The following is a 72,089-nucleotide window of genomic DNA, read 5'->3' on the forward strand; positions in this document are numbered from 1 at the left end:
GAAAATGAGGCCAGCCTTGCTGCGATCTTTTTGCCACATCCATAAACACCAAATGCAGCAGCTACCTTGCTCTAATCCCCACTCTGGGGGAATCCCCAAAGGATGCACTTATACACGATTGGCCCTCTGGTCTCCTTTATGCCTTCCGTCTCTTTCCATTGATACCCAGAGTTCTTCAGAAAGCCAGTGCATTGGGAAGGACCTTAATTTTGATAGCCCCTTACTGGCCTCATAAAATTTGGTTCCCCTTCTTGAGACCTCATCTTCAGGAGGAGCCTTGGATTCCAGACCCAGTGCCAGATCGCCTGACCCATCCATCAGGAATTCTCTATCCATCTCTTCAGACCCTCAAATTGAGAGCTTGGCTGCTCTGGTTGCAAAAATAGCCAGGCTACCTGATCTTTCTACCCCAGTACAGCATATCCTGATTTCTTCTCACAAAACTTCTATGAGAAGGTTATATCTCAGCAAATGGAAAAGATTTTCATCCTGGGCTGTAAAGAATCATATTGACCTGTTCTCTTCAGCTACTATTCATGTACAGTTAGCAGCAATTTCTAATTTTCACTTTGGAGAAAGATGACCCAATGTTATGTCCCATAGATTGTGCAAAGCCTTTTTGAAAGCTACCAACCTGTTAAGACCACCCATTAAACCACCTCTTCCTCCATGGAATCTAAATTTCATGTTATCTCGGATAATTCTGCCCCCTTTTGAACCTGTGTCACCCTTTCACTTGAGGTTCTTAATCTGGAAAATGATTTTTTTAGTGGCTATGACTTCAGCCAAGAGGGTTTCTGAGTTACAAGCATTATCTATTAAACCTCTGTATACCTTATTTCATAATGACAGAGTTTCACTTCGTACAAACCCATCCTTTCTACCAAACGTTTGTTGAGAATCAAACCTGAACCAGTCTATAGACTTACCAGATTTTTCCCCCAAGTATGGCAATAAGGCAGAATACATGTTACACCAACTTGAAGTACATAGACAATTACTTTTCTATTTACACAGAACAAAGGATTTTAGAAAAACTGATCAATTGTTCATGTCCTTTTCAGATTCCAAGAAAGGAGCCTTATTGGCAAGAAACCACTCTTTCCAGGTGGTTGTCAGACTGCATCTCTTATACTTATCAGACAGTGGATAAGTAACTTCCAGATGAAGTAAAAGCTATTTCTACAAGAGATATCTCAACCTCTTCTGCTTTCCGTGTTAAACTACTGATTGATACTATTTGTGCAGCACCAACATGGGCAAGGCCTCATACCTTTATCACTCATTACAAAGTGGATTTAGCCTCCATGGAGAGGGCTTCCTTTGGGCCCACTGTTCTGAAGAATGCTCTCCCTTGAGCTACCCAGGAAAGATGGTGCTAGGGAAGCTGTTCCCTAAGTAAAGAATGAAGGTGAGATAGGACAACTTTACATAACGAAGTTATGTACTTACCATAACGTTCCATGTGAGTTGTCCATCTTACCTTCATTCTTACGTCTCACCCTCCTACCCTCATCCTTTTTAGCTCCTGGAGGATTGAGAGGTTATTAATTGGTTTTCAAGTTAAAAATAAATAATCTTACTTGCTGCAGGTTTTCCGTCACCTTTCAATTCACTTATTTATTTAATTGTGTCTGCCTTTGGAAACATACCTTTATCTCTTCTGTGTCATGTTTTCTAACTCAGGACGCTGACCTACATAAACCTTTTGACATTTATGCTGAGACTTGCTAAACTACAATTTGCAGCAATCTGTCAGCATGTTGGCACACTTAGAACTATCACACCATTTAAGAGTTTTTGTAACATCCAAGACTCAGTGGATTCTGTTTATAGCATCTTTTACTTTCCTCATCTCTCTCTCTCTCTCTCTCTCTCTCTCTCTCTATCTGCCAGTCTCTTTTGCCTTTCTATTTACACATACACACATACACACAAACACAAACAACACACAAACATATGCACACACACACACACACACACACACACACACACACACACACAAAAGACCCACATATTTTTTTTTGTGTCTTTCGGCTTTTCCTGGTTAGGGGTTGCCACAGCGGAACTCCGGTCTGCTAATGATTGGCAGTAGAGTTTTACGTGCTGGCTTGCCGGGCCAACGCACAACCTTCAACGAAGGAATGCCCATTCACGCATGTCGCCACATAGAAGACGCTCTAACTGAGAATCAAATGGGCAACGTCTAACTGTGAGGTGACAAAGCTACCACAGCACCACCACTGCAGTATACAAAAGACCCACATAAGACCCACATATATGGTCTGAAAATTTTTAACAAACTGTTTTCATTTTTATCTTTCAAAAATGATTGGCTTGATATTTTCTAACACATTCAGTCTTGTGTAAGAAAGTAGAAGTAAGGAGCTCTTGAACAGTATATGTAACATGTCGGTGTAAATGTTAGTAAAACCAAAATCATTCTTGATTTTAAATAAGTAACGTACTCTAAAATTACTTATGCCCACAGGGTGAAACTTGTAATTAATATGAACAAGTGCATGTAGAGATTTTTATTAAGGAAAACATATCTCAGTAACGCTCCTATTTTGTGCGTCTGAGAAAAAGCACTGAATGTTTCATTGAACTGCTTGAGACTTGCTGAAAGAAATATCAACTTTAAAATATGTCAGAGTTTTAATAGTACAGCTGTCTTAATCACTTTCTTGACATTTGCACAGCTCCCTTGCCAATTTACACAGGATAACACTCTGCAACTTTATAATATCTCATGTGAACAGTATCCAAGAAGAGAAAGGAAGAATTCTCATTTGATGATCTTAATATATACTTCATTATATGCCTGACTCTTACCCTAGTACTATAAGCCAACTAACACATCAGTTGTCAAGTAGATCAAACATTGCAGTGTCTTTTGATGAAGTTTATGTGCTGTTTTTGTCTGCTATGCTATGAAGTTATGTGCGTTTAGAGGCAGAAAAAATGGGGTGGAAATACAGGACTGAAATTTAAAGTTATCTAAAATGCAGGGCAGCAACAGAGGAAAAAGGATATTTTTAAAGACATTTTTATGGTATAACAAAGACCATATTATGAGTCTGGCCAAAGTGCAGGAGTCAGGAATCTGCATATACCTCCTTACGGAGAGGACAATGGATAAATAAAAAATGTCTCCGCTGCTGATATACGGTGGAAGACCTTTGCATTTTAAGAAGATTTAGAAAGCAAAGTTGGATCCTAAAGGGTGGGCTTAGACACTATGAAAAGACATACACAAAAAATATATTAGGCCTAAAGGTCCTTATCTGTTAATGATGTATACATACTACATTATCTGGGTGTGAGCTTGTTAATCCTCTCAGTTTTCATAAATATAGTATATCCTAAGAAACAGAAACAGAATTTAGGGTTCTGGCTTCTTGCACTAGAAGACTAAGTAATGATTTGTAGCCATATTTTCAATGTGAATTAAATGAATATTTCACTAGCAATGCACCATCCTCACTAAGATACCTTCTGTCATGGACACTCTTTAAAGCTTTCCTCCTTTGCTATAAAAGTTAACAACCTAAGTGGGTAAACTACTGGCAGCAATAGTATACTATTAAAGTAGTCCTAATTTCTTCTGAGAGCTGGTCAGTTACCAGTTTAAAAGCCTTCTGACACTAATGAACATTTTTCTTCTATGTCACTCCTGTCTTAGTAAGTCAGAAACAAATCTTTTCTACTGAGGAAGTTGAAATTCTCGGTCAAATCAGTGAAGGCAACATACAGAGGTTTGTTCTGCTCCCTGCTCTTTTCTTGTAATTGCCTAACAGAGAAAATCATGTCTATAGTAGACCTTTTCAGCTCTGAACCCACACTGAGTCTTGGGCTAAACTCTCACTGCAAGAACATGGAGCCTCTTCAAGACAACACATGCTAACAGTTTCCCCATGGTAATGAGAAGGAAGATGCTGTAATAGTTGTTACAAATACTTATTGTCACCCATATTCCCATAGATAATAACTATGTTAGCATCCCTCATATCTTGTGGTACACTGCCTTCTCTCCAGCACTGGCAAACTATTGCATGCAGCATGGAAATTAAAGTACCATTGGCATGTTTAAAGATTTCTGAAGGAATACTATCTTTCCTTGTGGCTTTTCAAGAAGACAGTGGTTTTAGTGCATCGTTGAATTCCTCCAATGTGGGCTCAGCATTGAGTTCATTCATAGCTGACAGAGGCTTGATGGCATTCAGGGCTCTCTCCATAACTATTATCTCTCTTTCTAGTCTTGAGCTGCAAATACTGTTCTGACTAGCATTCCATGGGCTTGTTTCTGTGCTTCAAGACCTCCCCCATGACCAACTTAAGCGGGGCACTCTTCCAATGGCTTGCTTGATCCCATCATACAATCCTCACATGGCACCAGCTCCACAGCACTGATGTAATCCAAGGGAAAAGGCAAGGTCAATATAACTTGGCATCACTGTTGTTACAGGAGCTGCCAGAGTGAGGTCAAATACAACCCTAAACAGACTTAATGGGCCAATCTGCAGATTTTGCCACGGGCTTTACTCCCAAAGCCTTCATCATAACTAGGTATTGCTGCAAGGCAGCGGAGGTTTTAAATCAGAGTTGACCTTCTCCTTGGTGGGCTGCCTTCCCAGACTGATGAGCCTCACCTGCCCAAAGTAACTGGTTTTAAGGTACCAGTCACTTACCTTCACCCCTTCTACTATCAGTACAATGTTTTACTGGGCTTAGAAACTAAGCCACACATGATAGCCAGGTGATGAACTTGGGTTGTCAGAGGCTATTAGACATGCTTCTTAAAGGTATAACACACATACAGATATTCTACACTGCATTATAAAATAATGATGGATACAAAAGTAAAAATAAGTAAGAAACATTTTTCTGCTAAAATGTTAATTTTATTCACTTTAAAACACGCATGTGTGTATATGTGTGTGTGTGTGTGTGTGTGTGTGTGTGTGTGTGTGTGTGTGTGTGTGTGTGTGTGTGTGATTGTATATCTATGATCTATGTGTGATTGTGTGTATATCTGTGATCTGTGTGATGACTGAGAATTTGGGGGTATGTATTGCAAGAAGTGAGGTGCAGAGGCTCTATAGAAAAGATGGGTTCTTATTGAAAATTTGAAGATCATATTTGTGATCCTCGATATAAACAATATAAACAAAATAAAACTGAACTCCTTTTCCTTCAGTATTTATGGGATTAACAGACATATTTTTTGACCAACCTGAGTTTATGTTTTTTAAGTCAAGCTTATATTTCTATACAGGATACATCATAATTACTCTGTCTGATTGGAACTTTGTCTCTGTGCTAGTCCAGACTAATTTGAGCCTTTAACTGAAAATATCTGGAAACCATTGAAAGACTGTGTACTAAGAAAAAAATTCAACTATTAAGAAGAAAACATTGCCAATACTATCCCCTTACTGGTGGCACTTCACAGCTTGTGAAGTTTGCACATCTAAGAAGAGCTCTGAGTATGTAATGATATGACTGCTTGTTGCTCTAGCATTTTGTACAGTGGCAGGTAGCTCATTTGTTCATATCATCTTAACGAATATTGTCAGTTCATGAAGCAGGCTGAACATATAGGATATGAATTATTCATATCTTTTAAGACCAGTGCCAGGTGTTTGGGTAAGCAATAAACTCAGCTTCATTATTTTAGGGGTCTTGACTTTAGATCTTATTGCCAGGTGTTGAACTATTTTCAAGGCTGTGAATACTGTTTTCATTTTAAAATGCATAGCAGGAATTGATGTCAGCACTTATAAAATCAGATTCCCATAAAAAGGAGTAATATTAAAACTGAGCACTAAACTATTGCTTGTCTGTAAACCACAGGGATTTCCATCCTTTGCACCACCTGTAACAACATACATATTGAGCTATTGGATTTCAGTAGATTAACAGAAGCAATTGTCTCTTCCACAAACAGCAAACACATTTTTTTCTGAAACATCGAAACAGGGTTTGTGATTGCTAGTGAGGGACTGGATCTCATATGTGCATGTTGTTACCTCTAAATAAAAGCAGAAAAGACTCTTGAACCAATTGTAAGTAAGGAAATTAACGATTGCCAGCGAGGAAGTGGAATCCATATGTGCGTGTACATATATGCAGATGCACATTCCTTAACTCTGTCTCTTATCCTAAATAACAGCAGATAAGACTTTTTTAAGTAATTCTAAGCGAGTAAATTAATTAGTCTCAAAGCTGTATGTCTGATGCATATGAAACGAGTTAAAAGGTTTCAACTAATACATCATCTAAGGATATATTTGCATGTAAAAGTGTGCTAACTACTAGCTGCAAATAATTTTATTCCTCAGAGGAGATTTACGAGAACTGTGTAGTTGTAAAACATAAGCACACATACTGATATTGCTGAAATTTATAGCCTATCTCTCTGCATGATTAAATAACCATTGGCATAGCTATGCTATTCTATGCAAGACAGGATTTCATAGTCATCCAGCTTTGTTATTACACTGAGGACATGCAGACAAATTGACTGTGCTAACTTTGGCTTGAACCTGCAATGAATACTCCAGTCAAATTCCCAGGTTAGAAATATAAAATATAGGTTAACCATCTTGTTGAAAGTCAAACAAAAAAGCCAACAAACAAGCCCCTATAAGATAGAGTAAATTCAAGTAATAATTCAGAAACATGGGTAAAAGGATATAAGAGTCCAGTTTTAAATCACCAGTCCATAATCCTCCAATTTTGCTATTCCATTGCTAAACAAACACATACATTGCAATGCCAAAACTTGAATTTGCAGTAGATTTTCTGTGGAATCAGTTTGAAAAAAAAAAAAAAAAAAACAGGTTAACCACTATGCTAATTATTCCTGAAACCAACCAGATGGCCAATAGATAAGCCCCATGAATGCAGGAAAAAAGAGGTGTCATCATGAGTCATACAGATAGGCAGGAGGGCAGATGCAAAGCTATAAAATAGCAAAGACAAAGCAACACTGTAGCTTTTATCTGTTAGTGCAAGTATGGCCCCAAATTTTTGCTACAGTGTACTACTGAAACTGTGCTGTATAAACACTTATTTATTCATATATTTATTTATGTATTTATATATATTTTTTCATTTGTTTATTTATTCATAGTTGCAGTGTTCAGGTAGACTCTTTCTTCTTTACAGATGAGTTTACTATATATCTGGTAAACACTATAGTATATTGAGTATTTATTTGTCAAATCACACAATGTGGATTCCATAGTTTTGATCTACTGTAATGAAGAAACTTACTTTTAATAAACTCAAAGCAATTGTCCCTACATCCTTACCACTCATTGCTTCATATAGCTGTATCAAGCTAGTTAATCCTATTTTCTAAATATGTGTGCATCTATATTCCCAAATACAGTAATGAAAGTAAACGTGTTAGTCCTTAGAGATGTTGACATTCTATATGTGGAACCTCTTCTAAATATTCAAAACAAATTTAAGTGATTAACTTTATTAGATATTTGAATCCTACCCTCTAAAGTGTACATTTGAAAATCTCCTACCTGTTTAGTTCAAAATAGTTTTAGGGAACAAAATCTAGAAAAAAATAATCTATTCAAAAGATTGTAACAGATGTAGAGAAAGAAAATGTATTTATTTATTTATTTATTTATTTATTTATTTATTTTTGTAATTTATTATCCGAGGTTTCAGTCATTAGCATTCCGGTGTTCTGCTGTGGCGACTCCTACCCAGGAGAAGCCGAAAGACAAACATTAGCCAAAGTTTCAGTCTCAGTCCAGATAAATAAAAATGACAGTAGACAAGCAAGTTAACTAGATGAATTATGAATACAAGCAAAATGCTGTGTAAAGATAGCAATGAATCAATAATAGAAATAATGATAAACTGCACTGTACAGGGTCAATGGGAAGGGATGGTTAGAGTAAATAGGGAAGAAGACGAAGAGAGTGAAATGATGAAGGGATAGAGCACAAAGTGCAAAAGATAGCAGTAGCACTGTAAGGGCGCACAGACATTAACTATATACAATGCAGACGATGTGTGGAAGGCAAAGGTGTCTGACTAGTGAAAGTGAGGTTGGGGATTAGAACCTTTGTCCAGAGGGAAAATATCTGCAAAATGACTCAGACATGAGTGGATATGAGGGAAGCTCTTTAAGATTATTAGGGTGAGATTTGAAGTGTTTGGGGCCAAGCATGGAGAAGGCACGGTTAATGTAATGGAGTCTAGTTCTGGGACATTAAAGAGGTGGGCCAGAGTAGTTAAGTCTTCTTACATTGCAAGTCAGGGGAAGAGGTCTGAGTATGCTGGGAGAAGGGAAGGACATGATTGTTTTTTGAAGAACTTCGGATTCAAGAAGCAGGTTGGCATGTCGTTGAACAAGCAACCAGTTGACTTTATTAACTGTGATACAGTGATGCTTATTTCTAAGGGAGAGGGTAATGAAATGGCAGTTAGAGTTTCTTATATTTTGGATAGTGGTGCAGTTGTTCTTGGATGTGGACGTCCATAATCGAGCTGTGCTAATAGAATGCGTTTGTCTGTGACATTCCTAGCTGGTCTGGAGAGAAAAGCAAACATTTTCTAGGACCAAACTAGGAGCTATTTACATATGCGTGCATACACACACACACACACACACACACACACACACACACACACACACACACACACACACACACATTATATATATATATATATATATATATATAATGTATATATTCTAATTAAAGGTGGAAGTTTAGCATGGGATCAAGTCACATATCAAGGTATCTGAAGGAAATGACTTGATCAATGGGGCTGACAAAATGGTCATGGATAATATGTGGTTGAGAACTTTTCTGCCATTTAGTAGATGGGCCAAATATCATTGTTTTTGTTTTGAAAGTGTTCAAAATTAGCTTTTAAGTCATTTAATAAGAAGGAAGGAAGTCAGCTTGTTGCCATTTCTGTATGGCAGAGTAAGTCAGGTTTGAGTGAGATAAGACCATGTCATCAACATAAAGTAAGAGAGAGAGAGAGAGGTGTGGTAGATCAACAGGTTGTTTATTAATGAAAATATAAAAAGAAGAGGAGCCAGAATAGAGTCATGAGGGGACGCTTTAAGAAGAGGAATGGAAACAGAGAGGGTGTTTTGAAACTGCACAGACAGGTTTCAATTGTAAAGATTATTTTAAACCAGAGAGCTATATCTGGGCTAATTCCAGTTTCAATTAGGTGCTGTAAAAGTTATTTATGATCAATCAGATAGAAAGTTCTGATGAGGTCAGTAAAGGTGGCTCCAGTGAGAATACCTTTGTCCGTAGCCAGGATGCTAGCAGTAAGTATCCAGATTTTTGCCAACCCAAAAGCCATGCTGTTTTGAGGATAATAGATGAAATCAATATTATTTAACTTTAGATCATAAAGATATTTTATAAACCTAAAGATCATGCTTGCAATTCTATTTATTTAATTTTGGGAACATTAATTACAACAAAATAGAAAATAAATAAATAAATAAATAAATAAAATAAATTTTACTTTGCAGGGGACTATGTGCTCCCACATACCTAATATACTGGCTTTGTTCAGGTTTTACTCGGAAATGCTAAGTCTTAAGTCTGTGAGGAACCAAGTCACCAAGCATGTATTACCAAAATGCATACTTATTAAACCTTTACTTGTAAAAAAGTTTTGCGGGGGTTCCACTGCACAGTTGTTTGGAGGTGTAAGTGCCTGTACCCTCAGAACTTATATATATGAACTCCTTGGTCACACAGAAATAAAGAATGGAGTAATCTCTAAAAATGAAAGAGTCACCGCTGGCATGAGAATAGAAACCACGCAAACAGTCATTTCCTAAAGAAAACAGTTATATGTGTTTTGTTCTTTGGGGATTTGGGGATCGAGAACATGGTGGTTAGGGAACTTGTCCTCAGTGAACTCCATATACAAACTTTATTCCTCACCCACAGTGAATAAATATTTAACTTCCAAGAATACATCATCTCCATAATAAATGGAAAAAACATATATTTCCCTTACTACAAGTAGTATGATCTTGTTACTATATTTAGCTAGTTGGGTATGAAGCATCATCTCTTTGCAAAAGTGTTTGACTTTGTAAAAATGTTATGTTTTCTCGTTATGTTTCAATTTAATTTATATTGTTTTGTAGAACAGTTACTCCATTTCAAAATGACATTTACTGATTTGATATATTTGTTTTGAAATCTCAGTGTTAAAATGTTCATTATTTTGTTTTCATCATTTTAAGATTCTTGCATATACTTTGTTGTTTTCTTATATATAGCAATAAACTAAACCAAAGGAGTGTAGAAGGGCACCGAACAACTAAATTGTGGTAAAACTGAACTCTTTCAAATTCCGGTAATAATGGCCATACAGGTAAAAAATGCACTCTCCAAAGCTAGGAATACAGCATCCATGGGACCACATGACATCCTGGGCTGTGTATTACATGAACTACAAAATGAACTGGCACCTCACCTAAGTGTCATGTTTAATCATAGCCTCACCTCAGGCTTCATGCCCACTGAGTGGCATACAGCTACAGTTATCCCACTCCACAAGGGGGGATCCACCTTGGATCCAAGGAACTACCACCCCATCAGTCTGACAAGCCTGATCTGCAAGGCCATGTAACATATTATCATGGAACTTATAAACAAGGACATTGGCAACCTTCAAATAATGGACCCCACCCAGTTTGGCTTTGTGAAGGGCCGATCTTGTCTTCTGAACCTGATTGACTTTTTCGAATCAGTCTCCGGAGCCATGGACGAGGGTAATGCAGTCCACACTGCCTATCTGGACATCACCAAGGCCTTTGACACCATCCCTAACTCTGGAATCATAGATAGAGTTACTAAGTTGGGCATTAATCCCTACATCACTCAATGGGTTGCCAACTGGCTTACTGACAGAACCCACACTGTAAAAGTATCCGACTCCAACTCCAGCTTCAGACAAGCGACAAGTGGAGTACCTCAGGGTTCAGTCCTGGGTCCGCTCTTGTTTGGTATCTACTTCTCTGAAGTACAGGCCAACACTAAGGGACTCTGACTAATAAAGTTTGCAGATGACTGCATACTGGGAGCCATTACTGAATCCCCAAATGATGTGGATACTCTACAAAAGGGCCTTACAGAAACAGATGCTTGGTGCCAGAGCCATGGGCTCAAGCTCAATGCCAAGAAATGTATAGTTATCCACTTTGGGAAAAAACATGTACCCATGAATTACCACATAGGTGGCAGTACACTAAACACCGAAAGTGTGATAAGAGACTTAGGGACACAGGTGGACAGTGGTCTCACCTTCGATAAACACATCGCCACAACAGTCAGGAAATCCTTCTATGTGGCACACCTCATCACTAAGGGATTTTCATCCAGAAAAAAGGAGGTCATTGCCCCACTGTACTCATTCCTGATTAGACCCATTATAGAATACAATGCCCCATTTGGTATGTACCTCTCAAGACATCTGCAACAACTGGAAAGGCCACAGAAATACCTCACTAAAAGAATCACAGGCCTAAAGCAGATGCCCTATGCTGTCCGCCTTAAAAATTCCAGCTATACTCTGTTGCATATTGTCTACTTAGAGGCAATCTCTGCTTACCATACAAGGCCAAGTCAAACCCAGAGCTGTTGGACATGCTACACTTAAAGAAATCCCCATGCCTCAAAGCCACACGCTCCAGGGATCTAAATCATGCCACCACAATAAACAAAACATGCTGGAGGGATAGGTTCCTGACCCAGAAACTCTCCAGACTCTGGAATAGACTGCCCATACATGTCAAGCAGAGCACCTCTTTGGCCCTCTTCAAAAGGAACCTTGACGATTGGATGGGAAAAAGGAAATTCACCCCGAGGATCACATCAGTCACCCTGCTAGACAGGGGTCCAGGGAAATAAATAGTGTGGTAAGAAATAGCCAGGGAATTGTTATGGCTAGGCTTGTATAGGCCCTAGGGCTGATAGCCTAGTACCAATCTATGAACCTATGAACCTATTTATTTTAAGACTTCTTCAGTGTGAGAAAAAACTTAAAGCATTCAATGTTTAAATTACAAAAAATATATCACATGGTTCAACCCATCCTATGTTGTGTAAAAGGAACACAGATAACTTTAATAATTTTTATTTGTATTTCTTTTGATACATATAATAATAATATTTAATTAGAAGTTTGTGGTATATTTTTATACGTTAATCATGTATTTTAAACATGTTTTTTTATTGGGCAATGAGAGGGGTGAGGTTGAACCATGTGATGTATTTTTTATAATTTAAATGTTGAATGTTTTAAGTTTTTTTCTCACTCTGAAGAAGTCTTAAAAATAAAGATGAAAGCACTCAATTTGACCACAGTTTAGTTGTTCAGTGCCCTTCTTCTCTCCTTTGGTTTGGTTTATTGCTTGAATTTTCTTATATATGACCATCTTTTTCGAATACATCTCAGTAAACAGAATCCAGCAAACAAGTACTGAACCCAGCATCTTACAAACAGAATTGCTGACAACAGTGCAGAGATGAACAGTAAAATAAAAATAAGCCATATAAAGTAAAAGAGTCGTATCAGAAAACAGAATGAAAAGAATGGTGGGCAGACTGAGGTAAGGGGCAGCACATAACCAAGTTAGGCGAATGTCTGGAAAACAATAATTGTCTCCAAGCCTAAGGAGATAAGCTGCAACCATACATAAAACTGGGCTGATAATTAATTCACATTACCCCACAGTAGAACAACATTATGTTCATATTTTAACATGTAAGTACTAGGCAATCAGTCTGGTGGCCATTACACACCTAACCAAAGAAAGATGGCCAAAATCTCCCTCTAGCTTCAAGGAGAGTAAAACAAGACAGATCAGGTGAGATTTTCAGACTGCCCACCCAGTTATCTTGGTGTACCTTGAAGTTGGCACTACAAGTGAAGTAAACAGTGCAAAGACAAAGGAAGAAAGAAAAAAATGACATGTAATGATACGTATTGTGGAACTCAAGTGGCATTAGTCAGTTTTTCATGTTTAGCTAGAGAATATAATTATGAAGGCATCATCATAGCAGATTAACAGGGAAGCTGTCAATCTGTACTGCTAAATAATTTCATAAATTGCTGCCTTAATTACCTAGCTACCCTGTTCTCTGTACTGGGGCAAGTAAACTGCTGTAAAAATGGATAAATGTTCAAAAACTGCCATGCATATTGTGATGCTGAGAATAAACTCATCATAGACTATAATGGATCTATGCACTACATTTAAGCCTTATAATAAACCTGCAAGAGGTAAACTGAAATGTGTGATTTAAACTGCTATATGTATGCTTTCTAATTGTTGAAAAATATGCGAGAACTTACTTTCTCTATGTGATGCATTGCTACAATATGTATGTTTTGCAGTGACATGGAAAGAAGTGTAAACATTTGACTTTTTTCCATGGAATATATAAAAAAGTAGCTGGACCTTGTAACTGAAGTGTGAACTTCCTTCTACTGAGGATTCAGCAATTATATAAGAGATGTGAAATATATGGCAGAGAAGTGAAAAAGGCTGTATTTTTTTTTTTTTGGTATTGTGATAAAATATCTATGACTTTCCTAGCTCAGGAAGCATATATTGCTTACCATAATGAAAAATCAGTACCCAATAAGAAAATCAAAGATGTAAAATAGCAAATGTTGTTATTTAACATAAGTTAAACAGACTATGCAAACATTCACCCCAGGATTCAGCAAGCTCTGCATGGCATGCAGGAATAGTGCAAGAGCTGCTGCACGCAATATGGCCGATGAGTGATAAAGGAATGAGCTCCCAGGACGTGCACGAGCGCTCCTACACTATTCTTGCATGGACACAGCTCCTCTATGCTAATTACCCCATTTGCAGGTGAAAACCATGCAAATGAGGTGAGTTAATGATCCAGGAAGCAGGCAGGCATCTGTGCAGGAATAGTGTAACCTGCAGAAATGTATTCAGCTACTAACCGAATACATTTCTGCAAATTATAAAACGGAGGCATGACAACTCCAAAGAAAGCATGTATTCAATGTAGTAGGCATGCCAATGACCAAATAGTTGACCATTGGCATTGTAAATAGTTGCAAAATTATAAAAAAATAACTTTTTTTTTCGCTGATTTCGGACGTTTAAGTATAGGACAGCAGTACGCAAACGGGATCGGCCCAAAAAAAAAAAATAGGAAATAAGCTTATAAACCAAAATCACTATTCTGCCATAATAGTCAATGGCATGCAGAAGACAACAATATCATTGAATAATGGTTGCTAAGGGGAAAGATTGAGCATCAGTCTTGTAATCTTGCATTAGCAGTCAGTTTTATGCAAATGAGGGAATTGATACTGAATCACAGATTTCCCCTCAGTGTTAACTAATATCCAGCTGTGTAAGTACAACAACACCATGGTGCAAGCCTAAGAGGTAGACGACCTCATAAGGGGGAGTGTCATGCATGCTGTAAGCTTATTGGAGCTCTGTGGCCCGTGTTTGCCCTTAGCTAAACACAGCTAAGGAAGGGGGCGTGTCTGAGGCTGCCAAGCAGTATTTACATTGCCTAAACAGGTATGCGTACCACGTGCCGGGTTTTAAACAAACAAAAAAAAAAACAGAAAATAGCAGCTCTGTTCACATCTGAGCACTGGGTATGCACTCGGGGCTTAAATGGGAAGTCAATGGGAAGGGAAAACAGCAATAGGAAGGCAATCAAGGAGAACTAGCAAAGCTTGCAGGTGAAATGTATCAGAATCAGCCAATTACACAGGCAGCAGCCCAGCACACTCCTATAAACTATGCAAACACCTTTCACTCTGGTTTTTCCCACAAACTCTACACCACCCTTGTACACAGATGGGGAAATTTTACCAGACAAAACTAACAAGATGATAGGGGCTGCTGTTGCTATCATACATCAATATGTGGAAGAGGCTGAGGGTGGCAAGGATGAGAATGCTAATGACCAACTACAGTGAGGAGAAGGAGAAGAGTGTACAGACTCAGGGTAACCTACCAGGGGCAACATGAGCTGGACATAGTGGAGTGTTATAAGGTGGACAGGGACATCCTACACCAAATTGTTGAGCTGTGCCGGCCACGCCTCACATACAGAACCAACAGAGGGGAACCCATCCCAGTGGATACCAAAGTATGTGTAGGCTTAAGAATACTAGCCACAGGTACCTTCTAAAGGCCAACTGGGGATATCATGGGGATCTCACAGGCATCAGCATCCAGACTACTCCACCAGTTCCTGGATGCCATGTCAGCACATGCCAGTGAGCACATATATTTCCTCAACACTCATGAGGCATTGACCAGCAATATGCGTCTCTTCCACCAAATAGCAGAATACCCTGAGGTAGTGGGTGCTATAGACTGCATGCACATACACATCAAAGCACCACTTGGTGAGCGGGGTAGGGTCTACATAAACCGCAAAGGCTTCCCCTCCATCAATTGACATATTGTGTGTGATGCCCAGAGCATTACAATGAATGTGTGTGCTGACAGCAATGGAAGCTATCACGACTCCCACATCTGGCATATGACACAGCTGTACCAGAGATTTGCCAGTGGGGACATCCCATATGGCCACCTATTGGGATATGCTGGTTACACACTGGAGCCATGGCTGATGACACCCATCAGAAACACACACACACCCAAACAAGAACTCCATAATGAGGCACATGTACAAATGAGAATCATAATAGAGCGTGTGTTTGGGATGCTCAAGTCATGGTTCTGGTGCCTGGACATATCCAATGGAGCTTTGCAGTGTTCTCAAGCTACATGTACACAAATTTTCATTGTATGTGACATGCTACACAATATGATCCTGCGAAAACAGCTGCAGCAGGAACAGCACAGGGCAGAGCCACACAGCTTTCCCACCATCGCCAAGGAAACACAGGCACAGAGTGACTCAGAGGAGGAACAACCTGACCCTACCCATGTAGCCAGAAGGAGGCATGCCCAGTATGCCCAGGCTTTGGCAAATAGGCAACACATAGTACATACACTGACACAGTAGGAACTCAGGGAATGACACCTCTCTCTGACTTGCACATACAGTAAAAGGGATACCAAACATGACACTACCTGTGCTTTACCATGAATAGGGAGTATACTATGTGCATCTGACATAGTCAGCCCTCAAGCACCATCCTCAATACTGGCACAGCCACAAGTAACTCACTCTTCCTATCAATTGCTGAATGGAGTTGTATGTTCTGCTAGTTGTAGCTATGGTATGGATGTGAGCATGCAAGGAAACTGGGTGGCAAAATGGGATGGCAGTAGATAATGGACACCTATATGGGCAGCATGGAATCCATAACAAATACTGGTATCAACATAGTAGGCAGTACTAGACAAGGTGACAAATACCACTGCAGTACATGTGGTGGCCCAAATGTGTGTCCATAGGACACACACATGCATGTCAGTGAGGTTCACATACCCACCAACAGCTTCAGCCAGCAGGACAGGTGTAGATGACCATAAAGAATGGCTGTGCTAAGGCCTCCAATTAATGGTAATGGATAACAGCTCCCCTCCAGACCTACACAGACAGACTACAACAGGTCATGCAGTTGTATGCTAGTTCTGAAGGATATGAAGTCTGAAACTGAAATATAAGTCAGTAAAACCTAAGATCTGTACTCTACTGATATGTCTCTAGTCTGCATGATAGGTCAGAATACAAAACAAAATAGAAGCCAACAGAGTACTTGAAATACCAGTACAGTCATAGCAAATGTTTACAGTTATTAGGTGTGCCCCCCCCCCCACAATCCTATGTAGAAATGCAGTAACATGTATGGGGGGGTTAATAACAGTGGAGCACAGATTACCTAAGCTGGCCCAATTTATAGAATAGATTGTTGTATGTGTACAATATGCATGGCTCTGCATGTTAGGTTGTTGTGTGTTGTACATTGTGTGGAAGTGGTCAGTATGTAGGCATGGAGAGTTGTGTCCTGGTGGCCTATGGCCACTACTGTCGATGACAGGGCCATGTTCTGACAACTGCAGTGCTAACCACAATGCATCCCAACAAGACCCAATTCAGCAGCCATCCATACTCATTGTTCAGATGTCAATATCTGTCACCATCTGAGAGATGGACATGCCACGAATGTGGGCCCAAACATATACATACTACACAGGTGGAAGTACCCTATACAGAGTACATAAAATGTAACTGTCAACTGCACAAACATTTGGAATTGTACATACAGGTTAGCAGCACATTAGTTGTCTGTGTAGTATGGAATACTGATGTATTCTGGCCAGTCACTGGCAGACCACAAAAGGCACAGTTATGAAGTAATGAAAGAATGCCTATGTCCCTGCACAAGGCAGCATAAGGGGAATGTCCCAGGTATATCTGTGAGTCAGCTACAAGAAGCCTCCGTATCACACATACACTCAACTCACCCCACCATCATCCGCAGGTTTATCACAGGTCATATCCCTGCTCTTGGGAATGGGTACAACATGATCCCCACTTCTGTATAGGAATACCCACAGAATGCAGCATGCTGAAGAGGTGTCCTATGCAGGTGTGTCCCTAGCTGTAAGCAGCACCCTGCCAGCATCCACACCAATGGATTAATATGGACAGGAACTATTGCCATTAACACCTCACACACTTACCCTGTCACCCCAGGGGAATCCAATGGCTCGCAGCCTGTGACTGTAGGAGTGACAGAATGCACTGGCCTGCTACAGATGACCTGCATCACTAACAAATGCCCTACAGTCTTTGTTAAAGGCCTGTGCCTCACCCATACTGCCAATGTATGTTATCTCATGGGGTCCCAAATAACAACATAACACAGTCCACAGAACACAAATGGAAGGCCATGTTGACAAATCCCAGTAGCATGTCCACCATCTCCTACTGCATGAACTGTGGCCCATAACACTAGGGTAAAGGGACAACTATAGGGATACTTCGCAGAATCACTCGCATAATGTTAGGAAGAGGATAGAATAACAGAGCGAGGGGTGTAGAAGCATGGATGCCATGGAGTATTTGAAGTCTGAAACTCTGATGTGTGCCCCTACTACCCCTGCCTGCAAACCCAGTAATGGGGGGGGCTACAAAACTGCAATGTGAAGGGGAACTGACCAGATATATGAGCTCTGCCTCTCGGTAACCTGGGTGAATCTGTACAGCTGAGAGGTATGGCCACAGCAGGATATAGCCATTCTGTTATGTCGATAGATGTACAAGCAGGGGATCCTCAGCCACCACAGTACCAAGGTGCTGGACCATTTACAGAGATCCATCAGCAAGCGTCTGCAGCTACCCCTCTAGAATGGCATGAGTGTGCAAGAATACGCAGGCTGCAGACCACTATACAACTTCATTCATCTTGTATTTCCCAGAAAATAACTGTGAGCAATTAAGTATATCTGTTGGTAGATGATGACATAATACATCACAGTGTAAAATAGTACATATCTGAATATCTCTGCTAACACCAACCATGTAACACAAGCAGCACAAACAGCAATAGTTACAGTATCCCACTATCTGTCGCCCATTGTGATGCCATATTGTCAACCTATCTACAGATATTCTGCAGAAACAGGTTGCTAGCTGTAGGTGTAGAACACAAAATCCTGCACTGGAGTACAACCTGCCTGGAATGGATTCACACACTCAATACAGAAGGTCATACTGAGCATGCTCCTACACTTAGAGAAATGAAGCCCATGTCTGACAACAAAATACAGGAGGTCATACCGGGCATGCTCCAATACATAGAGAAATAAAGCCCATGCCTGACAACAACAGATGTCTGACAGCAACAGTGGACTATACATATCTGTCAGTCGCAGATGTCTGTGCACACACACCACATTGCACACCATTCATACTTTGCACACATACTGGATAGAAATACTCACACATATCCAAGGCCAACACACTATAATAGGTCAAACATACACACATGGAGAAGTGGGGAAGAGAGAGGAAGACAGTGAAAGAGAGATTGCCATCATGAAGCCTGTCCCACCCACCATGCATCCAATTGGCCAATATCACATGATGTCCCAATGTCAATCACTGTAGACATTGCTTTTGGTAGCCCTCAGCCCTATAGTGTCTGTGGTGCTTGTGATAATGGTGTAACATGATAGTATAAATCAGTATCCATCTAGCATTTGTATATCCAGTCCGGTCAAATGTAAAGTTATGTGTGACTGAGTGTTGTATGTGTGTTTCCAGAGGAATGGTTTATGGCCCATTCACACACACTGCACTTCCCATTACTCATGTTAGTACTCATGCTGATGTCAGCAATCTTGAAATAGCCTTCTGACCAAACTGCAGTCCCATAAGCTCCATGGCACTTGCAATAACTGCGTAATGCTATAATGTAACATACTAGCTAGGTAGGAGTTCTAATCACAGACATGGCAATTGTGCAACTCTGTGTGTGTGTGCGTGTGTGTGTGTGCGTGTGTGTGTGTGTGTGTGTGTGTGCGTGTGTGTGTGCGTGTGTGTGTGTATAGAGATAAATGATTTTGAGGCCATTCACAGACACTACACCTCCCATTGCCTTACTTTAGCAAACCTGCTGATGATAAGCTCTCTGGTGCTTGCGATAACTGCATAATGCTATTATGTAACTTACTAGTTAGGTAGGAGTTCTAATCCCAGACATGGCAACTGTGAAACTCTGTGTGTGTGTAGAGCTGAATGATTTTGAGGACATTCTCAGTCACTACATCTCGTATTGCCCTACTTTAACAAGCCTGCTGATGTCAGTCATCTTGAAATATTCCTTTGGAAAAAGGCCAGCCCCATAAGCTCTGTGGTGCTTGCAATAACTGCGTAATGCTATAGTGTAACATACTGTTTAGGTAGGAGTTCTAATCCCAGACATGGCAACTCTGTGTGTGTTTGTGTGTGTGTGTGTGTGTGGAGATGAATGATTTTGAGGCCATTTACAGTCACTACACTTTCCATTGCCCTACTTTAGTAAGCCTGCTGATGTCAGTCACCTTGAAATAACCCTTTGGAGAAGGGCCAGCCCCATAAGTTCCATGGTGTATGTGATAACTGCATAATGCTATAATGTAACTTACCTAGTTAGGTAGGAGTTCTAATCCCAGACATAGCAACATGAAACTGTGTGTGTTTGTGTAAGAGAGTGTGTATGTCTTTGATAATACCTACTGTTATGGACATTCACACTTACTGCTCTCCCCTTACCCCTGCTTTAGCACTGCTATTGATGTTAGTCACTTTCAAAGATACCTGTGGAGAGCTCTCCAACATGTAAGTTCCATGGTGTGTGCCATAAATGTGGAACAATGTAATAGCAGTAACTACACTGTTATGGCTTTGAATCTCATCTGTGGCACATGTGTATGTGTGTACTTCAAAGATTTTGGCCCCATTTACACCCAGTACACATCTCAGAGCCTGACTTTAGCAGTCCTGCAGATATCATCCACCTTAGACGTACCTATTGCCAACTCTAAACCATGTCAGGTCAGTGGTGCATGTAATAAATGTGTAACATAATGGTCTATAAAGATTATTAGATAGAGGTTTGAACCTCACCCCTGGCAAATGTAAATGTGTGTTTAGGGTCAAATTATTTTTGGGATCTCTCAACCACTACATCACCCAGTGCCAGTATTTACAAGGGCTGGTGATGTTACTCACCTTAGAAGTACCTTGGGACAACATCCATCCCATAACCTCCTTGGCGCATGTGATAAATGCGGTTCACTATAGTAGCAACATATAGCTAGATAGGGGTTTGAATCCCAATACTGGCAAGTGTGTGTCATCAGTATTCTGTGTGGAGGTTGCTGTGATTGTGCAATAACAGGATCAATTGTGGGGTGGGTTTTGCTAAATTATTATGTTGAGGACCTAGTATATGTCACAATGTCCACCTTACAAGGACAACAGATGTCAAACACCAGAGAGGCTGGTGTAGACAATCCATAGCCCTACATGTGACATTATGGATTGATGAACAATATAGGCAACACTTCTATTATTCAGAGAACACTTTCCACCCATGTCTCATACACAAACACACCTGGCTAGGCAACAACCACTGTATTGATAGTTCCCTGCATATTGCCTCACAGATAGTAACCTCAGTGTGATTGCAGTGGACTACATGCCTGTTGACCACAACAGTGCCACTGACATCAGAAAGTACTGCAATGATTTACATCTCCTGACTGAGTCTGTGCTATCCAGCATGTAAAAGGACATGGCACCCTGTGCAAATAAATGCTTACAGTCGCCCTTTTGCTATGTTCCCCACTGGACACCTGCAACAAGTGTAGAGGCAAATGTAACCCACAAAGGGAATATCATGCCTTAAATAGATGTTCTGTATGGACAGACACCACTAACTCCACTGAATACCTGTATCATGCTGTCAATGTAAGTGCAAGTATGACCTCAATTCCATAGCCAGGTATCACCAAATGAGGTCAGGAATGCCACATCAGAAGATAACAATCTGTCCACACAACATTCCCAAGAGACCTCAAGTACACTTCCACACATCAAAGAACATGCATGTGGGACATATGCACAACCCAGACACTGTCCATGTTATGGAATATAGATCAAATACATGGGAAGCAATGCACATCCCTGGCCACCCACAATAGTAACCCAGATGAGTGGACAGTGAATACAATACCAACCCCTGGGGACCACTACAGGGACTACACCCCTGAGGCCACACTGGAGACTATTGTCAAGTGGCCTGATGCTAAGGGATTCCCTTTGCCTAGCCTTGTACAGCCTTCAGGTCCATTCACCTACTACACACCTGTGAAGCAATGAAACTATGCATCTCATACTGGCAAATGTGTGTGTGTGTGTGTGTGTGTGGAGATTAATGATTTTGAAGCCATTCACACTCACTACACCTCTCATTGACCTACTTTAGTATGACTGCTGATGTCATTCACCTTGAAATAAACCTTTGGCCATGTTTCAGCTATATAGTCTCTTTGGCACTTGCAATAACTATGTAACACTGTAGTGTAGCAAACTAGTTAGGTAGGAGTTTTAGTCTTGATCCTGCCAACTGTGATAATCTGTGTGTTTCCCTCAGAGTGTGTGTGTGTGTGTGTCTTCATTGACACCTTTTTTTGTGGACATTCATACTTACTACACTTCCCTTACCCCTCCCTTAGCACTGTTGCTGATGTTACTTACCTTCAAAGATACCTTTGGACAGATCTCCAACATGTAAGCTCCATGGCACGTGCAAAAACTGTATAACACTGTAACAGCAATACATAGTCAGGTAAGGGTTTACAACTCAGTACTGGTAAGTGTGTGTTTGTGTGTGTGTCATCAGTATCATGTGTGGGTGTTGGGGTGATTGTGTAATGACAGGATCCATTGCAGTGTGGGGTTTGTGACATCATTATATTGAGGACCTATATGTCTCAATGTCCACATTACAAGGCCAAAAGTTTTCAAACACGGTAGAGGCTGTTGTAGACAAACCTCAGCCATAAATGTGCACAGCCATGTGCAATTATTATGTGACAGTATGGATTAGTAAACAATATAGGCAACTATTATAATACCCAGATACCAGTCTCCACCCACGGATCATACACAAACATGTTTGGCACTTACTCTCTTACTCCCGTCCTTTCTTACTTTGTCTCTCTTGATCCCTCTCTGGTGGATGTGGAAAAGTACATCTGTTTTGCATAGGCAGCAGCTTGACTTTGTAGGTAATGCTCATGATCACCTGATGGCCTGTGCATGAATTGCAGTCCTGCACTTGCTAATTGCATATAGAACAGCTGTAGTATCATTCCTATAGCCAATTTCATGGAAACACACTCCTATAACTAAGCACTTCATGTGGGTGTTGGCCCTTTTCCTTTACTGTGAGCAGGACTTCATGTGGGTGGCTGACAAACAATATCACAGAGCATAGTTGGAAATACCTCTTACAACATACACTGGGGAGACAGGCCAACAAGCAGGTGGAGGATGTTCCAGACATAGGGACAGAATGTAAGTATTGCTGTTCTACATTTGAAGTAATGCTGGTTTAACAGGGTTTGTGTGGATATGGCTGTTCTACATGATTTAAAGTCTGGCATGACAGTGTTATGTGGTTGAGGAAACTCTCAGCTGTAGGGCTATCTGCAGACTGGCCAGAGTTTGGACTCTTATATGTGGTGTGTTACTCACACATTTCTTGTCTTTAGAAATGCAGTAGCATACTCTGATTGCAGTCAGTACATGGTGACATCCATGTGAGTTAATGACTATATATCCCTCATAAGAGATATGTCACAACAAACCCTGTTACACCAGGAATTTTCTCAGTTTATCACAGCAATATGTCAATATTGGCCCTGTGTTGTGCCTCTGTCCCCCAAGTCTGTCACCCTTTGTCCGTATGTCATGCAGTAAGAGGTGCATATGTACAGTATATCATTATTTACTGACATCATACCTGATAACAAGCCAGTGAGATAACAGACTGCTAGACATGTTATGTATAGTAGGCCTTATATTTGAGGACAAAACCTGGACATTCTGTTGTAGTCTGTACAGTAGTGAGGTATGTGTACTTATGGTGATTGTTGACAGAGTGTGTGTTGTGAATATGTTACTTGGCCTGTGTACAGACTGTGGTCGATGTCATTGTTCTTGGTCCTGTTCTATCTGACGTTGCATGCTGCTCCAGTTTACGGTACACTATCGGTGCATATGTTTGTAGGGCCAGACTGAGACCTGTCCTATACCACAGTCAGGCATCAGACTACACTGTGTATTGGGCCAGTGTATGTAGGGTTAGTGTGTGAGTGGCACATATGAGGATGGTTTTGTTCACACAGTCCATATACTGTACTATTAATTAAGCTTGCCATAATGTGACTGTGACTGTGTTCAGATTGGTTGTGGGCATGCACTTTCACACTGGTGTCTGTTACCCCATGCTGTTACATGTCTATACTGCTTGCTATATTTGCAAGTGCATGTGTATTCCCCCATAGGAAAATTGGGTCAGTGTTGTGGCAGTCTGCCTGTAGTTTGTACAGTGCTTTGTGACATGCGTAGCAACTCAGTATATTTACCTAGTGTGATGTTATGTCCAGATATTTGTCAGCTGTACTGTTGACTGGCCACCATAAGTGTTGTGTATTTCTGAAAAAGCAGTGGGATGCTGTGAAGATGTATGTCACTAATTAGTGAGAAGTATGTGTGCTTGGGACCTCTGCTCCTCCAGTTAATATGTAATAGGACAGACAGGAGTGTGTGAATGCATCAAATGTGTGAGCTTATTTATTCCAATATTTTTGTGATATCCACATTTATATGGCTGTGAACATCCACTTTGTCAGGCTTGGTCCACACGTCTTGTACTAAGGAGTTCTGCGTATACCTCTGGACTGAGCAGATTGTGTCAGACTGTCCATGTTTATTGGTTATATCTGCTGCATTCCACAGGATCATTAATGTGATTTGTGTGGTACTTCACTATGATGATCTTATGATGTCTGTCAGTAACTGATGGTGTACATATCAGTATCAGAAGTGACTTCCTGCACATGTCTGTTGACACAACCCCTGTTACTGTAGCAACATTCTATATTTATACCTGCAGTACTTACATTACATCCCCTTGCACTAAGAGGTTGTGACTACTGGTGCTGAGGTATGACTCCACTACATGCTATATGTATATGTTATATATATATATATATATATATATATATATATATATATATATATATATATATATATATATATATGTACACACACACACACACACACACATATACATATATATATATATATATATATATATATATATATATCTCTGTGTGTGTATATATATATATATATATATATATATATATATATATATATATATAGATATATATATAGATATAAATTATATAGAAATATATATGTATGTATGTACATATATCTACATATGTATATGTATGTATGTATATATATATATATATATATATATATATATATATATATATATATATATATCCATATCCTTATGTGTAAACATGAGTGTTGTACCTACCTTCACAGATGTATCCCACCATATTTATCTGATATGTGTATATTTAGATATAACAATATGACTAATTCAACACTATTTTCACTTACAAGTACTAAATAATTGTAGTAGTCAAAGCAGTTGTACACTACTATTCAGTATGTGTACTGAAAGATATATTTGAAAAAACAACAAACATTTTCACAACTCTAATGTCTTAGTGGTTAACTGCTGTGACTATAATGTACAGGATCCGAGGTTCAAGACCTACAAGGACTGTTTATTTTATTGCTAGGCAGAACAAGGACTGTTGGATATAGACTGGTTAAGGCAGTTTTGAGCAGGTTTAAGTAGGTTTCTCTGGGTTTGCGTGATGGTAAGCAGTGCTAAAGTACAGTTAAACGAAAATGAGCTTACACCATGTAGGCTTTGCTTACCAGTGCACAAATGTGCCTAGCATTTATATTTAAGCAATGCTTACACCTGCTAAGAATAGCTCAGCTCTGGTAACCAGTGATCACATTCCAGTCTGATGAAATAGCAGGGTAATGACATCATTAATAAGTGTATTTAAATCCATGTACATAACATGCTTCTGTGTGCTGTCATTACAGTAGCCAAGGTTGTGAGTATACTGTATGGAACACCTGAGTATATATGGCTAGTACAACAATCTTTACTCTTTGTATGTGTTTCATACATGGGTAGTATCCCAAGTTGTATGCAATCATACTTGTATGTATTGTATCATTACATTACTACTGTTAACAGTGCTTTCCCAAGTAAGAGTAGATTGCAGATTGTAGTACTGGAACCATACACCCCTGAATGCAAAGCTGCACTCTGAGTACTGACTATTGTGTTCTTGGTGTGTGAGCTGTATGTTAAGTATTTGCTACTGCATATTGATCTGATATGTGGAAATTAACTGTAGACTACTATGTGTATATGACATGTCATTGAGGGCTGCTGTTATGTTATGTAGTAATGGCATACCTATCAGTGTCAGACATCTATTTGTCAAAACATTCATCCTAGTGCATAACCTGTTGGCTAGCTGATTTCTGTCTGTCCTCTGTACAGATGTGCAGATGTCAGGTATCCATCTTGGCTGCTTACAGGCAATCTATATTTGACTGACACTGACATGTTTGCCCAGCTGTGTTATAAATGCCACAGCTAGGAAATCCCACCCTGTATGCACCACATGCCATGGATCACTCAAGGGCATCAGTTGATAGATGGCCTGCTGACAAATGTCAGGTGGCATGATACCAGTGTACCCACATCCCCTACTCTTCTCATCTCTCCATGGACATTAGCCTGGTACACACCTATGAACTCCTGCACCTATGGACCCCAGTACTGACAAATGTGTCAGTGTACATTACTGAGAATAATAGTGTCTGTGTGTTTGTAAACCTGTAATTGATAATACCCTGAGGGCCTTCTCACCCACTCCACCCCCCATTGCCATAGTTAGAAATGGCTGCTGCTGTAATTGACATTGAATGTACCTTGTTACACTCTTCACCCTATGGGCTATCTGGAGCTTGCAGTACCAGCATAACACTGTTGTACAAATGGGTAGATAGTCATGGGTTACCCTCTGAGTCCTGGTAAGTGTGTGTATGTGTGCAAGTGTGTATATTTGTAGGATACAGCATTCTGAAGACACATTCTCCAAATAAAATACACCTTGCTGTAGATTATAAGGGATAGTGATGTTGCTGACATTAGGAGACCCATGACACCCTACTATTCCTATGGCATGTGCAATAAATGCATATCCCTGTAGTAGCACTGATTAGATAGACAAGGGGTTGCATTGCAGTCCCAGTCAATGTGTGATTGTGGGTATGTCAGAGCATTACCTTGGGTTTCAGTGAGTAAAATATCTGATGTGGGGTGTGGGTGCTGGGTATACTGTTGTTACGTTGAAGCAAAGCACTGGAACAAAGCAATAAATCCAAAAACAACGACAGTTGAGTTGAAATGCCTTTATAACCAAGACAACAAAGCTTTCAGGTTCAAAACCCTTTTAAAAATCATATGACAACCAAATATTTAAATTTTTATAATGTAATTATGGTTATAACATCAATAACTTTTACATAAAACATATTAGTACATAATTTACATATATAAAAACACATATATGGAAAGTATAGTTACATAAAATCAATCTGTTTGCTTGTTAATAGTTCTAATGGTGTATCTCATCTGATTATTCATATTTAGATCAAAGATTGCTCTATCATGATCACACAAATTAGTGATGAATTTAATGAACAATATATTCCATTAGAAACTAATGTTGATTAGCTTACTTTCTTTACAAATGGACAGATTTGCATACAAGCTGGTTGACATGCATGTCCAGATCTTTCTGTGTATGTCCACTTATGGTCATTTTTGAACAACACAGTAAAGCAATGTTTCTATTGTCAGGTTTCAAATATATATCAAGCATATATTTTAACGATATTCTGCTAATATGTTAGAATCGCTAATCATACATGTATATGTTATTTATTTAATGATTACATAGTCTGTTAAGCATGAATCTAATCTGATTAATCATACTGAGCTACTTGTTGATCACTGCCTTTCAAAACTTATTAAATCATGATTTTATATAATATTTTAATCTTTGAGATGTATTAAACTGATTACAATTTTTCAGAAATATTCAATTGAAATTTAACATTCATTAAAATATCATTTCATTGAAGGCTTGCAGTGCTGTTTACATACCAAACCATAAACCCAAATTTACAAATTACAGATTGTAAATTTGATTCAAAACTGAACAAAAATGTCAAAGAATATCATTTGACATTTTAGTTTTAAATCATAACATTTATACTTGTATTATTTAAATTTCGAGGTCATTAAAGATAAATTCCATAATTAATTCAATGTTCAAAAATTAATTTACATATAATTTTTCTTTCTTGTTCACAAATATTTCATCGTGTTACATTGTTCAGTTGACATCTGTCAAGATTCAACTTGACTTAAATCAATATAAATTTCAACATTTAATTAAAACTTAAGGTTAGTTGTATGGTTAAATAAATTTATTGTAATGTATATGAAATCTAATTCTTTAGATATTTTTATCTATAATTATTTTAATTTGATTATTCGCTGTTATACAACTATCTGTTACTTAATGCATTTTAATATTATTTCTATGAATTTATCATTGTATAGTATGTATGCTAGTTTTATGAAATTTGTTTATAAGTGCAGTTCTTGTAAATATATGCTATTGCGGTTTTGTTTTAGTGTACTATCATTTTGTAAATTGCTGATTTACATATTTTAATATAATGATGATTTTACTCATTTTATGTTGCATTATTTTTGAGTTTTTTTTAGAGTTTTCTGTGATTTAATAAAAATTGTGCCTCTTGGATCGATCCTATATGGATAATGCTACTGCAAATCTAGTGGGACATTAACAAGTTCATAGATAGAATTTTATTATTACATTAAGATTTATGATTTATTGTACTATTAATAAACAGTGGTTTTTTATCATCCTTTAATTTTCATTGATTTTTGTTGTGTCGATCAATTTGCTGAATATTATTCTGTGTTTAAATATTCTTTATCATTTTATCTTGGTATTAACTGTCACATGCTAGTCTTTCTCAGCAGAATAAGCTTGAATCAATTATGTCCGTTCAGTTCATTACTTTAGATTCATTTATGCATTGTCAATGATTCACTCTGTCATTATAATCTGCTTAAAGGATGAACCATTAATGCTGTAAACATCATGAAGATGTAATCCTTTTAAATTTGTTATTGCATCCCTGACAAAAACATATTATTATCCTTTTTAAAGTAAGTAGGGAAAGTCTCTTTTTAATGTAGTTTTTAGACTTAGAATTTGTTGATATGTCGTACCTTTGGGTCAGATAATTTTTCTTTGAATCCCAGTTCATTCATCAGAATGTTAGGAGATTACAAATTTCTTCATTTTCAAAGCCATGCATATACATTGTTTTGCTCATTGTATTGGGGCAAAGTATTTCCAGGATGTACGGTTAAAAAGTCATGCAAAGTTTCTTCTTTGGAGATTGCTCAAAGTAACTCAAACAGCATTTCCATTCATATTTCAGATAATGGAACCAAAGAATGCAGAAACAAGCACTGAACAGCAATAAAAAACAGTTGATTAAACTCAAGATTAAAATTTCTTATTTATTTCTGACCAGAAAATTTTTATGTTTTAAAATGGATTGTTTGGTCCATAAATCTATTTTCATTGTGTATAAAAGTCTTATAATTGTAAACATTGAGAGGTTTTTTGAACCAAACTTTGTTGTCTTGGTTATAATATTTCAACTCAACTGTGTGTTTTTGATTTATTGCTGTTCCAGTGTTTTGTCATTTCATTCTCTGCACTGAAGTTCCACTTATCTTACTGCAGCCAGATATGGAACATCAGAATCGACTTAAAATGCTGTTTGAAAAGGAAGTTAATCCTCTGTTGAATCTAATGCCTGGTATGCTCTGTAGCAATCTCCAAAGAGTGTATCTTCAGCATAAATATATTGACTTGAGCCAGAACAGCACTGAGAGGAAAAATGATATGTTCCTGCAATTCAGATAGCTTTGATGCATATATGAACAAGGCATGCAGCTAAGAATGATGCTCATATACTTACCCGAACTGTTAAAACAATTTAACTAATTTGAAACTTAGTAAAACACATGCTTTAATGACAATTTTTTTCATAGACATTGAAATGAACTGAAGCAGAGATTTTGTTAAGAGGAAACTGGCCATACCTTTGCAAACCTCAATCTGAACATGATGATGATGACTTGACACACATCAAGAAAAGGAATTCTATATATCTGATTACCAAATGGGTAATATCTTTCTTGGCCAGAAACACCTATGAGCATTAAACTCATAGGATGGGTCTCTGAACTAATATCTAATGAAGCACAGTCTGATAAAGAGAACTAAACATGTTACCTAATGCATGGATTCCCTTGATAACTTTCAGAGTTAGTACCTGTGGCAAATATCACTGAACAATAGCTCCACACACTCTACTCATCATAGGCACATGCCTACAAGATACCCAACGAGAAAGGATAAAGACAAATAAAACTGAAGGCACGCAACATTTTTTCAAGCTTTCAATTGCAAAGGCAGAAAGGGGATAACAACCACTGATACATCAATAGAACCTTCAGGAACACAACATGCATGGCTCAAAAGAAAAAACAGTAGTCCGCAAAAACAGTACAAGGTCAGAAGATAATATTATCAACCTTCAACAATTACGTTAAGTAAAGAACATATAACATTGTTAACTAAAGGCCTGGGTTTTATACACAGAATGAAGATATGGTCAATGTATTAACTGACTTGAATCTTCATTAGATCTATAGCTTTGAAATTATATTTAAAACAATGACTATAATATCAATATGTGAAGAGAAGTATACTTCTAGTTATCCACCTGTTTGACTGCCTTTATAACTTATGAACATGATATGAAAACTGTATGCTAGCAAAATGTTTAATGTTTTATATAACATCACATATCTTGAACATTTGGACTTAAAGAACTGAGGGATAATTGTCATCATCATTCAGTAAAGGTGCAATAGTCATATGGACAGTGTAAATAGACAGTCAGTACTGTTATTGTTAGAAGATCCAACTGCATTTACAAATAACACAGATAGATGTCAAGAAATGTATGTTACGTGAATATGTGTATTTATGAACTACATCAGGAGACATATCTTAGATGATTTTTTCAGGTAACTTGTCCTATTGCAACTATGCGCTAAGGTGCAGCATGGATAAACCAATGAGGCCATAGTATCCGCAAATGGCTATTACGGAGTAATATCATTGTATTTACAGAAACAGTTACAACCTCTATTATCAATGTGTAAACAGTAATTGGATACAACAGATTTCCTTGAAAATTGAAACTATGTTATATAGATTTAAAATCAAAAATTATGACATTGATGATATCTATATGGTGACTATGACATTACATCGCTATTTACAGTTATTCAGCAGACTGTGACTCTAACACAAAACTCTGGGTATACAACCAGACACATATGAAAATATCTGTATGTTATTAGATCTGGTTCTGAAAATAATATATTTATGTTCGATAATAATATATAATTACCAGTATGCAGCACAAGTACTTTGCAGTAATAATGCACGCCAACCTTGTTTTTATCAATGGAAATGTAATATATGTAGGTGAGCAGTATATGAATGAAAATGTGATATATTACCAAAGGTTTGTAGATGATTGTTTTCCTCTGGAAAGGAACGCATTTAAAACACGGTAGAGGCTGTTGTAAACAAACCTCAGCCATAAATGTGCACAGCCATGTGCAATTATTATGTGACAGTATGGATTAGTAAACAATATAGGCAACCATTATAATACCCAGATACCACTCTCCACCCACGGATCATGCACAAACATGTTTGGCTCTTACTCTCTTACTAACGTCCTTTCTTACTTTGTCTCTCTTGATCCCTCTCTGGTGGATGTGGAAAAGTACATCTGTTTTGCATAGGCAGCAGCTTGACTTTGTAGGTAATGCTCATGATCACCTGATGGCCTGTGCATGAATTGCAGTCCCGCACTTGCTAATTGCATATGGAACAGCTGTAGTATCATTCCTATAGCCAATTTCATGGAAACACACTCCTATAACTAAGCACTTCATGTGGGTGTTGGCCCTTTTCCTTTACTGTGAGCAGGACTTCATGTGGGTGGCTGACTAACAATATCACAGAGCATATTTGGAAATACCTCTTACAACATACACTGGGGAGACAGGCCAACAAGCAGGTGGAGGATGTTCCAGACATAGGGACAGAATGTAAGTATTGCTGTTCTACATTTGAAGTAATGCTGGTTTAACAGGGTTTGTGTGGATATGGCTGTTCTACATGATTTAAAGTCTGGCATGACAGTGTTATGTGGTTGAGGAAACTCTCAGCTGTAGGGCTATCTGCAGACTGGCCAGAGTTTGGACTCTTATATGTGGTGTGTTACTCACACATTTCTTGTCTTTAGAAATGCAGTAGCATACTCTGATGATTGCAGTCAGTACATGGTGACATCCATGTGAGTTAATGACTATATATCCCTCATAAGAGATATGTCACAACAAACCCTGTTACACCAGGAATTTTCTCAGTTTATCACAGCAATATGTCAATATTGGCCCTGTGTTTGTGCCTCTGTCCCCCAAGTCTGTCACCCTTTGTCCGTATGTCATGCAGTAAGAGGTGCATATGTACAGTATATCATTATTTACTGACATCATACCTGATAACAAGCCAGTGAGATAACAGACTGCTAGACATGTTATGTATAGTAGGCCTTATATTTGAGGACAAAACCTGGACATTCTGATGTAGTCTGTACAGTAGTGAGGTATGTGTACTTATGGTGATTGTTGACAGAGTGTGTGTTGTGAATATGTTACTTGGCCTGTGTACAGACTGTGGTAGATGTCATTGTTCTTGGTCCTGTTCTATCTGACGTTGCATGCTGCTCCAGTTTACGGTACACTATCAGTGCATATGTTTGTAGGGCCAGACTGAGACCTGTCCTATACCACAGTCAGGCATCAGACTACACTGTGTATTGGGCCAGTATATGTAGGGTTAGTGTGTGAGTGGCACATATGAGGATGGTTTTGTTCACACAGTCCATATACTGTACTATCAATTAAGCTTGCCATAATGTGATTGTGACTGTGTTCAGATTGGTTGTGGGCATGCACTTTTACACTGGTGTCTGTTACCCCATGCTGTTACATGCCTGTACTGCTTGCTATATTTGCAAGTACATGTGTATTCCCCCATAGGAAAATTGGGTCAGTGTTGTGGCAGTCTGCCTGTAGTTTGTACAGTGCTTTGTGACATGCCTAGCAACTCAGTATATTTACCTAGTGTGATGTTATGTCCAGATATTTGTCAGCTGTACTGTTGACTGGCCACCATAAGTGTTGTGTATTTCTGAAAAAGCAGTGGGATGCTGTGAAGATGTATGTCACTAATTAGTGAGAAGTATGTGTGCTTGGGACCTCTGCTCCTCCAGTTAATATGTAATAGGACAGACAGGATTGTGTGAATGCATCAAATGTGTGAGCTTATTTATTCCAATATTTTTGTGATATCCCCATTTATATGGCTGTGAACATCCACTTTGTCAGGCTTGGTCCACACGTCTTGCACTAAGGAGTTCTGCGTATACCTCTGGACTGAGCAGATTGTGTCAGACTGTCCATGTTTATTGGTTATATCTCAGCTGCATTCCACAGGATCATTAATGTGATTTGTGTGGTACTTCACTATGATGATCTTATGATGTCTGTCAGTAACTGATGGTATACATGTCAGTATCAGAAGTGACTTCCTGCACATGTCTGTTGACACAACCCCTGTTACTGTAGCAACATTCTATATTTATACCTGCATTACTTACATTACATAAGAGGTTGTGACTACTGGTGCTGAGGTATGACTCCACTACATGTTATATGTATATGTTTTATAGATATATATACACATATATATATATATATATATATATATATATATATATATATATATATATATATATGTACACACACACACACACACATATATATATATATATATATATATATATATATATATACACACACACACACACACACACACACACACACACACACACACACACACACACACACACACACACACATATATATATAGATATATATCTGTGTGTGAGTGTGTGTATATATATATATATATATATAGATAGATATAAATTATATACAAATATATATGTGTGTATGTACATATATCTACATATGTGTATATATATATATATATATATATATATATATATATATATATATATATATCCATATCCTTATGTGTAAACATGAGTGTTGTACCTACCTTCACAGATGTATCCCACCATATTTATCTGATATGTGTATATTTAGATATAACAATATGACTAATTCAACACTATTTTCACTTACAAGTACTAAAACATTGTAGTAGTCAAAGCAGTTGTACACTACTATTCATTATGTGTACTGAAAGATATATTTGAAAAAACAACAAACATGTTCACAACTCTAATGTCTTAGTGGTTAACTGCTGTGACTATAGTGTACAGGATCCTAGGTTCAAGACCTACAAGGACTGTTTATTTTATTGCTAGGCAGAACAAGGACTGTTGGATATAGACTGGTTAAGGCAGTTTTGAGCAGATTTAAGTAGGTTTCTCTGGGTTTGTGTGATGGTAAGCAGTGCTAAAGTACAGTTAAACGAAAAGGAGCTTACACCATGTAGGCTTTGCTTACCAGTGCACAAATGTGCCTAGCATTTATATTTAAGCAATGCTTACACCTGCTAAGCATAGCTCAGCCCTGGTAACCAGTGATCACATTCCAGTCTGATGAAATAGCAGGGTAATGACATCATTAATAAGTGTATTTAATTCCATGTACATAACATGCTTCTGTGTGCTGTCATTACAGTAGCCAAGGTTGTGAGTATACTGTATGGAACACCTGAGTATATATGGCTAGTACAACAATCTTTTCTCTTTGTATGTGTTTCATACATGGGAAGTATCCCAAGTTATATGCAATCATACTTGTATGTATTGTATCATTACATTACTACTGTTAACAGTGCTTTCCCAAGTAAGAGTAGATTGCAGATTGTAGTACTGGAACCATACACCCCTGAATGCAAATCTGCACTCTGAGTACTGACTATTGTGTTCTTGGTGTGTGAGCTGTATGTTATTAAGTATTTGCTACTGGATATTGATCTGATATGTGGAAATTAACTGTAGACTACTATGTGTATATGACATGTCATTGAGGGCTGCTGTTATGTAGTAATGGCATACCTATCAGTGTCAGACATCTATCTGTCAAAACATTCATCCTAGTACATAACCTGTTGGCTAGCTGATTTCTGTCTGTCCTCTGTACAGATGTGCAGATGTCAGGTATCCATCTTGGCTGCTTACAGGCAATCTATATTTGACTGACACTGACATGTTTGCCCAGCTGTGTTATAAATGCCACAGCTAGGAAATCCCACCCTGTATGCACCACATGCCATGGATCACTCAAGGGCATCAGTTGATAGATGGCCTGCTGATAAATGTCAGGTGGCATGATACCAGTGTACCCACATCCCCTACTCTTCTCATCTCTCCATGGACATTAGCCTGGTACACACCTATGAACTCCTGCACCTATGGACCCCAGTACTGACAAATGTGTCAGTGTACATTACTGAGAATAATAGTGTCTGTGTGTTTGTAAACCTGTAATTGATAATACCCTGAGGGCCTTCTCACCCACTACAGCCCCCACTGCCATAGTTAGAAATGGCTGCTGCTGTAATTGACATTAAATGTACTTTGTTACACTCTTCACCCTATGGGCTATCTGGAGCTTGCAGTACCAGCATAACACTGTTGTACAAATGGGTAGATAGTCATGGGTTACCCTCTGAGTCCTAGTAAGTGTGTGTATGTGTGCAAGTGTGTATATTTGTAGGATACAGCATTCTGAAGACACATTCTCCAAATACAATACACCTTGCCGTAGATTATAAGGGATAGTGATGTTGCTGACATTAGGAGAACCATGACACCCTACTATTCCTATGGCATGTGCAATAAATGCATATCCCTGTAGTAGCACTGATTAGATAGACAAGGGGTTGCATTGCAGTCCTGGTCAATGTGTGATTGTGGGTATGTCAGAGCATTACCTTGGGTTTCAGTGAGTAAAATATCTGATGTGGAGTGTGGGTGCTGGGTATACTGTTGTTACACCATGGTACCCCAGTGCATGTCCCAATGTCCAGTGTATGAGGACCACTGTCACCATCAACCATACAGGTAACTGATTACACTATCCAGCCCAGCGATGCATGTGCTGTGTACAAATTCTCTGTAACAGAATGGACTCACTGACAAGGTAGTTAGCATTGATAAACCCAGGTGCCTCAGATGTGTCTATGACTGTTATGTGCTTGTCAATGTGTATATGACAGTATGTCATACTATGTATTGTTCATTAACACCCAGTACATCCCCCATTATCATATTGTACAAGACCTGGTGATGTTCTTCACTTAACATGAAACTCGAGACACACCTTATCCTAAAAGCTATGCAGTGTGTGCAATTAAGTCAAAACACATTAGTAGCAATAAGACCCTAGGTAGGGGTTCTACTCTCAATGTTGCCAAGTAAGTGTGTGTGTATTTGAAGGGAAATACTTCAGTTAGCAGAAAATACATGTCCCAAGAGATCATTGTCTGAGAACTGACTGACAAAAGCAAACATTTCAAAGGCATCATCTTGTGGAAATTCATTTCATCAAAACTAGTACTAGATGTGTAAACGCCCTCTTCCCCACTGTACAGCAGTGCAGCAATACTGGAGTTGGTATATATAGTTGGGTGTGGATGTTGTAGGCATAGCCACCTTCACTGGGGTTATTGTTGTGCGTATCCCCCTGCTTAGTCTGCTGTAATACTGTACAGTTTATGTTAACAGGTTAAGTAGTTGTTAGTCACACTATGTGTAGTTCTACACCACCCTACATACTCCAAAGTGGAGGGCTGTACCACCCACACCAGCACACCTATGTTTACCAACTCCAGGATTGCACTACATTGGGGTATAGGACATACACCCTGCCAGTACCATCGTCAATGACATTAAACTGGCAGACTGATGTGATGTTTTGCCTATTTTATCTTGGTGGAATTACATAGACCAAAATGACTTCACTGCAAAATTAAGTAAATCCATGTGTACAGTATTCTCTGTGTATTGCATCAATACCAAAGCTTCTGTGTGTGTGTGTGTGTTATTAACAAACATTTAGCATGTGCCACCAAGTGCACTTACCATTGTCCACTGTAGAAGAGCTGCTGACATCAGCCACCATGCACTCACCTGTATACACCCATCAGACGTATAAGGCATGTGGCACATGCAGTAACTGTTATACAGACCTGTTACTTGTGTTCAGTTGTACCCAGGATATGACACAGTCAATGTGTCACCACAGTGCCATACCCCTTGTAGGAAATAGCAGACCAACATTCTGCTGACACATAAACACCTACAACACAAACTGAATGCATTATGGAAACCACAATCAGTAAGTGTTAATAACAGCTGTAATGCATCATGGCTGGACAGCTACACACCCTGACATGTAAGCATTAAACTTTCCAGCTGAAAACATGTTAAACAGCATTACATTGCAAAACCTTAGTACATTCACCCTGTGCATCAGAACCATATTAGCATGTTCTTGCATGGATGGTATGGATGACAGGGATGTGGCACAGGTATCATCATATGCACGGGGTGTATTGTAGGTTTGCCAGAGACTTAGGCTGAGCGATTTGGTTGACATTATGTGTGTTAGGGGGGTTCTTTATCAATTGGGCTGTGCAGATGTGGTGTGTGTAGGTATGGAGGTGCCCTAGCTATGTTGGTGATGTGTGTGTGTGTGTGTGTGTGTGTGTGTGTGTGTGTGTGTGTGTGTGTGTGTGTGTGTGTGTGTGTGCGTACTCACAGTTCTGCCATGTGGCTGCCCTATACAGGGGTTTGTTGGACGGCTGCAGACCAATCATTGCAGGGTGTGCAGTTCACCGTGTCTGATCATGGACACTAGAACTGTGCCTGCCAGGGGTCCCATGGGCACTACCAGGTAGAAGCCCTGATATGGTACTCTTCCCTGATGATGACAAATGTCTGCTGGATCTGCGTCCCTGTTAGGATCGGCCAGGACCACATGCATGTGGCCTGCTGTGCTGTAGTGTGGACAGTACACCCCCTGCAGTGCTGGTGCTGGTACTGCCTATGGGAGTGGCTGTGACTTGTTGCATGTCCACTTAGACCTCCACCTGTTGGTGTTGCTGACCTACGTCCACATGGCTGTCGCCCTACTACCACCATATGCTCTAACACAGACACCGCACAGTTGAGGATTTCCACCATCTCATGCAACCGTCTATCCAGGGCCTCTGCAAAATAATGATGGGCACCTGCAAGATCACAGATGTTGTCAAGTACAGCAGAATGAGTAGCCCTCTGGACCCTCAAACTCTGTCTGGTGTAACGTTGTATACAGGCCTGTGCTTCCATGATGGCTCAAAACATGCATCTGGTGACACCTGCTGTGGCACTTCTGCCAGGGGCATGATGGCCAGTAGCCCTCCTACGAGCACCCCTGTACATCTGCCTGTGTGGTACCTTGCTGGTCATCCAGCTATGGCTGCTGTGTACAGACACACTTCCCATAATTACCACACTGTCCTGTCCCATGCCACCACCTGCCAACTGTCCCTCTTCTATGGCCACTGGTGATGGGGTATGTATAGGCATCATGACTGTGTGCATGGATGGGGTGGATAATAGTGGGATGTCAACCAATGGCACAGCTTCAGCCCCTGACAACCCTGCCTGTGCCTCACCATACCTATCATTATTGTCAGAGTCTGTATGGACACTAACATCAGTTTGCCTACAGGAGGGGCCCTGACCCACCTCACCACCTGTGAGCGGAAAACAAAAAACTTAATTTAAGACCTGTACACCATTTCTTACCTCTACACACACACACACACACACACACACACACACACACACACACACACACACACACACACACACACACACACACACTTACAGGTGAGGTGACACAAAGATATTACACAGACCTCTCATTACCCAGCAGTCAACATGCATGACATATGTCACTCAACAGCATGCAATGCAGCTATACTCATTCCTTGTTACCAACATTATACATCTCTGTGATGCATGAGTTGTATTAGTAGGTGATGCCCCTTCCCCTGGAATACACTACACTGATGTACACAGTATTGCTGTGCACCTGTTTAGCACCCTGGCATGTACTGTACACCATACCTCACAAGTGTACATACCATTGCTGAATGTGTATAAGTGTGGCAGTTGTGTTTTCTCTGTTGTTCACAGCCCCTATGTGTTTGTCTAACACATACCTGGGATGATATGAGGACAGATGTCAATAGTGAATGCCTGACCTCTGACTTGCAGATCCCATCATCAGCAGTGCATGTATGAGCAATAAAATCCAATTACACTGACAACCTTCAAAGTTTACTGTGGCCATGAGGAGTGTACACACCCTTGTTGACATACCAGCCTCTTTCATGATATGCATTGGGGCCACAATACTGCATGTATTAACATTACACACACCTGATATGTGACATATGACCTATGCAATCAAATGCAGTATCAATCATATGTGTTAGTCTTGCAGATGCTGATTGAGATGCATACAATTGGGGTTGCATACGTGTGCACACCATTAACACAATGGTTTGTTGCACCTGTTAAGTGAACTACAGCAGTCACTATTCCTATAAGGGGTATACTAGCATGGCCCATCTTCACTTACCATTATTTGGTCACTCCAACCTGCAAATATCCCCCAACTCTGCCGGATTGCAAGGTCAGCTCATGTGCACAACCCTTGGAGGTCACACAGTGCTTTCACTATTAATGTGGAGTCAGGGTTATGTCTGGCACAATTCATGACCTTGACTGTTTTCAGATACAGCCATTCTTAGCTAGCTTTGGGTGTATGCTTCAGTTCACTGTTGTGTTTCAGAATGACACCCCCTCCCCATCCTCAGCCTTATTGCAGATGCTTGACATCTATGGGCCACACATGAGTGTAATTTTGCAGTGTTCCAAATTCAGAACACCATGTCTACCAGCCTTGTTCCTGCTAATGAACAGCAAACCTAAAGGTGTACACTAGCACCAACAAGGTAAAGATGGGGATGGTAGGCCTGAGGTGGAGTGAGGTGTTGCTTGTGCACCACATGTATCTTTATTAATACTGTCTGTAGGTTTCAGCCTTGGTATTAGTACACCAGTACACATTGCAACACATGCCTTTGGGAGATTTGATGTTATGCATATGCTACCTGTAGAGAGCCCTGGATGATGTTTCCTGTGGAACAACTCTTCCATCTGATTACCCTAACCCATAGGCCACACTTATGCAAATTTCAGGCGATTGTCGACACAGGTCCTGCACAGGCAGTATTTGCTAGACATTTCTGCAAGTCCCTCAGTGTTGCTGCATGTTTCTGGGCAGCCTCCATGACCAGTTTGCAACATGTGTTGTCATCTGTCTTGAATGGACATGTGTCTATTTTCTTCATTAATGTTGTCTCATACTTCATAGTCACACACATAACTGCACTGCTTGCCATTGTATATGCAGTGGTGAGGTAAGGCTACTTCTCCCACTCCTGAGTATTACCTTTCGATATGGGATCCATTCCATGGTTTGTAAGATGTGTGCAAGCCATGGCTGCCTCTGTTGCAGGTGAGTGGGCAAATGTCATGGACATACTTCTTGGACAGCAGACCATTACTTGGTGTGACATTGAGGCCCTGTACTTGATGGTAGGTGTGTACTCAAGAAGAGTGAATGCTGTCAGTACCTCAAAAGCTGCTTCCACAATATATTATCTGGAGTGTGTGCACACATATGCTTCCAGTGTTTGTTAAGGTATGTATTCCCCATATGTGTTGTCCTAGCATAGGATTACATATTACACATTCATTGTTCATGTTAGGATCACATTACCGTTTGTAAAAGGTGTGGAATGTGGTATTGTGATTTGTCATTGTGTAGATCGGTAACAGTTGCCATTGTAATAGTGGTGTATACACTGTTGTAGCCACTGTATAAGGGTAATGCTTTAGACATGTCCCTATTGTAGGCCATTTGTCCCACCATTATATTCATCTCTGTCAACACATCTTGCACTGACAGGTTGTTAGGTATACTGCAGGACTCTTACATACCTTTCAGATATGCCACCATGATGACCACTGTGATGCAGTGCAGTTAACAGCAACAATAAGTGAACATATACAGCATGCATTATAGGTAGGTGTGTTAAATGTGTGCAAGGCAAATACCATGGTCATAACATGGCTGTTATATTGGAAAACCTGAACAAAAGAACTCCATACTCACCAGCTACAGGCTGCTGCCCCAGTTGTATACCAGAGGGACCTACATAGTTGTGTGAGAGATGTAATGTCAGTAGCCACACTTGTGGCATTGGTGCAGGGTGGGAACAGCATTTCAGTACATCAACAGTACAAACCCAAGCCCACAATACTAGAGATTATGCACATCTGTTCATTACTACACTGCCGCAACAGACTATGTTATCTGACATATGCATGAAGATACTTTATAGATGAAGATGGATAAGCAACAGTGGTTTACTAATGTGCTCTGGGGCCTTACCTGCATGCTCCTTGTCCATTGTGTGGGTGGCACCCACCTCCAGAATGCTATCCTCAGAGTCCAAGCTTGGCTGGCAGGCAGGTGCCCCAAGGCTGTCGAGGAGCTCCTCAGCATGTGTCAGTGGGGGCTGGATGGCATGAACCCCGCCTGTGGCTAGCTGGTCCCTCCTAACTGCAGCAGGACGCTGACTGGCATGGCGGATAAGATCAGTTCAATGATGTTGCACCTGGTCATAACTGTAGTTAGACAGACTGACATAATTTACCCTGTGGATGAGCTCGTACCACAGGGTGGTCCTCTCCTGCAGATCATGGGCCCTGCATCCAAAGAGGGTTCCGTGGTATAGTACAATGAAGTTTATGATAACATCATTCTCCTGTAGTGTATACACAGGGAGACATTCACGGGACATTGTACCTTGAAGACATAAACAGGAAAAATGGTCAGAGGACCTCATACTGCAAGAATATAATAGTTGTTAATTGATATCTCCCCCCCAGTATCTGCAACAGTAATTCAAATACACAAATCAATGGGTATGTTTGCACCAAACCTACTGTTGGGACATGTATCCTATTGCTCAACAAATATTAAAATCTGTTTCTATTCATGTTCCATGTTGAAACACTATCACTGAGGGCCTGCTGCTATCAATGTAACCTGCATGACGTTGTAATGGCCACTGTGATTCCATATATGCATGTGTTCTGTTTGCTATGCAACTGTTCCAAATCTGTTTTTTGGGTTAATGGGAATATCTATGCATGCTGTTATAACTAATCCTGGATTGTGTCGACTATTACTAACCCACATATGTTCTAAAACTGCAACACAATAGCATGTTTGGGAAGGCCGTTCTCAGCAGACCCACCTCTCCCACCTCATCTGGCTGAGGCACTGGGCCCCAGCACATCTACCATTCAGTATTGGCTATAACTGTCCTTACCACCTTTGTTGGATTTTTGCTGGACTCCCTGTATTGTGCTTCATTCTCTTCTCTGGCCTCTCCTGTCCCCTTGTAGATCTTATCGTTTTGCTAGCTTTTCATTCCCATGTTGCTACACTGGCCTTGTTTTCTTTTAGTCTTTTGTTTAACTGCTAAAAATCCCCTTCTGGTCCTCTAAGGCTATGTGTCCTTTATGAAGCTTTTGTTTTAACAGTAACACATACTTCTCTCAAAAGAATATGGAAAGATCCATCCATTTCTTATCAAGAGATAGTAGTTTTTTACTATTTGACTTTAAATATGGCACACATCTTTGGCAAGGAAATCCTGAATGGTGTAGAATTGTGAGCAATGTCTCTGTTTTCACTGACTTGTGTCATTTAGTATCACTGATTACTGCACTATAGTCATAAAGTGGCTATGGTGTCAGGCCATTAGGCATGGTCACACAGTTAATAAACCACAAGAGAGGATCCCTTGTGTAGTGTAATGTATCATTTGGTAGGTAACTCACAAAATGTATATTCTCTTCTGCCATTAGGCAGGGTCACAGACACAGTTAGTATACCACAGGAAAGGGTCTCTCTGTGTACTGGTGTCTAATTTGGTAGGCTACTAACATAATGTGAGGAAAATGTGATTGTTATTAAAAGTCCTGTTGGGACAGACTGTGGACAAAGATTTATTGTTGCAGATGGTGGAGTAGTCTTTCATTAAAGTAAACATTCACTAGTCTTGCCACAGCACAGCCTCTCTGAAGACATTCAGCAAGGTAGGTGTCTTCACCTTCCATAAGTCACAATACAAACAAATGCACTAATAGCAATGGTGAGAATGGAGGTTTGTTAACAAAATATGGTAGTGATTGCAGCTAATGAAAATAATTTAGGTAAAATATGATGATAATTACTGTTAACAAAATTAATATAAATAATGGATACTCATAGGGTATCTTAAAGTACTGCTACACAGTTCTACATCTATTAGATATTCACTGGTTTTATTTCTTCTCCCCATACATATTAATATACATCTAAAGTAATGATAGTAAATACTTTTGTTCTACTGTTCTAGTGGGCTAGAGTTCTTATTCATGGTAATGTAACCTTGTGTATTTCACAAATGACAAATGGGTGTGTTTTAGCATTCAGTATTTTATGGATCTACTTTAAAGAACCAAGCAAGGGAGCTGTAGCTGACCAAACAAGTAAATTCGAAAAATAAAAAAAGTTTGCTCAAGCGAATGTCTTGAGATCCTTTGGCGATGCGAAAGTGTTCATCTTTCCTGTTTTACTTTTGATTTGTATATGTGTTTGTGTTTTTTTTTTTCAACATTTAACATGAAAGTGTCTGAAGCTATATGCTTGAGCAGACTTATTTTTATTTTTTGGATTTTAGGGATCTAGCTTGGACATGCATGGTCCCCCTAAAATGTGGGTCTTGCTGAGCACAGACATTATGTTGAAAAAATGGCAGTCATGAATATGTGTTTTTCAACTGCTGTGTTTCAACAAAAAATATTCACTGAAATTATCAAGGTAGTGGAACTGTGGGGGAAGGAAGTTTCACCTTCCCCCTAAACTCCATAGTTCAGTTGAAACCAGTTATAGTTAGGAGCTATTCCTAGACAAATTACCTTTTATTAAGTGATTGTTTATCAAAATTCAATACCCCTCCTAACACCAAGAACACAGCAGCCTATGCTGAATTGCTCTCAAACTCTGTACAACCATGACAATAGCTGCATAGTGTCCACTGTACCTATCAGAAGTAAGCCCAGAACTAACCTCAGAAAAAAGTGCCCTGGTGGCATCCCAAATTAAACAGGATATACAATAAAAGGAAAAATATTATGGCAAAACTATTGAAGGGTAATTCCCATAAAGATAATAACTCTCTCATTGAACTAAATAGGCAACTAAGAGGGCTAATTAGGTCAAGAAAATCCAACTTTGAGTTTAAAATATTCTTGTAGGTGAAATATAAGCATAAGGCCTTTTTCATTTATGTCAGACCTTAAGGGCAGCAAACAACAATGTGCTAAACTGGTGGTTAATGGTGCCACATTCACAGAGCCTGGCAATATAGAGAACCTGTTAGTGGCCAAATTCAGTTCCAGCTTTACCCCCTCTCACCCCCAGGCATCCTCCAAAAAATGCTGTCAAACATAATCTCTCCAAGTATAAGTAGGGAGTATGTACTGGCTGCATTCACTAAAGCCAAGAACACAGCCTCATTGGGCCCTGACAGCATCCAATGATGCCACTTGAACAGTTTAAAATATGACTTATCAGGACCCGTACAGTGATTATTTAACTATGGTCTTAAAACAGGTCTTCTGTCACATGAAGGGAACACTGCAACTGTCATCCCCCTTTATAAGGAAGGACCTTCAATAGATCCTGGAAACATAAGGATATAGGAGACCTCAGAACACTGGATCCATCCTAGTTTGGCTTTGTCAAAAGAAGGTCATGCTTACTGAATCTGGTGGACTTCTTGAAGAAGGACATTAAGACAAATGATGAGGGGAAAATGGTGCATATTGTGTACCTAGATCTAGCTTAAGGATTTCATACAATACCTCACTCGAACATTGTCAGCAATCTTATGGAAATTGGTATAAACCTCTTTATAACATGCTGGATAGTTGGTTGGTTCAGTAGGTTAGAATCAGTTAGGCCATCTTAACAAAAAAACAGTCATCAGTGGAGTCCCCAAGGGCTCTGTGCTAGGCCCACACTTCTTTGGCATCTACATCTTGGATGTTAAAGTCAGTGTCAAAGGCCACTGACTACCTAAGTTCCTAGATGATTGCATACTGGGAGCAGTCAGTAACCCCCCCCCCCCAAGATGAGAACATCATTCATAAAGGTCTAACACAGAAAAACACTTGATACCAAAGTCATGGCCTGAAACTCAATACTAACAAATGCAATATAGTACCTTTTGGGAAGTCTACAACCCTACCTATATACAGGAATTATTGAATTAAAATGAATTATTTTCTTGTTAGGTTACAAGGAAGTTATTCCTGTAAGTCCAGATTTGTTGTTTATTTGATTCTCTGTGTTTCATGTAGCACTTTTTACACTGGACGAACCACTAGGGAGCTTCATTCAAGAATATATGAGCATTTATATGCAATTCAAACCAAAAATGATAAAAATGTTCTTAGTAGGAATTTTAGTAGCAGAAATTGCAAAGCTGATTTTAATGTGGTTGTTCTAGATCAGGTTATTAACTATGGCAGTGTTTTTAATGCAGAAGAAGAATTGGACTGGAGGGAGTACATGTGGCAGGTTAGGCTGGATGCATGCTACCCTCCAGGATTAAATGATAGGGAGAACTTTAAAGTGTTTTTAAAGAGAAAAAAAATACATTAATTATTTAAATATGCAATTAAATTGCCTTATGTATAAAAGGACTTGGGATTTAATTATCCTTCAGTCTGAAGAAGTCTCATTTCAGATGACTGGATGTATCCTATGTACAGAATACAGTTTCAGTGTTTTAATGATTACAGTGTTTTAAGCCATTTCTTCTAGAATCCTGGTTAACTATGTCATCAATAAAATACCCCTAAAAGTTGATTTACTAGTCAGGAATCTGGGAAATCATGTAGATAGTAACTTAGCCTTTGACTAACATGTGTCAAAGGTAGTAAAAAACACCTTTTATGCTACTCAACTTATAAGCAAGCGCATGGCATCTAGGTCCAGAGAGGTCACCATACCACTGTACTTGGGCCTAATCAGACCCATCATGGAGTATAATGTCCCCTTCATCATGTACCTATTCAGACACATGCAGCAACTGGCATATCCAGAAGCTTCCTTACAAAAAGAATACAGGGAGTAAACATGATGTTCTATGCTGATCACTTTAAAACCCTGTCTCTTTAGTCGATATCATACAGACTTCTGAAATATGACATTTGCTGGCATACAAGGCATCCTTGGACCTTGTTCTGATGAATCTTCTGCTCATCCGCAAAACAAACAGCATCAGAACTGGTAGATAAAAAGACCTAAATTTTGCTTGCGACTTAAATAGATCATGTTGGAGAGACAGATATGCTTTTTAGAGAATTTCCATTCACTGGAACATGCTCTCCATCCATGTGAAGCATAGCCTCTCCTATCCTTAGTTAAATGCCACTTGGGCCAAAGGATAGGTAATCAGAAATTTAACCCTGGTCTGGTACATACCTATGTCTCTGATAGACAGAGGCAGTGAGTAAATCACTCCCTATGTACATTTGGGTTCCACAGATAGGCATTTAAGGGACCTAGTTGTCATTTGCCTATTATACACCTATAAACCTATGTTTGTCTTTTCGGCTTTTCCCGGTTAGGGGTCGCCACAGTGGAACTCCGGTCCACTAATGATTGGCAGTCAATTTTTATGGTGCGAGTTACCAGCCCGATGCCCAACCTTCAGCAAAGGCACGCCCATTCATGCATTTCTTTCGGAGGCCACTCGACCGCGGGGAGGACATGCAGACTCCACACAGAAGGCACTCTAGCTGCGAAGCGAACAGGAGAACCTCTTGCTGTGAGGCAACAACACTACCACTGTACCTATAAACCTATGATGTTGTAAATACTGGTAAAGAGTGGAGGATGTTGGCAGAGTGACTGCAGAGGTGGGATGATACACCAGCATGTTCTACACCATACACCCACCCATAAGAAGTCAATAGGTATGCATGTGGCAGAAGGGAAAATTAGGGCATGAGGAAAAAACCCTCCTGGCAAGCAGCATGATGGGAGTTCAGGATGCCTTGATCTCCTCACCTACCTCAACCCTTGTTGGAGCAAGTCTGAGGGACACAAGCCATGGTAGACAGACTCAGCAATTCATGAAGACACCGGGGGCTTTTGATGGTCAGCTGCAGGAGACAAAAAACTAGTAGTTAGCACTACGAGCAATAAATTTAGGTGTCCATAGACTTTAATGGATGCATCTCTGTGCATGAAAGGTGATGATTCCATTAAGATCTAAGGATGCATGTCACCCTTTCCCTAAGTTGAGTTCACTGAAGTTAAGTTTACTGTTTATTTTGAAAATGTTGGTCTTAAAAAAGGACCATCTAAAAATGTTTATCGATAGGGGCAAAAATTGTGCTCAGCAATTAGTACCCCACATACCATGTTGCCCTTTTTTTTGAGACAGATCAATTTAAGGAATTGCCAAGTTGCCCTGTAAAGAATATTTCGATCTTTGTTTAATGAAAACCATATGCAGCATTTAAAGCTGCAAAATACAGCATTAGAGTAGATGATAGGGTGATTTAATCTGGTGCTGAGAGAGAACTAACATTCCTGATTGGATTAATGTGCATGGAATGAATTCCCTGTAATCTGCCAAATGGAAACTGGATGCCTTTCTACCTGATGAAGTTCAACACACATATATTGAACTCTTCAGCTGGTGCTTTCCATAGCAAATCACTAGTAAGTGGAGTTTCTATGAGTGTGTCAAAGGTGATTGATTTTTTTAGCACAATTTTCCCTTTTCTTCATGTTGCTGAAACCACAGAATTGGTATATATATATATATATATATATATATGAGGGCTGAGGGCTGAGGGCCTGCACCCCCGACCACCACACACACACACACACACACACACACACACACACACACACACACACACACACACATATGAGCGTCTTGGCACTTTGCAAAAAAGCTTACATCTAATTTCTTCACCAAGTTGAATTTCTGCTCAGTTGTCCTCAATGAGCTGGTTCGTCACTGAGTTGTAACTCAGTGAGTTATTTAGGAAGCACACAGATCCATATACCTTTTTGACTGAAGTAGCCATATTTGGTCAAAATTATATTTGCTATCCACTAATATTCCTGCGTCTCTAATATTAGATTTTAGAGGCCATTCAGTTTCTTTCCTCCCAAATTTGAATGTGGTGCATTTTTTCACATTAATAGAGAATGCTGTTGCATTCACATCAAATGTATCTTATCTCAATGAATGCAAGTAATGCAGACAGTCTTTTTTTTTTTTCTTATAACATAGTTATGTGTCAAAATATCTGATTCTTTTCTGATGTGAATTTCCTTAGCTGTGTAGCCAGTGCTTATACTGCCTGGGGTAGCTTAACTCCTAGTTTGACTTTGTACTGCTGCTTTTTTTCCAATAAAGGAAATGGCATTTCCTAGTGTATCCAAAAAGAAAGGACTACTTTCTAATCAGACAAGCAGTTCTGAGTAAATTAGGTTAATATAGCCATTCAGCTTCTGAAACTGGGTTTCTGTTGTCCTCTGCCTAACTAATGACATAGAGACTATAACCCCATGCTGCAGAAAGTTGAACATCTATACTTATCACCTCACTCATTTCCTTCATTTGGAAACTTGGAAGTGCATTGGTTTATATATGCTATCACGCAGCCCATCTCATATTCTTATTTGCTCCCTGCACTACATTCTTTAAAACACTCGTTACCTATGCATATTCTGCTGTTCTCACATTTAACTGCAAAATATAGATGAATGACTGCCTTTCCTACTTGCTGGTATAATGCCTGCTTAGTTTAAGTCCAGACTCCACAGTAAATGACTACTAGTTCCACAACTATGTCTAATACTAGAACCCTGAACCCTAACCTACCCTAATCATGCTCTGCACTTTTGCAAGCAATACTGTGATGCTCAAGGATTAGTTATATTAATAAAGAAATGAAGACAAAAACAATACTACAAGGATCCTGTTCAGATTCAGCCCTTCTGCAGATTGCTTGCTGTGAGAAAACCAGAGCCTATTGCAGCAAGCAAATGCCATTAGTCAGAAACATGCCTCAACCCGCAGACAGTGAAAATAGGAACAAAGGCTCTTGAAAAGTAAATACATCCAGTCAAAAATCTGCACATTTAATTAGCATAAAATGTGAATATTAAATAGCACATAACTCTTCCTGCTTCCAGTAGGAATGTGATAAACTACTCAGAAATGCAGAGTGACGAAATGATGAAAAAATATAAGCACATTAGCAAAGAGACAGTGTAAAATCTGTAAACTTTAATGAACTGTACTGCAAAATGTTATCACACAGGGTCATTTATTTTTGCTTCTAAAAAAGAAAGATGTAGGATTTGTGTCCTCTTGATTGGCATAATGGTTAAGGTGATTATCTTACACACACAAGATGCAGGGTTTGATTCTCATGTGAGGTGATTGGCTAGGCTTAAAATGGCTCACAAGGCAGAGAGCCTAATACTAATCTATGAACTTATAAGATTATTGGTGCCGCTAGTATGTTGCTGATGTCAGAGCCAGATCATGGTCAAATTGGGCCCTAGGGAGGGTAATGAATCATGGGCCATACCTCTGTACACACACACAAAGCAAGCCCTGCATCCCTGCAGCCACTCATGTGTCCCATTAGTTGGCTATTTCTCACTAGTTGCCATAAATACTGTTCAAACCTGTCAGTATGCATACTAATTTTTTCTTTACTTCTACAATAATTACAGATATTTCAATGTAATTTAAAATATTTATTTCAAATTTTATAACACAAACACTGATAGACATTTGCTAAACAAAACAATATAGTCTCACAATGAAAACAGACTTAGCATTAGCAGTAAACTTCTCCGTTCTTGAAATTCATAGTCATTGAAACAGTATTGAAACCCACATTCAAAGAAAATGCATCTGGCCAGTGGCGGATAAAGATTACCTTTACCTATCATAAGCCCAGTGCACACATTTTTAGTACCATGCATACATGTGTGTGTTCTTTGATTCATCTTCCTGATTGTATTAAATTATATTCCTTGTATAATACAGCACCGCTTAGCATGTTTCAAACTTGTAGTTTTGGGTATTTTTCCAGTAAGCAATGAAACTAAATGTATGAACTAATAATGGCAAAACTGCCCATTTTAGAACATTTTAATCATAAAAGGCCACGTAAACCTCATAGCAGTCTACCAGTGTGAGTCCATGTGCACAATCACTGCAGAAGTAAAAGTCACCTGAATAATTCCACATTAAAAAGATATACAACTACTGAAGAACAAACAGCTTTATATTTCAGTGTTTCATCTACAAATATAGTGTCTGCTGCCCTTGAAGAATACATTGCCTATATTACATTAAAGAATTAGTAAGCTGGTAATATTACAATAGGGAAGAGATGGCAAACAAGCAACAGGTTTCTACTTACTAGGCATCTTATCCAAAGGAGGACATTATCAAGACTGAAGCAACTTCACCCACCCCTTAAAGTACAGCAAAATATTAACAACCTATATGGCATGGGAGTAGAACCCAAATCTTTCAGCATTAAGAGCAAGTATACTACCTGTTGTGTGTCTAATACTGCTTTTAAACTCTACTGCACTGTGATGATAATTTGCTAACAAAAATAGCCACACTTTGAAAACAGACGTAGCATGAGCAACAGTAAACTTCTCTTACATTGAATCTCACAGTTCCATGAAAATGCACTGAAAATCTAACAATTCCTTGAAAATGCACTGAAGTGGTTTGTGCTGCCCAGATTTCTACAGAATGCTCAAATTTAGATGACAGAAAAGGGGCAGTAGTTGAGATATTCTCATGCAAGGGGCAGCCACGGTGGTGCAGCAGTTAGCGTTGCCACCTCACAGCAAGAAGTTCTCCGGTTCAATTCTTGGATTGGGTGTCTTCTGTGTGGAGTCTGCATGTCCTTCTTGTGGTCACATGGGTTTCCTCCCAAAGACATGTTGTAAATGGAATGGACAGTCTAAATTGCCCCTAGGTGTGCATGTTTGTGCCTTCTGTGGAAGGTTGGGTGCCAGGCTGGCAACTCAACAATGTAATACTCCACTGCCAGTCATTCTGCTGTGGTGACCCCTAACTGGGATAAGCTGATAGGAGATGATAATTTTTGGTCTGCTCATCTTAAAATGTGTGTTTTCCTGGCAAACTACAGAGAACTGAAGCCACTAAATAATGACATACATTTGAGTTTCAGACTTCATATCTTTCAGAAAATACAAGCTAACACAAAATCTGTTATTCTAACAACATTTTAAGTTTATAAGATCATAATTTAAAGTATGTCATTATTTTGGGGTCTTTACCCCCCCCCCATTATTTAAGGCTTTGTCCAGATTCCTTGTGTTAGGCACCTGGGAGGTATGGTTGGTGTAGAGGATTCAGGCTCTTGTTGCCTGTAACCAAGGCACAGGGTTTGAGCCTGGGTGAATTGACTAACCTGCCATTTTTAAGTAGTACATTACATGCACACACACACAGCTCCTTTTGATTTGCCAGGACAAACACACCTTACCAATAATCATTGCTTTGCGCATCTGGAAAGTTGTAGCTTAAATCTGAGGAAGAAAGCATTAGGTGTGTGTGTGTGTGTGTGTGTGTGTGTGTGTGTGTGTGTGTGTGTGTGTGTGCGTGTGTGCGTGTGTGTGTGTGTGTGTGTGTGTGTGTGTGTGTGTGTGTGTGTGTGTGTGTGTGTGTGTGTGTGTGTGTGTGTAGTGATGCATGCACATGAGATGTAAGGGCATTCTCATGAAATGTAATTTTTTTTTTTACTTTTTAATTAAAAAGTAAATGTTGTGGCAGCCCCCATGGCCAGCATGCCCTCTCCCAGCCAGTGGGTCATAGGTCACTGCTTAGGTTGTTTAGTGCTGGATCTGGCTTTGGGTGATGTAGTGTGGTTTTGTGTATATTGGACAACTTCAAAGTTGATGATGGAGATTCAGAAAAATTGTGTGAAGCAGTAAATCATTTATGAAAATATGGACATACCTCCAAAAATAGGAGCATCATGTGTAGATGAATAGAAATGTTCTTCAGTAAAGGGACTGCTGAGAGGTCTGGTCTGAAAACATAATGACAGATGAGATACCAGTCCATTGAAGAATGCAATATGTGAACACAAAGACACACAACCACAAACAGACACACACACACACACACACACACACACACACACACACACACACACACACACACACACACACACACACTCATATATGTGCACAGGTGAATATATATTTTTCCTCATTGATATAGGATGTTCACTAGTTCAAATTACATATTGGCATGTGTCTGCTGGGAGGGTAAATGATTATAGCTTTCAGGAAAACCAATGCAGACGTAGGAAGAACATGCAAACTGCCCAGGTAAAGCAACCCAGAAGTGAATAAGACTAGAGTATAAAACAGTGTCTGGCGCTGGAGCATTCGCCATACACCCATATTCAAATTTATGACTTTTGAAAGAGTGTGCTTTCATCCAACCCATGTTCAGAGGCTGGACTTCTGAAAAAGCTTGTTTTAAACTAAGCTAAGTTTCTTATGTAAGTACTTTTGAAGTACCGTTAAGAGAAGCATTATTCAACATGCACTGTACTACTGTCTGTTGGCTTTTCTGTAAGGCTGAAAAATTCATCTTAGATGCAGGACACATGGTTCCAGCAGCATTTGTGGGAACAAGGAATTTTTAATTAGGATCAGCAGGTTATTTAAAAACATTTTTTATTCCATAATCTTTAACATTCTATAGATTACTTTATTATACCCTAGGATTTCATTCTCTATTAGAATATAAGAAGCTGAAAAAAAAGCTGTATTGCATGAGATTATATAAAATTTAATAGGCTAATATAGTTTAATTTCATTAAGATGAACTGCACTGAACTGTATTAATATATCAGTGGCCATGTTTGTTCTGCAGTGTTGCTTTATTTTGAGACATAACTTATTATTTATTATCACTGCAAAGGTTATAACTGAAAATTGTGATTGTGAAAATAGGGACTATATCTAGACCTAGAGATGTCATTATCCCCCTTTACTCAATCCTCATTAGGCCAGTCATTCAGTATAATGCCTCCTTTGGCATGTATCTGTCCAGACATATGCAATAACTGGAACACCCACAGTGATACCACACTAAAGTGATATAAGGCCTAAAATGTCCTGCATGGACCAAATCAAAGCCTTGTCTCTATACTCACTATCCTACAGACTGTATCTGGCATACAAGTCTTTCTCTAACCAAGTACTGATAAACAAATGTAGGCTACCTATTGTGGATTATATCCCCTTAAAGTCTCTCCAATCCCAGTGGAGTGGCCTAACACACTGTGTGCTTATGGATGATAGTAAGAATATGATCTTAGAAAAAAGACAACTGGAATGGCAAGTCAGGTCAAGCATATGCAATAAACAGTATTTCATCTTCAGATGCTCAATCAAGAGTACCCCTCAACTCAAAAAACATAACCATAGGACTTTCTATCAATTACAGGCCTTTTCCATTATACACTTCTCACAAAATGTAACAGGATGAAGATTTATTTTGCACCCTCCAACAGTCATACCATCATCCTAAATTAATCTCAAAGTTGTTTACTCACTAAAACATGTGAAATCTAACACCAGCTCATACTAGCTCCTTTGAAAAAGCGGTGCCCTAAAAAGGACCACACTGGCAGCAATGTTTTTATAAGACACTAAGCTTGATGCTGACACATGAATAATTGATATATCATCCAATTAGTTAAATTCATCTTCATAAATACAGGTGCCCTTAATTTATTGTTTGTCTCTACTTCCTTCACTTTAATTTTGGTTAGATTCATCATATAAATAGATAACATTGGGTGCCCAATAAAAAATGGGTACCCTTGACTTACTGTTTATGTTGACTCTAACACATATGTGGTTCCCACAAACCTGTAGAAATAATGGATTTTCCATAGCTATACATTCTCTGTAAAAAGACTTTTAAAATTGGGAACCTTTTTTTTGTTTGTTTGTTTTTATAGTAACACTGTGAACGAGTCCTTATCTTTAACAAGGAGATAGAGGTGAACAGCAGCTAACCAATCTGGAATTCATATTTGAATTAAGGACTTGGCCTCCCTTGCAATCAGTTGGCCCAACTATTACCCAATCCATGACTTGTATTATAATTAGGGAATTTACCTCCCCTCCAATCAACTGACTGGACTATTAGCCAATCTGGAACCATAGCCTCACCCTCAAGTCATACAACCGTGTTCTCTACAACACCCTCTTGTTTAGGATCATTTCACTGGGTTGAGATGCTTAAAGGGGTCCCATAAGGCTCAGTACAGGTTCAATGTTTTTAATATAGTTATCTCCGATACCAAAGCATTCCTCTACCTGGATGGCAAAATATACTGATGATAGCAAATTTGGACAAGTTATAAAATCATCAAAGGATATAGAAGAACTTCATCTTTATTAAGCAGCTTTTTGGTTAAATTATAATGGCAAAATATTAATAAAGTTAAATGTTAGTCCTTTACTATGGCAAATCTTGTTTTGGTGTCAGTGTGAAATTAGGAACCATCATTTTATCAAATTTCTCAGAATATAAACATTTGGGAATTAGAATTTGTAATTTTTTTTTTAATTTAGATCACATATGCCTTGCAGAGGATAATTGCCTTGGCCTATTCTATGATGCCTAGGCCTTTAGCCTAGTACTAGGCAGCCTACTTATAAACTAATCTATTACTAATATGTAAAACCTATAATGATTGTTTATTAATGATTTAAGTATTACATTAGAAGGGGATTCAAAATTTTATTTTTTTGAAAAAAAGTAATACAAAAAAAATAAACAAAATAAGAACTTGATTGATAAAAACTATAGAAATTGAAAAATCTAATCTTCCAGTTTTGTGTTTTTCATGCAATTTTTTGTTAGAAGAGGAACTCAGATTATTCAACCAACATTACTAACTCAGATTCTATCCAAATTACTAGGGGGTGTAACTATTCATTAAAAATCGGAAGATGTAGAACTGTTGGAAGAGCAAAGTCTTTATCACCTTGTATGGTATGTATCTGGAATAAACTCCCTCAATTAATTAGATTAATTCAATTAATTAAAAATTAAAATTACAAAATCATATTGAAAACTATATTGTTTCTTCTTGTTTTTATATTGAAGTCTGTGTTTTGATTGTGTTTTTTTTGGATTTTGATTTTTGCTCAAATTGAAACTTTGATTGTAATGAAACTCAAATTTATTTGTTTAAATTTCACACTATCAAATTCACTCTAAAAATTGAATAAACCAGACAATTAAAAGCAATAAACCAGACAATTAAAAAAGCTTTTAGAAATATTGCTTTTTTTTTTGCTCTTCTACTTTAGCTATCTACAACTCTATCTACCCAAAACATACCTACAGGAATTACTTCAAACATTTTTTTTTTTTTTTTTTTTTTTTTTTTTTTTTTCTTTTTCTCTATGGATCTACTGAATATCAGCAAGTTAAGTCTCATTAGAAATACTCAATCTTGGGGTATAAACCTCTTCTGCAACATCAAAAGAACATTTTGGAACAGGAGGTTCTCACAGACATCTGAGGCAGATTGGCAACTGATATCCTATCTACGAATCTACAAAAATCCATCCCTGTCCATATTCAAAGCACAACTTGAGGATAACTATGAGTATTAGAAAATGTATAGAAATTGCCCCCCCATGTGTCTGTCACACACAACTTTCCAAAAAAAATTTTATTTCACACATGGATCATCATCACATCATCTATTATTCTCATTAGGGGTCATTTTGGGGTATTAACCAATTATTATTTGGTGTCATATTAAAAAAACCATATGGAATAGGTTAATTCAAGCACTGAATGGGAAACTGGCAAAGCTTAAAATGGCTTACAAAGGCAGCTAGTCTAGTAGTTACTTATGAAGCTATGGACTGATTATGAAGCAAGACCGAAATACAAAAGGCGGGGGAGAATCCATATTCATCAAGGATACCCACAACTCCAGGTTAGTGGCACAGCACAATGCTTCAGAGATCATCCACGTGCAACTAACAATGGGAAAAACTGCAATTCAAATTGTAGCTTGCTACAGATCAGACACCATGTCCCAGGACCCCCATTCAGCATTTCTGGAAACACTGGGAAACATAAAGGTCCTACCAAACACCCTAATATAGGGTAATTTCAATTACTCAAACATTAACTGGGAGAACTACTCAAGTACTAACTCCCTTGCCCAACATGTCCTAGAATTTATAAACTCAAACACCATGGATCAACTGGTCAACACTCCCACCAGAAGTGACAACATCTTGGACCTGGTCATCACCAATATGGGTAAGCTGTTCCACACTGGAAGTCAACCCCTCACTGGTTAGATATGACCATAAACAAATCACTTTGGATATCCACATTCCACCCCCACACCCGGACAAGGAAACCACAGTGAAAAACCTTTCAAAAGCAAACTTCACATAACTTAAGACTAAGGTGGAAAGTTTCAAAACCCCCATGATAAAGGATAACGCTGTCCAAGCTGCAAAATCCTTTACTAATGCATTCTAAGGGCACCTAAAAGAATGCATGGATCATGCTATCCCAAGCAAAACCAAGACTCACTCCTCCAAGAAAAGGAAGGCAGTCTGGTGGACCCCTGCCATAAACAAGCTATACAATAGAAGGAGGAAACTAGTACAGGAAAGAGTAAAATCCCAAGAAGGGAAGACATCCCTGATCAGCATCAGCAGGAAACTATGATCCCTCATAAAATCGTTGTCAAAGGAAAAATATACTTTAAAAATGATCAAAACATGGTAGGTTCAGGTTAAGGCACTTTAATCTTGCAGCAAAGAGACAAAAATGTGCTATTACAGAGTTTGTCTAACTAGAAACAGGAAATGCTTTCATTTTTATACACTTTCTAATAAGACATTGCCTACCAAGCTGACTTAGCAAGTTACAAGTCTTTTCATCATCACTTGCTGACCGCCATTCTCATGAATTTCTGCTGATTTATCAATTTTTGTGAGAAACTTCCTAAGGAAAACAACGTGGCCGTGGTTACCACCGGTTAGATCCATGTTATGTTGCTATTCAAGGTACTATGGCTAATTCAAGCACAACGCTAGCAGTTCATTTCTCTAATAATCCTTTGTCTACATTATCTCTAAGGTTCTGCAGCTGTACATGTTCTCATACTTCGAACAGAGCTGATTGTTTAGAATCATTACATTTACAGAATATAGCATTGTTCATTCATTCGTTCCAGACCTAGCAGATAAGCACTTGCTTCTCAAGTACATTTCCAAAAGGCATAAACATGAATATTGCTGTGCTAGCAGTTACTAGGTCAGAGGGCATCTTGCAAGTTTCAGAAAGCACACTGCAGTTTCAAAAAACATCTTTTTCAGTTCTCATATGAAACTCAATTTATATATAAAACAGTGCATATAAAATAGAATGAAAAACGTGTTAACTCTTTTAACTACTAATTTGCATTAAGCATACACACATTAATAGATATTTTTCTAACATTTCCCCCCTGTTAATACTTTTTCATTCTATTTTCAAAAAGAACAAACAGTTTGCTTCTTTTCTTAACCTCTTCCAATCAGGATTTGCAGTTAAGAAAGTCATTCAGTTTAAACTTTATGAAAGTGTTCCACATTCTAGCAGCTCTTCAAATTCAGTACTCTTATACATAGTCTCAGAAACTGATATGTCTATAAATTCTTTGAATAATTTCTTCATGAAGGGGATTCCACAACAAACACAAACTCCTATTAGGAGTAATCCCACCCCAATGGCAATCAAAATGTTCATTAGGATGGAACCCCCCCCACCCAAACAAATTCTGAAAAAAGTCCGTCAGAGGGTTTGGGCCTGGTTTGGTCATGGCCGACACTTTCTGAATTACCTCAAGATGGTCATTAATCTCGTGCTGATAATCTGGAATAAATAAACAGCATTCTTCTTTGATTAAAGCGCACGTCCCACCCCTCGCCACTAGGGTGAAGTCAAGAGCCATTCGGTTCTGGAGCACTACAGTTCTCATTGCATTCAGTTCATCAGTTATCAGTTCAAGAGCAGAAAAAGTTGCATTATTCATCACTTCGAGAAGTTTAGACAGTTTTCGCAGCTCCCAAATTGATTTAACTGCGCCATATGCAGGTAATATGCCTGCCCTCAATATGACAGCGTCACTCAAGTCCATGTGCATAAGTTTTGTTCCCACACTATGATGATCTTTCCAGCCCACCTCGATCTGTCCCACTGGATTCTCAGGTTTTTTTAACAGTCTTTTTGGTTACATCTTGGGTATTTCGAATATTTCCCTGAGGCAAGACTGCAGTGTGTTGTATAGCCGGGACCAGGTATCCCAAAAAACAACTGCCGGACCAATTTTCAGGTAACCATTTATATGCTTTTTTACCACACACAAAATAACAGTCCTCTACCTTAGTGGTTACTTTGTTACGAAATGACTGCCCTGCATGAAACATTTTCCTATCTATCACAGATAACTGTTTAAAAAGTACAGGATTACGTTGTACCTGATCAAGAGTCTTACACATAGATTTAGGAAATGAGTTATAATCTGTACTACAAGATCCACCTAAATCGTTTGCTTTTGTATAACATTTATATTGTACGGTCACATTACACTTGCTCCAAACCACTTGTATGGTATCATATTTGTAAAAACATACAATTCCCTTTTGTGTCACAGGCAAATACAGTGTTACCTTATCATATGCTTTAATAGCTACAGTGTCAAAAAACAGATTTTCCCAGGTCTCATTGACCCCTAGGGGGATAGCAATCATTAATAACCCCCTGTATGCTGTTGGTATGGCCGTGCAGACCCAGCAGTTTGAAACATTAAAAGTCTCAGCATACACACGTGTAATCGCCTGATAAGTGTTAAAGTTCGGATGCCAGTCTATGTTGGCCCATCACGTTTAATCAGTTCAATTTTTGTGGCAGGAAAAAGGAAAGGCCACAACAAAAAGAACAATGTAATTACCATAGCTATCAAAATGATCATGCAAGTTTTCTGAGGTTGCTCAGTGTCTCTATTCACTCTATACCTGGCCATTTTGTTCTCGTTGTACAACAGTAACAAGGTTTTTGTCCAGTTCAAAGTTCTTAACCAATTTACAATGTGTCAAATGAATCCAGGATGCTCGCTCCGCGATCTTGACTGCAGTGGGTGTCGACAGTAGTACCTGGTACGGCTCTTCCCACTTCGGAGAACTCCAGTTCTTTTTCTTCACAATCTTCACCCAGACCCAGGTGCCTGGTGCTACTGCTGCTTCCAATTTCGGTTGCTCTTTATCTGAAGCAGAATTTAACTGCAAAAATCTGTTATTCAAAAATCGCCTCATATACCCTGCAAGTGAACTGTCAGCCTCCTGCTCTGCAGACATGAGAGGTTTCCACTGAGGTGTATAATATGCCCTCCCAAACAAAATTTCAAAAGGAGTTAATCCCTTTGCATTTGGAACAGTTCTCATACTCAACAGTGCTAGAGGTAAACAGTGCACCCAGTTCTTTTGTGTCTCACTAATCAATTTCCTAAGCTTATTCTTCAACACTCCATTGTGCCTCTCTACTAATCCTGCAGATTGGGGGTGATACGCACAGTGGTTTTTCAATGATATCCCGAAATAGCAACAAAGTTGTTGTACTGTTTGGTTTACAAAATGTGTACCATTGTCACTATAAATCTTTTCCGGTATGCCAAATCTGGGTATAATTTCTTTAACAAGGACCTTTGCAACAGTAGCTGCATCTGGATTTTTAGTTGGAAAAGCTTCCACCCATTTGGAAAACATATCTATAATGACAAGACAGTACTTTTTATTTTCACATTTGTTCAGTTCTATAAAATCCATACAAATAGTATGAAACGGATACAGTGGTGTAGGGAAACTCCCTTGTTTAGGCTTCAATGCCCCTTGTGCATGATGCTTGTTACAAACATGGCATGCTGCACAAAAATTTTTTGTATAATTAGTAAATCCATATGTTGTAAACACTCGATTCACTAACTGTACCATCCCCCCTGTTGAGACATGGCTCTGCCCATGGCTCAACAAAGCTGCATATCTAAACAAGTTAGATGGTAGAATTGGTTTCTTTTCTTTGGAGATGTACAGTCCCATCTCAAGGATTGCTCCTCGTTTTATCCACTTTTGTTTTTCTACATTTGTAGTAAGTGTCTGCATTGTTTTTAACATTTCTAAATCTAAAATCTCAGAGGGTTGTAATTCCTCACTCAAAAGAACAACTTCTGATGCTGAAGCTGCCTGTTTTGCAGCTGTATCAGCCCTTGCATTACCTTTTGAAATTCTATCCTGTTGCTTGGTATGAGCTACGCATTTGCAAATAGCTACTTTTTGAGGTAACTGAATAGAGTCTAATAAATCTAAAATAAACTGCGCATGATTAATTGGTTTACCAGTAGATGTTATAATTCCCCTATTTTTCAACTGTTGCGCAAAAACATGTACAGTAGAAAAATCATACTGGCTGTCAGTAAAAATATTCACTTTCTTACCTTCTGCTAGGGTACATGCCCTTGTCAAGGCAATCAATTCTGCTGCTTGTACAGATAAGTTGTGTGGTAAAGACTTTGCTTCTAAAATCTCTGTATCAGAAACTACTGCATACCCCACTAGATTCTGTCCTGTAGGACCCCTCCTGCACGAGCCGTCCACGTAGTATGTCACCTCGGCATCATCCAAGGGAACATCTGTAAGGTCTTGTCTAGGTAGTGTCTTTTGCTCAATCTCCTGCAGGCAGCAGTGAGGTTTGCCATCTGCAGGGGTTGGGAGCAAGGTTGACGGATTCAAAGTTGTGCAGCGTTCAATTGTCATATGAGGTTGGCTCAACAGTATAGTCATACAGGAAAGATGTCTAGCAGGTGAAAGATCTGCTACTTTTTCTCGCAGTAAAATGATTGTGACTGCATAAGGCACTCTCAATGTGAGTGGGTGGAACAACACTACTGAGGCTGAAGCCTGCAGTGCCATTGCAGCTGCAACTACTGCTTGTACACAGTGGGGCAAGGAGCACGCCACTGGGTCCTGGGTCTAACTGCGATGAATAGTAAGCTATGGGGAGTTGCCTGTCCCCATGCTGCTGTGTCAACACTGATGTCATATAACCTTGCTTACAGTCTACAGTTTGAAAAAATCGCTTATGATAGTTTTGTAATCCTAAAACTAAGGAAGATGCTATCAGTTGTTTTAGCCTGCAGAAAGCTGCTTCTGCTTCTGGTGTCCATTGTAATAAATCCTGTGCTGCCATCGGCTTTTTGAATATCAAATTAGTCAGTGGAGCAGATTCCAAAGCATAATTCAGTATCCAACTCCGACAAAAGTTAGTAGTTCCCAGGAAGGACATCATTTCCTTCTTGGTAGTTGGTTTAGGTGCTTGTAATATTGCTGTTTTTCTGTCTTCATCTAAAATTCTGCCTTCTTTGGATATTACATATCCTAGGTATTTAACTTGTTTTCTCCAAAGTTGCAGTTTGTTTTTGTTTACCTTGTGTCCTTGAATAGCTAAAAATTTTAATAATGCTATGGTATCCTCTCTACATTCTTGCTGGGTGGGGGCTGCCAGCAGAATGTCATCTACATAGAGTAAAATCTGACTACCTTTCAGTGGAAAAAATCCCGCCAGGTTACTCGCCATTTCTTGTGCAAATATTGCTGGACTTTCACAATATCCCTGTGGTAATCTCGTATATGTATACAGTTTTCCCTGAAATGTAAATGCAAACCAATATTGGCTGTCAGGGTGTATATGTAATGAGAAAAATGCATTGCTAATATCTACTACAGAAAAATACTTCTGCTGAGGTTTCAAATCATTCAATAAGGTGTGTGGATCTGGCACCGTTGGTGCCCTGGGTATAACTGTGTCATTTACAGCCTGTAGATCTTGGACCATACACCATTCCCCGTTTGCTTTCCTAACAGGAAATAAGGGTGTATTACATGGTGAATCAGGGGATTCTATTAAGACTCCTTCCTTAAGTAAGGCTGCTATTATAGGTTTGATCTCTATCTCTGCATCCTTTCTCAAGGGATACTGTCTTTTCTGAGGTCTAAATGCTGATTTTGGCGTAATAGTAACTGGTCCTGCTGTACGAATAAGTCCTACATCTGATTTCCCTGTTGACCAGAGAGTCTCTGGTATGTCTCGTAAGGCCTTTTCCTCTCCTTCCAGTAAGAGTAATTCTCAGCTATCCTCACTGGCCTGTCAGTGCACAGCTGGGTGTGTCTGTGTTATCCAATTCAGTTTCTGCTTCTGTACTCCTTGTTCAGAGAGTTCTAACTCTGTCTGTTTTTCCTACCTCGTGACCTTTTCTCCTAAGTCTGCCCACTTCAAATTTCTATTTTTAGTTAAGCTCACATGTGGCAATTGATTAGATTTGTAGAGTGCTAAAAATTCCTGGGGCAATGAACAGCTTATTACACTGTTTCCTTCTGTGTCCCAGTACAAATTTTGTAATACTAGCCTGTTCGCATGGTTTTGAAACAACTCTTGCTCATATTCTTTATCAGGTCCTGGTCTATTACAGTAATATAGAGTACAATGCAACAAATGTTGTTTGTCAGTGTCAAGGGAGGGGGATTTACTGATGGCTACATTCATCAGTTCTTCGGTTACTGCCCCTGGACCATTGGTAACCAAGTATTGGCTGTACCAATAATATGTCTCACCCTCCGGTCGCACTACAAAAGTATCCATTTGTCGCTGTGCTTCCATATCCTGCATGGTTGGGACTACGGCTATGCCAAATATCTGCATTAAGTCTCTGCCCAAGAGATTTACTGGGCATTTTGCAGAAACAACAATTTTGCTTTTCTGGGTTATCCCTGAAACAGGGTCAGTTATTGCTATATCATGGGAGAGTGGCTCCCGATACAGCTGTCCATTAGCTGCTTTCACTAGTATGTAATCTGGTGATTCTGAATCTTCTGGTAATTTGGAAGGATGTATCAGGGTCCGTGAAGCCCCTAGGTCACACAAAAATTTGACTTTCCTCCCTTCTACCAGAAGCGTAACTTCCGGTTTCGTGTCTGCTAAGTAGAGCTCTAGGCTCAATAATGCTAAATCCAAAATTTCATTTACTTCATCATCTATGAATTCATATATATCCTCTACCCCTTCTATCACATCCTCTACCCTTGCTACCACACTCGCATTTGTCTTTTCTTGTTTGTTCTCATCCAGTGATTCCTGACTATCATATAGTCATTTCTCACCCTCCTTATCTTCCGCAGTTACTTTTTTATTTAGCCTGCAATCCCTTGCCAAATGTCCTTTTTTCCCGCATTTAAAACAGTCACCCCATTTCTTTCTTTCTTCAAAATCTTCTGATCGTTTATCAGATTGTTTGTTTCCCTGGGCATGTTTCTTACCCTTTTTCCCGGTTTGTACTACAAAGACTTCTGACCCATCTTCTACGGCAAATACTTGAGCATTCTTTTTTCTTTTTGCCATTAAAATGCCTTTTGGCATGTCTTGCATATTCAAGTATTGACTGTAATCTACCTGTACGATGATCTACCATGTGCTTTGTAATAAAGCTGCTAATGGGAGTAATACTACCTTTTAAGAATGCGTTCTTTAGCTGCTGCTCATATGGGGAATCATGTATTTGATCTTCGGGTATCTGCATTCCGCAATGGTTATTAAAACACTCTAATAATCTAGCATGATATCTATCAACAGTTTCACCTTCTTGTTGTATGCACTGATTAATGCAAGTCCAATCAGCCCTAGGCTTCCACTTTTCAGAGATTCGTTCTGTCAGACCTTTTACTCTGTTATCAAATTCTGCATTACTATGTGGGAGTGGTCTGAGTTCTGCGTCACGAGGATTCCAGTTGCCACTGATCATGTGCCAATCTGGACCTACAATTTGTCTAACTACTTTTTCTACTTCTTCTCCATTCAAATGGTAACTTAATCTCATACCCTGTAAGTCTTCTAAACATTTTCTAATATTAACCTTCGGATGGGGAATTCCCTCTGTGGCTTTCCAGATATCTTCCGGTGTCCACGGTCTATAAACTAAGAGAGTCTGATCCTGTCCTGCCTGTCCTGCCTGTGGATTCGGTACTTCTATGAGTGGACATACCTCTTCCTCACTCATAGCTTGCGAATTTTTATTCATTTCAAATAATTCAGTTTCCCCTCTCAAGTTACGTGTTCGAGACCTAGTCTCGATAGGATCCCTGACAAACGGCTGTGATTTTGCAGGAACAGCTGGGTATAGGGGAGGTGGATCAGTTTGTCCACTCGCTTCATATTCTGGTAAGGGAAGCGGAGGGGGCGGAGGAGGGGCCGTTGCTATTACCAAGTTATTATCTTCTTTATCTAAGAACATTGCTTTTGAATTTTTGATCTTTTGTTCTCTGTGATTTGCTTCCTCAAGCCACCTATGTGCCCGAGGGACTCCTAATTGCCGCTGCTTTTTTAACTGACCTTTTGCGTCTGTTTTAAGTTGTCTAACGAGTTTAACAAGTGCAGGTTTATCTAAATTACCATTGAATTTGTATTTTTCAACCCATTTCGTATAGTACTTAATATTATCGGCATGCTGTAATTGCATATATTTTACGTCTTCGGTTAGGGTCGGGTCTCGGGAATTTTTCGTGCACTGATTTCCCATGTTGCCTTAGCTAAGCTGTAAATTGTTATGTAACCCTTTTATCACGTGGTACCACAGTTCTACACCTTTTCACAGTTTATCTAGAATAACTGTCTACCTATTCTGTTTCCCTGATCCATGACAAGACAGTAACCTTTTTGTCCCTGATCTGCACATACAAATCCTCCTGACAAAAAACAGTTCTGTAACTAGTCCTTGATCTAAAACAGAAAAAGGTAAGTTCCTCCTTACCTGACCCTCTGTGAATTGATCCACCAGATCGTTGACTCGTCCTCCAATCCCAGATCAGAAACAGTGGCTGGCCTCTTTCGAACGACAATTCAGTCAGAGGTCTTTCAAAACAGAAGAACCGATTTGGCCTCTTCTCCATATGGATACATGCCACCGGGGCCCAATTCTGACCTAGGCCTAGAGCGAGAGGTACTTTCCGGTCCAAAGGACCAAACTGTCAAAGGAAAAATATACTTTAAAAATGATCAAAACATGGTAGGTTCAGGTTAAGGCACTTTAATCTTGCAGCAAGGAGACAAAAATGTGCTATTACAGAGTTTGTCTAACTAGAAACAGGAAATGCTTTCATTTTTATACACTTTCTAATAAGACATTGCCTACCAAGCTGACGTAGCAAGTTACAAGTCTTTTCATCATCACTTGCTGACCACCATTCTCATGAATTTCTGCTGATTTATCAATTTTTGTGAGAAACTTCCTAAGGAAAACAACATGGCCTTGGTTACCACCGGTTAGATACATGTTATGTTGCCATTCAAGGTACTATGGCTAATTCAAGCACAAAGCTAGCAGTTCATTTCTCTAATAATCCTTTGTCTACATTATCTCTAAGCTTCTGCAGCTGTACATGTTCTCATACTTCGAACAGAGCTGATTGTTTAGAATCATTACATTTACAGAATATAGCATTGTTCATTCATTCATTCCTGACCTAGCAGATAAGCACCTGCTTCTCAAGTACATTTCCAAAAGGCATAAACATGAATATTGCTGTGCTAGCAATTACTAGGTCAGAGGGCATCTTGCAAGTTTCAGAAAGCACACTGCAGTTTCAAAAAACATCTTTTTCAGTTCTCATATGAAACTCAATTTATATATAAAACAGTGCATATAAAATAGAATGAAAAATGTGTTAACTCTTTTAACTACTAATTTGCATTAAGCATACACACATTAATACATATTCTTCTAACAATCGTCCAAGGTGCACTTCGAAAGAAAAATTGCCAAGGACTCCAGAGATAACCACAAGGCATTCTTTAGCTATGTCAAGAATCTAAGTGGCAATGCTCAGATCTGCTCGGAGTTAGTGTAGAATGGCACAAAATACACTGATCCAACTGATATTGCCAACATCCTGGCAGACAGGTTCAGTGTAAACTTCACCCCCAAAAGGGCCCATAACCATACCAGAAGAATGTAGAGCCCCTGAAAGCACAGACACTCAGGTTAAAACAGCCCTTTTCAAAGCCAAAAACACAGAATCAATAGGACCGGACGGTGTCCCAGGCTGCATCCTACATGAGCTCAAAGACAAACTAACCCCTCACCTAAACACACTGTTCAAACACAGCCTCTCCACAGGCTACATACCCATAGAGTAGCACACAGCAATGGTTATTCCACTCCACAAAGGTGGAGCCATAACAGACCCTGGGAACTATCGCCCTATAAGCCTGACTAGCTTGGTATGAAATGGCTATGGAATGCATCATCATGGAACTCATTAACAGAGACATTGGGAACCTCCAAACACTGGACCCTACCCAGTTCAGCTTTGTTAAGGGCAGAGCATGCCTCCTAAACCTGATGAACTTCTTTGAGACAATTACCAAGGCTATAGATGAGGGAAAGGTGGTATACACAGCCTACCTAGACCTCACAAAGGCCTTCCACACCATTCCCCATTCTGGTATTATAGACAAGCTCACCAACTTGAACATAAACCCCTATGTCACAAGACGGTTTGCCAACTGGCTCATGGATAGAACCCACATGGTGAGAGTTGTAGGAGCTAGGTCTAACTCTAACCCGGTTACAAGTGGTGTTCCCCAGGGTTCAGTCCTAGGACCCCCTCCCATTTGGCATATACATCTCAGAGGTACAGGCAAGCACAGGAGGACTATGGCTGACCAAGTTTGCAGATGACTGCAAACTAGGGGCTATAATTGACTCTCTGGCTGACACAGGCATCCTCCAAAAAGGTCTGACTGAGACAGATACCTGATGTCAAAATCATGGCCTGAAGCTATATGCCAAAAAGTGCATAGTCATCCCCTTTGGAAAAAACAAAGTACCCACAAACTACCACATAGGTGTAGTCCCCTAAATACGGAAATGTAATAAGGGATCTGGGGACCCAAGTAGATGGTAATCTCTCCTTTGATAATCACATTGCCAAAGTGGTTAGAAAATCCTTCTATGTGGCCCACCTAATCACAAAAGGGTTTCCATCCAGATCAAAAGAGGTCATTGTGCCCCTCTACTCATCACTCATCAGACACATCATAGAGTACAACACCTCATTTGGGATGTACCTTACAAGACACCTGCAATAGCTGGAAAGACTACAGAAGTACCTCACCAAAAGGATCACTGGCCTCAAACAGATGTCCTATGCAGCTCAACTGAAGAAACTCCAGCTGAACTCAGTTGCATACCACCTACTCAGAGGTGATCTCTGCCTGACATACAATGCCATGTCCAACCTAGAATTGATGGACATGCTCCACCTAAGGAAAACCTTATCACCTCAAGCCACACAATCTAGGGATCTAAACCTCACCACAACAATGAATAGGATTTTCTGGAGGGATAGATTCCTGTCCTAGAGACTTCTCATGCTTTGGAACAAGATTCCAGTCTACATTAGGCAGAGCTCCTCGCTAACATTCTTCAAGAAAAACCTTGACGAGTGGATGGGAAACAGAAAGTTTACCCCGGGGATCACTTCAGTGGATCTGCTGGACAAAGGCACAGAGAGCTAATCTAAGGGGGTGGCGAAAGCCAACACATTCTGGCTAGGCTTATAAATGCCTTTGGGCAGATAGCCTAGTACCTACCTATGACCCTATGAACCTGTAAGAGCATCTTTGTAATTCAGTCCACTTACTTGTAAAGTAAATGACTAAAATGAAATTTTCAACCAATCCTACACCATCCTTGCACTTTTTCCAGGTTATTCACAAACACAGTGTGTAGTCCCATAAATGGGATCTGTCCAAGCAAATGGTAAACTGTTACACAAACAAACCATTCAGTAAAAACTGCAAGGACTCAGCCAAGCTAGAGATGTCACTCTGTAATATTTTAAACCTCTTGTGGTGAATGCCTATAGGATATATGCAAATGACCCCTTAGGGACATACAAGTATTTAGGCTACATGGCTTCTGAATGGCCACTACTTTTTACTTTTGACATTTTAAGCCTTTATGGGTACTTTCAGGCTAATAAAGCCAAACAACAGTATACAAAAGGTTTAAGTTATTACACACTGAAGACTATAGCTTAGCTGAGTCTTTCCTGCAGTTTTTATTAAATGAGATGTTTGCTACATGCTTCATATGCAATGCAAGCAAATGGAGATTTCTTCCCTTGGCTTCCACTGAAACTGGGTATTACCCAGTCGGACTAGACAAAAAAAAATCATAAATAAATAATCATGTATGTTGTCCAATAAATAGCATGATTCATCATATTGAAGCACAATAGTATTTCACTGCATACATATATATATATATATATATATATATATATATATATATATATATATATATATATATATATATATATATATATATATATAGAGTGAGTGCTAGGATTGTGAATCATTCCCTTGGACCTTTAATATGACTTACATATCTAACTTTGTTTCCAAAACAAATAAATTCCTTGGTAGTTTGTGTTGAGCTCAATGTTATCTAACTGGAAGCATTAGGTGTGCACACACTATAGCTGTAATCACTCCTCCCAGCTCTTACAACAAATGTTAAAGTCTCTTATAATACAAGTTTAGCTCAAAGAGCTATGATTATACACACTTTTAATGAATGTCTTTCTGTAGAGCTAAGTTTAATTTCCTCACCTTTCACTTGCATAGTGTGACTATGAGAAAATCACTTGTATTGAGGGTGCTCCCACATCGCCCGATAAAAGGGGCGCTTGTCCAATGGACTTACCTGATTTACAAATAAATTTTTAAAAAATGCAGGATTGTTGCAACCAGTAATGTAGAACTCTAAAAATACCAATAATGCAAGAACTAACAAGTCAAATCAATACTCCAAGCAGTTTCCCATCAAATATCTAAAAATCTCATATCTCATATTTAGTTATTACTTACAAGAAAGCCATCAACTAATTGTCTTTATTTTTATGACTGCTACTGTGCAAGAACATGAAACCACTTTATGATAATGTATATTTATATCACAGGCCACCCTCTCAAACACAGGAACCCCACACAGCCTTCCTGAAGACACTGGAGGGTATAAATGTATCTCCAAACACCATTATATTGGGTGACTTCAACTACCCGAATATAGACTGGGAACATTACTCAAGCCCCAACTTTCTAGCCCAAAGGTTCCTGGAGTTCATAAATTCAAATGCCATGGAACAACTAGTCACCGTTCCCACAAGAGGGGAAAATATACTAGATCTCATCATCACAAACATGGGGACAAAATGCTCCACACCGGAAGTATATCCCTCATTGGTGAGATCAGATCACAAACTTATCTCACTGGAAATCCACATCCCACCCCCACCCCAAACAAAAGACCACAGTGAAGAACTTCTCTAAAGCAAACTTCACACTACTCAAGACTGGTGTGGTATCCTTCAAGGCCCCGAGCCAGTGGAAACCACAACCCAAGCTGCGGAAGCCCTTACAAATGCCTTCTACGAACACCTCCAGGACTGCATGGATCAGGCAATCCCTAATAAAACCAAGACTCTTTCCACCAAGGGCAAACGTCCAGTCTGGTGGACCCCAGCCATAAACAAACTTTACAATAAGAGGAGAAAGCCGTTACATGATAGAGCAAAATCCATAAAAGAGAAGACACCCTTGATCATTATTAGTAAAAAATACGAGCACTCATAAAATCAACCAAGGCCAAATTTGAGAGAAAAATTGCAATAGATTCAAAAGACAATCATAAGGCCTTCTTCAGCTATGTTAGAAACCTGGGTGGAAACTCCCAGATATGCGCAGAATTAGTCTAAAATGATACAAAATCACTGAACCCACAGACATTGCCAACATACTGGCAGACAGGTTCAGTGCAAACTTCACCCCTCTCCCCCAAAGGAGAGATAACTATCCCAGCGAGTGTAGCCTCCCAGACATCTCTAACGCGCAGGTGAAAGCTGCTCTCTCTAAAGCTAAAGACACAGCATCAATGGGACGGATGGTGTCCCCTGTGTGCTACATGAACTCAACGAGCAACTAAACGCGCATATAACGCAGCTGTTTAATCTTACCCTTACGACAGGATACCTGCCCAAGGAGTGGCGCGGCAACTGTGGTCCCACTCCACAAAGGCGGTACCTCTCACGGACCCTGAAATTACCGCCCCATAAGCTTAACAAGCCTGGTCTGCAAAGCTATGGAGAGGATCATAATGGAACTCATAAACAAAGACATAGGGGACTTGCAGACATTGGACCCGACCCATTTTGGCTTTGTCAAGGGCAGATCATGCCTTTTGAACTTGGTCGACTTCTTCGAAACAGTCACCAAGGCCATTGATGAGGGAAAGGCAGTTCATACAGCCTACCTTGACCTTGCAAAAGCTTTCGACACAATACCCCACTCAGGTATTATAGAGAAACTTACCAGCTTAAATGTAAACCCATATGTCACAAGATGGGTTGCAAACTGGCTAAAGGACAGAACCCACAGGGTTAGAGTTGCTGGCGCCATGTCAGACTCCAAGCCGGTCACAAGTGCTGTCCCACAGGGCTCAGTCCTTGGCCCCCTGTTGTTCAGCACCTACTTCTCAGAAGTACAGGCAAACATAGGAGGTCTATGGTTGACAAAGTTTGCAGATGACTGCAAACTGGGCGCCATAGTGGAAAGTACATCGGACACAGATATCCGTCAGGGGGGTCTCACAGAAACTGATAACTGGTGCCAGAGCCATGGCCTGAAGTTAAATGCCAAATAATGTATAGTCATACCCTTCAGGAAAAACAAGGCAACCCCAAGCTACCATATAGGTGGCAATCCATTAAGAACAGAAGAGGTTATCAGGGACCTGGGGACCCAGGTTGACAGTGGCCTTTCTTTTGACACTCACATTGCTAAAGTGGTTGGAAAGACCTTCTACATTGCCCACCTGATCATGAAGGGATTCACATCCAGATCAAGTGAGGTCATTGTTCCCCTGTACTCTTCACATATCAGACCAATGATCGAGTACAATGCCCCATTCGGGATGTATCTCACCCGACACCTGCAGCAATTGGAGAGACCCCAAAAGTTCCTCACCAAAAGGATAAAGGGACTCCAAAATCTGTCATATGCTGCCAGACTGAAGAAACTCCAGCTCTATTCAGTCGCATACCGCCTGCTCAGAGGTGACCTGTGCCTGACATACAAGGCCATGTCCAACCCGGAATTAATGGACATGCTCCACCTCACAAAATCCAAATCTACCAGATCCACTAGAGCAAGCGACTTAAACCTTAGCACGGATATAAATAGGACATGCTGGAGGGATAGATTTGTCACCCAGAGACTCCTATGCTGTGGAATAAAATCCCAGTCCATGTGAGAGCACCTCGCTGGCTCTGTTCAAGAGAAATCTTGACCGGTGGATGGGAGATCGTAGGTTTACCCTGGGAATCATCTCTGTGTCACTGCTGGACAGAGGCACAACAAACTAATGGGCACAGTATTTTTTAACATAAGGGGTGGCGTAAGCCACAAAACTTTGGGCTAGGCTTATAAATGCCTTAGGGCAGATAGCCTAGTATAAACCTATGAACCTATGAACCTATAAAAGGAGCCACAAATGCATGTGGCCAAATAAATAAGCCATTCACTGCTGCAATTTGCAAAGAATGAAATGTCATAGACCCTTGGGCAATTCCTACTAGTAAATTCC

Source organism: Protopterus annectens, chromosome 11.part0 (genome assembly GCF_019279795.1).
Source record: "Protopterus annectens isolate FY-2018-M chromosome 11.part0, PAN1.0, whole genome shotgun sequence".
Lineage (NCBI taxonomy): Eukaryota > Metazoa > Chordata > Ceratodontiformes > Protopteridae > Protopterus > Protopterus annectens.